Source organism: Helianthus annuus, chromosome 4 (genome assembly GCF_002127325.2).
Source record: "Helianthus annuus cultivar XRQ/B chromosome 4, HanXRQr2.0-SUNRISE, whole genome shotgun sequence".
Classification (NCBI taxonomy): Eukaryota; Viridiplantae; Streptophyta; class Magnoliopsida; order Asterales; family Asteraceae; genus Helianthus; species Helianthus annuus.
The window spans coordinates 10,021,139-10,093,227 of NC_035436.2; the positions used below are offsets into that span (position 1 = coordinate 10,021,139).

A 72,089-nucleotide genomic window follows, 5' to 3' on the forward strand; every position below is an offset into this window, starting at 1 on the left:
TCGCACATTCAACAACAGCAGAAATAGAATCAGGTTTAGAATCACATACCTGACTGGAATTACTCTCAGGTGTTGGCCTTTCTGCATCAGAATTAATAACCTCCCTTGATGATTCACATTCAGATCCATCTTCGCTTGAACTTGAAGTTGTATCACCCTCAACTGAAGTTGAAACATCTTCATCTGAACTTCTGTCATGTTCAGAACTGTCATCATTTCCCGAGGATTCACCATTGCTTGCATCTTTGACAATTTCTGCATACAACGCCGATTTTGTCTGACTACTGTTCTTTGGATCAAGAGATGATGGTTCAACAGTAGAACGATGGTGTTGTAAACCAACTGGGGGTAATGGATTTCCATACAAGTCTGTGGTTGTAGCCGGCTTTACAGGAACTTGTATTGGATTACCAAAACAATCTGTTGTTATTTTCGGTTCACTTTGCCTTTGATTTGTAACAGATGCCCACTGATTTGCAGATATCATGGCAGCTGAACGTGGGGCCATAGCCTGCATCCAAGCATTCTTGAAATCTTGATCAGATTGAGAAGTAGATGACTGCGTATTAGATGAATACGGATTCAAAGACCATGCGGATGGATCCCATTGACCGTTTGTTCCCATTTCTGCAGTAATTCGAGATGGTGTGGGAGATTCGGCCCTTGATGGAGATAAAATTTGCACACGTGTAATTTCCACTGTCGAATGATCAACCGAAAGATCACACGAAAGATAAATACCAAACCGGTCTCGAAAGATGATCTTTCGAAAGTTGATTTTCTAATCGTGGGCTTTGTGCACAACAACTAATCAAAAATTATTGGCTACTTGGGCTGTGCATTGGGCTGAACACAAGGCTTTAATTTAAGCACATGGGGCTGTTGGCCTGTTTTAATTAAACCCCAACAACAAATAAATAAAAGTGCCCTGGGCCGAGAACCAAGACAACAACAACCAAAAGTTTGGTCACTTTGGGCGGTGATTTAATAAACAACCAACCAACCAAAATAAATTGTTATCTTGGGTCGGTTCTCAATGATAAAATATCAACAATTATTAATGGGCGGTGGAATATCAACAGCCGACAAATGCCTATTAGTGGCCTATTTGGACGGTGCCACTATCAACAAAAATGACAGTCAATTGTCTTGGCAGTGCTTGACACAATGTGACTTAATTTGTCACTTGAGGAGGTGCCTTGTCCGGTGCTCACTCAATGATTTTAATGGGGGCGGTGCCACTGATCAATGATAAGTTATTTAATTTCTAGTGGGGGGCGGTGCCTTGGACAGTGATCAACAACCAACATAAACAACAAAATTTATTGGCCGATTGTGGAGGTGCACATTAAACAAGAAAGTATCCTTCGAAGTTGTTGGGGGTTTCGAGCACATATCTTTCGGTCTCGAAAGATGATTCACAGATCAGTTTCTGTCTTTCGAACAGATTTGATCTTTCGAGGTTGTTGGATAATCCTTCGAGAACTGCTTGACCTTTCGAAATGATATATTATCTTTCGAAATATGAAGATCTGTCACGAACTTCAAGAACACATCAAGAACATGGCGACTGGGTTTTCCAGATTTGACGAAAAAACAACCCAAGACTTGAACAAAAACCCGATTTTAAACAAGGTAAAGAGCCTTAGCTCTGATACCACTTGTAGGTCCCTCGTCGGAGGATGACGAACCTAAACCTTGTTATACAAACCCACTAGCGAGTGCGGAATCCAAGCTAGCAAGCAAACCGGGTTGAGACAAGCATAAACACAAACACACAAGGGTTCACCGATTAACACCACTGTATTAATACGAATGAAGGTTTCGGTTACAAGCACAATGTTTACAAATCTAACTTGCAAACTCTCTAGTGTGTGTGTGTGTGTTTTGATAGAATGCTCTCAAACACTCTCTATGTGTGCATCTATCTCACAAGTCTCTCAAGTCTCTATTTAAAACAACACACTACATGGGTATTTATACCCACACACAGCAGGTCTGGTCAAAGGATTAGACAGACTGTCCGAAGGACTATCTGTCGACCACAATTGCCATCGAAGGATCCATATATACTTCGAAGGATAGCATATCCTTCGAAGTCCATCAGTATCCTTCGTGGTTTATCTTTCGAGCCAATCGAAGGATAGACATAATCCTTCTATTGCTCATCCTTCGACTCAGACACTTCACAAACATATTTACTAACTGTTGACTGAGTCAAACCAGGAGGACGGTTGACTTGGTCAACTTACAGGACTGACAAGGACATCGTTTACATATAGACCGAATACAGACAAAGTACAGACACAAGTGCATCAACAAACTCCCCCTTGGCTGTAGCTTTGTCTTTATCTTCTATAGTTGTAAACTCATCTCGAACTTCGATGGTCTTTGGTCTTCGAGTTCTCGTTCCGTGAGTCGTGTCCACAAATATGTATCAACAAGGATGGTTGACTTGGTCAACTTACAACACAAGACAGGACATCGTTTATATCGTGACTGAATACAGACAAAGTACAGACACAAGTGCACCAACAAACTCCCCCTTGGCTGTAGCTTTGTCTTGATCTTCAAAAATTGTAGACTCGTCTTGAACTTCGACGGTCTTTGGTCTTCGAGTTCCCAGAACTCTGATGTCCTTTCAAGTCTTCAATGTCGGAGGATCTTCAAAGTCTTCACGACTTGAAAGCAGAGAGTGTATCAACAAACTACCCGAATCATGTAGAAAGTGTGCTGACAAACTCCCCCTTAACATAAGCTCCCCCTTGAGTTATGCTCGTGAAATACTTTAACTTTATGAAGTGAGATCCTTGTGGTGTTGATGGTGGTCAGCGGCAACTCGATCATCTTCATCATTTGAGTGCCTTCATATCGTGTCTTCATTCCAAAGCTTTGTCATCGACCATGTTCTCCTAGCCTTTAGAATCTGCACATGCAAGAAATCTAAACGCGTAATGAGAACAACTGCTTGGAATATAGTTAAACATAAACAAATGACACACGTATGACCATGTCACAATCAAACACCGTCCGACAGTTTGAAAGTTTAATAAGTTTATCATTTTCAGATTTCAACTTTCAAAACATGCAAATTTCGACCGTTTATGAAGATTTAGTCATTTCGGTTTTCGTTCAGGTTTCAGGCAACGAAGACTCGAGTTCCAACATCGTACGATCGAAAATAAAGAAGAAATAAAATCTTTTTGGCTTTTTGAATTTTTCAAATGTAAAAACTGAAAGCAGTAAATAAATATATACAGACATTCTTTTTGCGAGTTTCGAGGGTAAGAGAATCATATCAGTGTACGGTCACGCCAAAACGCTCTTTTTGTTCAGTTAGTTAACATTAAGATAAGCATCCTATAACAATCATCGGTATTGTTGTCCACTTAAACTCAACTTATCAGATGTAATCATGTTTAGGAGATACATTAAGGTATGATTTAAAACTTACCGACCGGTGTTCATCCACATCACGACACATTCCCGTATCAAGGTATGCACGAGGGTTCATCTTACCGGTGAGTATACCGATTATCATCTGTTTGACCGTATATTGATGTGAGATTCTCACTTATTTTGATTTGAAAACAAGCCCTTTGTTATAGAATCACTTATTGATGAGGAACTTGATTTTCATATGCATGAGGGCACAGGAGCAAGTCGGTGAACAGGTCAGTACTTCCGTACAGCAGAGAGACGAACTTGACTCCCGGATAATGTGATATTTTATCACTTATTTGATGGACATGTGATTGTTTATCACTTATTGAGGTCGAATGCAGTATGCAATATGTACACGTATGTATAGTATCATGGAAGATCTTAGACTTAGTCTATTTATAGAAGCAACCATGATACCCAGATGATAAGCAGCATAAAGACCGAATATCTCAGACCCTCGGCAATCTATCAAACGAAATTTCGGTACTAAGACCATATGCCAATGAATGGTTCCCACCTGGTCTTCAGTCGGTTTAAGATTTATATCACCCTGCACACTTTAAAATGATTGTGAGCCTACCGATACATCTTATATAGAGCTGCTTATCGTTTTTCATTTAAGGTTTAAAGAGGTTAGGATAGACCACTGATGTACTATCATTTTCTCTTTTTCTCGCCAGGAAACTCATTTTGTTTTTCTATTGTTTTTGTGTTTTTGAAATTTTTCGATGTTTTTGGATTTTCAGATTTTGGATTTACTCCCCCTAAAATCAATAAACTAGGACAAATTTAAAAAAAAACACAAAGGTATTTACAAAAATGATTTTCCGATGTTGGTTTTACTCTTGCTTGACCTTAATGCCGTTTACCAATAATAAAAAGTCAAATCTAGATTTGTCAAAAGCTTTGGTAAATAAGTCGGCACGTTGGTCATCGGTGTGGACCTTAACAACATCGATTAATCTTTTCTCAAAGCAATCACGTATGAAGTGATATTTGATTTCGATGTGTTTGGTCTTTGAATGCTGCACAGGATTTCTAGTGATATCTAAGGCAGCAGAATTATCAACGTATATAGGAGTAGTTAGGAATTCAAAACCATAGTCCCGTAATTGTTGTTGGATCCAAAGAACTTGGGAGCAACAACTTGAGGCAGCAATGTATTCAGCTTCGCATGTTGATGTAGCGACACACGTCTGCTTCTTGCACTGCCATGTAACTAGGCGATTTCCTAAAAACTGACATCCAGCCGTTGTGGTTTTGCCGTCGATCTTACATCCGCCAAAATCAGAATCACTGAATGCTACTAATTCAAAGTTATTATCCCTAGGGTACCACAGACCGGTGTCCGGGTAACCCTTCAAATAACGGAAAATCCTTTTAACAGCAGCAAGATGTGAGGCCTTCGGATTAACTTGATATCTGGCAAGCAGGCACGTTGGGAACATTATTCCTGGCCTTGATGCTGTGAGGTACATAAGAGATCCGATCATTGCGCGATAGTTGGAGGGGCTAACAGCTTCACCCTTCAAGTCAGGAGTAATTCCGTGATTAGTTGGCAATGGGGTACCAATGGGCGTTGCATCAAACATCTGAAACCAGTTCAAGATGTCACCAACATATTTAGTCTGATGGATGAATATCCCAGACTCCGTTTGTTGCACTTGAAGGCCCAAGAAAAAGGTCATTTCCCCCATAGCACTCATCTCGAATTTATCATGCATAATGCGCTCGAATTCCCTACACAAGACATCATTAGTAGAACCAAAAATAATATCATCAACATATACCTGTACCAGTAGAAGATCTCCATCTTGTTCTTTGATGAAGAGAGTACAGTCGATAAGACCACGTCGAAAACCGTTTTCTAGCAGATAGTGAGATAAGGTTGCGTACCAAGCTCGCGGTGCTTGATGAAGACCATAGAGAGCTTTGTTGAGCAACCAAACCCGATCGGGATGGATAGGATCTTCAAAACCTGGAGGCTGTTCGACATATACCTCTTCTTCAACCACACCATGTAAAAATGCACTCTTCACGTCCATCTGATAAACCTTGAATCCCTTGAATGATGCATAGGCTAGAAAGATTCGAATTGCTTCGAGACGTGCCACTGGTGCATACACTTCGTTGTAGTCGATGCCTTCAATCTGACGAAAACCTTGAACGACTAAACGAGCTTTGTTTCGGATAACAACTCCGCGGTCATCCTTTTTGCATTTGAAAACCCAACGGGTGCCAATCTTCTTGTATCCAGGAGGTTTCTCTACCAGTTTCCAGACACCCAGCTTCTGGAATTGCTGCAATTCTTCCTGCATAGCTTCCACCCATGAGTTATCTTTCAAGGCTTCTTTCCAAGTTCTTGGTTCTTCCTGTGAGACATAACACGCGAAAGACCAATCGTTTTGTTGCCCGGATTCTCTAATGGCTGCATACAAGCCTGCATTGTTGTTGTTCCGCAACATGTTTCTCGTTTGAACGCCACTTTGCACATTACCGAGGATGTTTTGTTGAGGATGGGTATTATGAATCCTTGTTTCAGGATTATCTCTAACTGGAATATTGATACCCAGGTTGTTGAGATTAAGATCAACAACCAATTCAAGACCCGGAATTGACGAAGAGGATGATGCAGTAGCCTCAGCTGTTCTGGTGGCATCCACTGGAGGAGTACCTTCTGAAGTACTATGAACTGCTGTTGTAGGAGCTTCTTGATCTGCATCAAGAAATTCATCATCCTCTGAAGATTCGTTCAACTCGGTTGCATCATGAAAATCCTCATTGTTGAGAGTATTATTGTTCACCGAAGAAGATGGTTCTTGATTAACAAGAATTGGACGAACCACCGGTGAAACTGTTGCATTGTCACTCTCGAAAAACATCCTAGCCGCAACATTTTCTTCAACGGCTTCAACATTGATCGAATTGAAAAAGTCATCGTACTCAAACATCCAAGGCTGACCAGGACATTTGACTGGCAAAGTGTGCCTTTGTACTCTGACCTCAGACCATTCTTCGACCCTTTTTGTCTCTAGATTCCAGACACGTAAGTTAGGGGTGGCATACCCAAGAAAGTATCCTTCAATTGCTTTTGCCCCAAACTTTCCATTAGGATCGATCATTGTGCAAGGAGCTCCAAACGGTTCAAGATAAGACAGATCTGGTTTTCGTTTGTTGATAAGCTCAAAGCAGGTCTTGTTGTGTCTTTTGACTGTAAGGACTCTGTTCAATGTATAGCATGCAGAGGCGACAGCTTCAGTCCAGAATGGAATGGGCAGCTGTGACTCTACCAACATTGTCCTAGCAGTCTCGATCAATGTGCGGTTCTTACGTTCAGCGACGCCATTTTGTTGAGGAGTATAAGCTGCACTAAACTCATGAAGAATACCCTTTTCAGTGCAAAACTCCGCCATGGCATGATTCTTGAATTCCGTACCATTGTCGCTACGTATCCGCCTAACCTTCAGTTTGTACAAATTCTCAATCTGAACGATCAAGTTTTTGATAATTCCAAAGGTTTCACTCTTGTGTGCCATGAACGCAACCCAAGAAAATCTTGAATAATCATCTGTAATCACGAGACAGTATTGATCACCCCTAATACTTTTGTGCTTGACAGGACCGAACAAATCCATGTGCAAACGTTCAAGGGGAACTGCCACCGTGTTGATCTTCTTTGTAGGGTGCTTCTTCTTCGTTTGTTTACCCTTTTGGCACGAAACACAGACGTCTTGAAGATGGAAATTTTTGAGAGGAACACCATTCACCAATTCATTTGAAACCAAATGATTCATTTTGCGCAAGTGAATGTGACCCATACGTCTATGCCAAGAGATTGTGTCTTTTTCTGTGGCTTTTGTAACGAAACATGTTGCTTGTGCAGACGTAGTAATAGCCTGGCTCATATCAAGGACGTACAAATCGTTTATCCTCGGAGCCGACAAGAGAATCCATTCTTTTGGAATTTTGAAGCCGGGTTTCAGCACATAACATCCATTAGCATCAAAGTGCACTGAGAATTGCTTGTCGCAAATTTGAGAAACGCTAAGAAGATTGTGATCAAGTTGTTGCACAAAATTGATCTTGTCAAAGCTGACAACCCCATTAGATATCATTCCTTCACCCGTTATATATCCACCTTTATCTCCAGCAAAAGCAACATAACCTCCTCTAATAGATTTGACGTCGCAGAGAAGCTTCATGTCGCCCGTCATGTGCCTGGATGCCCCACTATCAACAATCCAGTGACTACTGATAGTTCCTCCTGGAACACCCTGCACATGAACTCAAATGATTAGTTGGAGATGGGGACCCAAGCCATTGTGGTCTTGGGTCTTCCATTTTCATCAATAACAATAACCTCTTGTCTTTGATGATTGGTGAATTGTGATGGTCCCCCTGATTTAACAACCGTTTTTGGTTTCCAAGTCTGTTTGGTTTCACCAGTGTTATTCTTTAAAATTTTAACTTCTTTGTTGTTTGAAGTTTTTGGGTTAACTGGTTTTACAGAAACAGATTGTTTTTGAACCACATCGGTTTTAATTGCTTTTTCAATCTTTTTGACCTGTTGGCGTTTCTGTTTCTTTTCCCTTTCTTTTGCAAGGCGGGGATCTTGTTTTGCAGAAACAGATTGCCTACGGTCAGTTTTGTCACGGGGATCATCAACCTTTGCTTTCTGCTTATGAAGATATGGGCAATTTCGAATAATATGCCCAATGGTTCCACACTCAAAACATGATCTTCGTTCAACAAACCCCGAAGAATCATGTAATCGTCTAGCCGATGATGTTGAACTTTGTGAACCCGAGGTACTAGGTTTTGAACTGCCTGGTTCATTTCTTTTCTCGACAATAGCTTTCTTGACAAAATCTAGGTTAGATTGATTTTCAAACTTTTCAATTTTGTCTGTTCCCGTCGATTTCACAAAGTTAACATTTTTCTTCTTCTTTTGATTCGGCTTCTTTTGGGTTTGAGCCGGTGCTTTTCCTTTTGGCTTGGTGTGAGTTTGCTGTTTTGGCACTGTTGGTAATTTCTTGTTGCCAAATTGTTTTCGAATTTCAGCCTTTGGAATAGGAGGACACTGTGTAACTGTAACCTTAGGTCCTGCCTTTCCCAAGAACTTACTTGTCGAATTTTCAAAAACTTTACTGATTAAAGATTGATTAACATTTTTAATCGGAAAGTCTTTGTCTGAATAGATCTTATCATCACCAACCAGAGTGTACAGCAAATTCATACTCTCCAGCTCTTTCTCAGACACGGGCTCGATTGCAACAGTCTTAGCGGGTTTGGTAGGAGGATCACATAGAATGTAATTCTCAAGAGGTATGTCCTCGTCCTTAACCACCGCATCAGACTTTGCTGTGATAGTATCATCAGATTCATCATCAGAAGAATCAGCATCCTCAATAATGACAGGAGGATCCTGATTCAGTTCAGCACTTACAAATGTATCTGCTGACACATCTGAATCTGAGGATACTTCTTTTTGGTATCCGAGCCCTGCAGCAAACTCTTTCACATCTAGAGGCACAGAAGGTTCAAAGAACACTCTGTCCTCCTCATCTGGCATGGCATCATAATTGTGTCTAACTGGTGGTGGACACTTCTTGTAGCCTATGCATGTGACATCTCTCTTTTCCTTCTGAACATCGATGATGTGGTCCAACACATAGCTAGAACTCAAATAACTGTCTAGTTTGAGCTGGATCGCATCACTTTCTGTTTTCACACAAGCCATCTCCTTTTGCATAATCTCAAGGCGAGAAATATACAAATTAATATCAGTTTGTTTTCTTGAAACCATTTTAGTCAGTTCAGTTTTATCTTTCTTTAATGTTTCAATTACTGACTTAAATTCCTTTTCATGGTTTTCATAAAACATGTTGGCTTCTGTGCATTTTGAGAGATCCACAGTCAACTTCTGATTGTGGATGAATGTCACATCATATTTCTCTTGCAAAGCCTCATGCTTGCTTTGCAAGTCACACCACTCAGCACTCAAAGAATCATGTTTGTCCTGCAAGGCAAACAAGCTAGCTTGTAAAGCATCATGTTTGGCTTGCAACTCAGACATGTTTCCCTCTAAATCAGCACATTTAGAATGCAGACTATCACAGTTAATACAATTAGCAATAGTGGGTTCATCGACACATACCTGACTTGATGAACTGCCGACATTAGCCATAAAGGCTGACTGAAGAGAAGACGAAGTAAAAGCAGCTTGATCCACCAGAATAGATCTTCTTTGAGTGTCTGCTGCAGTTTCCGCCAAAAGTTCATCAATATCTGCATCAATTGCTGCATTCGATGTCTCACCCACATGATCATCACCAGAATTGGATGATTCTTCATCAACACTCCTGCTGTACCCAGAAGAGTCGTCATCCTCAGACGATTCACCACCACTGGCAGAAGATTCTCCACCACTGGTGTGAACTAACTCTTTCACAACATGAGCAAAACAAGCTGTTCCATCGGGTGCATCACTACCCAACTGGATTGACCAGTCACAACCTTCATCCACCTGAACTGCAAGTGCACGGTTAGTTTGGTTGTTGACAGGCACCAATGTACGCTCATTGTTTCTGTTCTGCTGGTTGCCTTGGTTTCTGAAGGGATTTTGATTCCCGTGCTGGGCTGGCTTTGTACATTCCCTTTTAAAATGACCCCGTTCACCACAGTTGAAGCACTTCACTGCCTGTTTATCGAACCCATACTTGGTGTCTCGCTTACTTTCTAAGCTGGTTCTGCCAGTACTTTCCATCCAATCCTTTGCTCTTCTCACAGCACTCGCAAAGGCCCACTTGATATCCATCAGATCCATCTCTTCCTTATCAATCTGCCTATAATCTTCCTGTGTCAGATTGATGTTGCCAATCTGACCTTCTATTAACCCGCAGTACGCGCTCACTACAGTGTTAAGTGGCTCCATGTGTTCCTTAGCTACTTCCACACTGACTTTAGAAAAGCTTGAAGTGTCGAGCTGCACTGTACTCGGCTTTGATTGTTGACCAGCAGATGATGTTCCTCCATAACATGCACGTTGTGTTTGAGCGGGAGGAGGAGGAGGTGGCTGTATTGGATTTCCATACATGTCTGTGGTTGGAGGAGGCTTAACAGGAACTTGCACTGTATTGCCATACATATCAGTGCTTGTGACAAATGCTGTCTGCAGAGGTGCATGCTGGCTGCTTGGCACAATGGCTCTTGAGGAAGAAGAGCTTGTAGTTCCATAATACATTTCTGGATTCTGTGGCACTGGAACTCTTTTAGCTTTCAAGGTTTCTTCCTGATCCTTGTTCTCCAACAACTGCACGAAGTCGTTGACGTTTGTAGTTGCCATAACCCCATTATACTTTAGAATCTCCAGAAAACTGTTCCATTGGGGTGGCAGTGCATCAGCAAACTTCTTCACAACCTCTGTCTGAGTTGTTGTCACGCCAAAGTTGTTCAACTCAGTAAGCAAATGATAAAATCTGCTTGTCATATCCCCCAACGACTCCTTATCCAAGCATGCAAAACCGTCAAATTCCTTCTTGAGCAGATCATGACGCAATTGACGTGTTGCCTCATTCCCTACCCCTCTGGTCTTTAAACCGTCCCACAACTTCTTGGTAGTCTTGAAGCTGACAAACTGATGATATATATCTTTGCTTAACGCTTGAGTCAGTATGGCGTAAGCTTTCTTCTCCAGATCATATGTTTTCTTCTGATCCTCTGGAAGATCTGCAAATGTAGCAGTTGAAGAAGCAGCAACCTCGATGGCTTGATCAAAATCTGTGGTGAAACGTATCCACAGCTCTGTATTTTGACCCAGAACATATGTACGAAAACGATCAGCCCAACCCGGATATTCATTTAAATGCATCAGCTTTGGAGGTCGATTCAAACTTCCTGTTTCGCTTTCGCTTAAGAGAATACTCTGGATGCTCGGAGTTTGATTTGATACCAATGCCCACTGATTTCCCTGAGAAGATGTCGATACCGGAGACTCGGCCCATGAAGGCGATAGACTTGTAGACGTGTATTTTCCACTGTCTGGCGCAGGTGTACCCCACCATGAAGGAGTAGAACCAGAACTTGTATATTTACCGCTGTCGGGGGCCGGATTCCACCAATTCGGATTCATGATTGATAAGCAAAATAAATGCTAAGTGAGAATAATCCGAAAGATACACAGCCGAAGGATCCTGGTCGAAAGATCTGAAATCACAGAAACTTGTTAATAATAAACTGACCACAGTCGAAAGATCAACTATTGTTCGAAGGATCAACAGTACTCGAAAGATTACTGTTGAGTCTCGAACAATGATTTCGAAAGATTCAAGAGCTCGAAGGATTCTCCTTTGAAAGATCCTTATCTTTCGAGCTAAATCCTTATCTTTCGGACACTGTCTTTCGAAAAGATTCCTTTGGTCGAAGGATGGGTCGAAAGATGATGATCTGTCGAGCCTTCCTGATCGAAAGATAGTCGAAAGATGATCTTTCGAGATCGAAAGATATCTTTCGAGCAACTCTGACACACTGACACTGATGTGACAGGTTGGTGAAAAGGTGATGGGTTGGTAAGGTCAACTTTCGGCAATGGGGATGTTCAGACTGTACTTTCCCACCAAACTTTGAAAAGATTGCCCAAAAAGGTAAAACCTTATCTTCAAACCAGTCACCGGAAGTTTAACCGGAGCTTTCGCCGGAAAACACAAAGTTACTCAAAAACAAGTTTTCAAGTTACCCAACCCAACCTTGAACACTCCCGAAGGTTTAGGAACCGTTTTTCAGTTTAAACAAGCAAGAAAACCACCAAAAACGGGTGCTAAACCAAGTGTCCAAACACACCAAACACTTGAACAAACCCGGTTTTAAACAAGGTAAAGAGCGAGGCTCTGATACCACTTGTAGGTCCCTCTCGGAGGATCGAGAACAAACCTAAACCTTGTTATACTAACCCACTAGCGAGTGCGGAATCCAAGCTAGTAGGCAAACCGGGATGAGACAAGTATAAACACAAACACACAAGATTCACCGATTAACACTAGTTGTATTAATGCAAATGAAGGTTCCGGTTACAAGCACAATGTTTACAAATCTAACTTGTAAACCCTCAAAGTGTGTGTGTGAGTTTTGGACAGAATGCTCTCAAAGCTCTCTATCTCTCGGATGTGCAAAAATGGCAGAACTCTTATCTCACACAGACACTGCATGGGTATATATATACCCAGCCCATGAAGTCTGGATCGAAGGATCCGATAGATGGTCCGAAGGATCATCTATCGATGACTAGACATTCGAAGGATCATCAAGGACCTCGAAAGATCACCTTTCGAGGTCTATCATTCGAAGCCTATCTTTCGATGAGATCGAAGGATCCAAATCATCCTTCGATCTCTTCATCATTCTTCGAGACAGACAATCTTTCAACATCCAAACTGTTGTCCAAGTCAAACTGGAGGATGGTTGACTTGGTCAACTTACAACACAAGACAGGACATCGTTTATATCGTGACTGAATACAGACAAAGTACAGACACAAGTGCACCAACACACCTGCTATGTCTTATAACACCCATCTTAGGTGCTGATATACAATTCATGACCCATCAGGCCATCACCAACCAACACTAAACCAGTTCGCAAGTCCTTTCATTTAACCTAAATCATCCACCAAATCTGGATTTCAAGTATATAAATATTTTTCTTAATAAATACACTTGTATTGACTGAACATGACCAAGTTGTTCTGTTCCCTGAATAAAAAACAAATATATTCCGTGCCGAATCACAATAAATTGCCACTTACAATTCTCAGTAAGTCATTTCTTAACAAAACAAATCTTACCAGCAAAGATAGAAATAAACTGACCTGTGTATCGGTGACGGGATTATCCAAGAAACTTCAGCAAAACATGCATCTCCAGCCTTACGCATGTGGTCCTGAGAGAAAATTTTACATTTTAATTCCAGTTATTATTAGAACAACAAAAAAAATAAAAATCGACAAGCATGAGGTATAAAACCCTAGATCTGTTGATTCAAAGTAGAGTTTACCTAAGACATGAAAGTAAAACCCTAGATCTGCAAGTTTAAAGCAGATACAAACATCATCTGGATGAAATTTTGGGTCTTGCAAGGTTTGGCTCTCACCAGATGTATGTATATAAAAGTGCACAGTGATTTTTGGGGTAAAAAAACATCTCTGATTGTTTTTCCTTTTGGATCCACAGATCCAAATCCAGATCTTTGAGGGAGAGAGAGAACGAAAATGGAAAAAGGGATCTCAATTTGAAATGTGTCGAACCGAACTGTGAAAGCCAGATCTTGAAGCGTATGTAGAAACTCTAGATCTCGTTTGAGAGAGAAAACTGCGATAGCCAAATCTTGAATGACATGTAGAAACCCTAGATCTGGTGAAGAAAGCAAATTCTCAAACAGATCTGGTGAAGATAGCTTGGGGTTTCTGAATCTCCAAGAGAGAGAGAGATGGGGAGGCGGATTGGAATGAGATAGACATCTGAAACCCTAATGAGATAGTGATACCGTGTGTTTTTTAATGAGTAGTACATTATGCATCTGATGTTGTACCCCGTGTGTGTTTTTTGGTGAAGGGCATAATTGGAATTGTAAATTATATTGTGCTTTAGAGGGTTGTACAACATGCTTTAGGGGTGTTTTAAGAGAATTTATATGACCTTAAGAAGTCCTTTTGATATGCTTATTAATATAGTATAGATATATATATATATATATATATATATAGGCTAATTATAATGAGAAAACTCAATCCAGTTGACTAAACCCTGAAAACTCGAATATGTGGCTAGGATTGATCCACGTTTAAATTGTTATTTCAAGAAGGAGGGGCATGATAGTCATTTTACTTGTTTCACTTTTGTCATCCCATAGATGGCGATGGTGATGTCTGCACACGCAGACATGTCTCCTTGTTCCAAAGCTTTCATCTTGTCAATACATTTAATGAATTCTTGTACTTGGAGAAATTTCTTCTTCCCTGCTTTGTTAATATCCCATCCTTCCATCAGTTTCTTCTCTTCATTTATTCACATTAGTTTCTTAAAGAATGTGTTAAAGAGATTCCGTTCTTCTCTTCATTTACTCACCATTGAAGAGACCTTGCATTTAACATGGCTGATTTGAACAACCAACAACATCTAACTGTTGCCGGCGGTACGGAGGTAGCCAACCTCAATGATGATCCCGGTTCACCATTAAATGTTGTCCCACATAATCTTTCACTTCATTTTGCATTTAATGAAGATGAAGATGCTTTGGTTGAGGGTAGAGTTTCTCCAGATCCTGAACCTATTTCTTCAGAGATTACACGTGAGTGATTTTTTTTTCTGTTTTATTTAATGTACAGCTTTAAATGCTTGTGTAGATATTCTTTCGATTCATGTTGGTTCCTTTATTTTTTCTGTTGTGTAAAATAAGGATTTATTTGTTTAGTTGTACATTGGATTCTTGTTGCTTATTTTTTTTTTTTTTTATGTGTAGCCTCAATTCTGAATCAAAATGGTCTAGATGATGAAGATGGTGTTCAAGATTGTACTTTTACTCAGTTGTTATCAACAGGTCATTGGTTTTATCTATAGTTTAATTGTTGTTTGTAGTTTCTTATTATTATTATTATTATTATTATTATTATTATTATTATTATTATTACTATTATTATTATTATTATTATTATTATTATTAAACAGATGATGTTTTTGGGGTAGTTTGGTTGAAAATGTGGTATCTTTTTTCCAAGGCAAAAAATAAGTGTAACCATTTTTTTTAAGAAACAAGCTTTTAGAAAACATGTCGTTAGACTTGTATTAAGTTTTTATATTTTTTTGGGAAACAAAGGTATTTGAACTTTGGTACTATGGTTAGGTTATATATGATAGTATGTATTGAAAAGGTGTCACTATCGCATACCATAATAATAATTTAGTAAGGATACGTTAACAAAGTATGACATATGGTTACCATTAAAAAAATGCAATAGCATCTACACTTTTTGGCGTCATCAATAAAATGTACTTCCACGTTTTATTTGAATTTTTTTTTGGAAAAGGTGTTAATGTTGTATGTTTGGAAACTATAGTATCAGTTTGTTATGTTTTCATGTTACAAAGTAATTTTGTTTTTTATCCTATACGTGTTATGATTTATTTAATCAATACACCTTTTCTAGGTGTTCACGCGGACGAGGAATTTTATGTTCACCACACCCCCAATGGGACTAGAATGTGGTGTCCTAATGTTGCTATTGTTTTAAAGCCTGTTGTTGGTTCTGTTTATGAAACGTGGAAGGATGTGTTCAGTATGTACAAGGATTATGCTGTGTATTCTGGGTTTTCTATTCGTAAGGGGCAAACCAAGAGATGGAAGGGGGTTGTCACTCACCAGTACATAAGGTGTACTAAATATTCAAAACCACAGATTAAGCGTAAAACTGATACTTTGGAGCATTCAAGCTTGACTATTAGGCAAAGTAATTTCACAGTGACAGATTGCAAGGCTAGTATACTGGTTAAGTTTTGTGAGGGCAGCTCTACGTGCACAGTCGTAAGGTTCAATGAGCACCATAATCATCCGTTTGTTGAGCGTTTCAATCGTGACCTAAGTAGGACTTCAAGGAAACTACCGTTTGCATCCAAACAGTTTATCCATAACATGAGTTTGAACAGAATTGGTCCGATTGTTTCTCACAGAGTTTTAGTGTCCCTGATGGGTGGACATCACAATGTACGTGGCACGCCAACTGATTTTAAGAACTGGAGCCAGTCGGTTAGGCTTTATATTGGCGATCGTGATGCGCAACTTGTTATAGATCGTCTCAAAGAAAGATCCGAGAGCTTACCAGACTTTTACTATGAGTTTGTTGTTGAGAAAGGGCAATTGAGATCGATTTTTTGGGCAGACAAAATTTCCAAGATAAACTACGAGGTGTTTGGGGATGTGTTAGCTTTTGATGCGACTTATCACACTAACAAGTAAGGTTTTTGATAGTTGCACTTTTTTTCCCTTTAACATATTATTTAACTTTTGTTTTTTTTCTTTGTCGCACAGGTACAACATGATTTTTGTTCCTTTCACAGGCGTTGATAATCATAAACAATGTGTGACATTCGGTGCTGGCTTGTTATTCAACGAAACCACTGAGTCTTACAAGTGGTTACTTGAATCATTTCTGAAGGCACACAAGAAGCAACCAAAGCTAGTCCTGACGGACCAGGATCCTTCAATGAAGGCTGCCATTTCAGAGGTTTTCACAGACTCTCGGCACCGCCTTTGCATGTGGCATATTATGAAGAAACTTCCCACCAAGGTTATATTAATTTATGAATCTATTTTGATATTTTTTTATTTGTTTCATTTATGTTAACAGTTTTTGTGTGTTTCATTTGTATAGATTGCTGGAGACCTGTTACAAAACTCTGAGCTAAGAGCATTGATGCATCGTTTGGTGTGGAGTATTCACATGAAGCCATCTACATTTGAGACGCGTTGGCAACTTTTGATGGCAGAATATGGGTTACAAGATCACGACTGGTTGAATGACATGTACTCAATTAGGGACCAATGGGTACCTGCCTACTTCCGCGACATTCCAATGTGTTGTCTGATGAAGACTACATCAAGATGTGAAAGCTCTAACTCAAGCTTCAAGGTCAACTCTTCTAGCGCTAACACACTAGTTCAGTTCATGCTATGTTACGAAACTAGGATAGACAATCAGCGTTACAGGCAACGCGTCGCAGAGTTTAAAACTTCGTCTAGTGTATTCATGGACAGTACTGACTTAGTTATTGAGAAGCATGCTTTTGAGTTGTATACACATGCAATTTCTACAGAAGTAAGAAAAGAGATATACAAGGGGAAGCTGTTTTGTTACATTGTAAACACGGAGGATTGCGATGATGGTTGTGTTTACTATGTGAATCAATTGGACAAACGTAACAATGCAACCAACACATTCACGGTAACTTTGTTGTATCGTTATAGTTGCATTTTTTTTTGTTTTTAAGCTATTCAATATGCCTTTTTTCCATAGAAGCTTAATTATGTGTTTTGGTGTTTTTACAGGTTATACTTGAGTTGAGTAACCAGTCGGTATCCTGTTCATGCAACAACTTCATCCGTATTGGATATCTGTGTAGGCACATCTTTTGTGTTTACCGGGTAAACAATATTGAAAGAATCCCGGCCCAGTATGTTGTTAAGCGTTGGTCTAGGGACGTGCTTCCTAAAAGTTTATTTTCTATTGAAAGTCGATATGGTGTTGATACTCGTCCACAAGCTGCTGCGAGAAGTCAGATTCTGGAGATCGTAACTGAATGTGTGGACGCATTAAGAAGCGATGTTGGTGGACTTTCCTCTTTCGCTGAGCAGATAAAGGAACTGAAATGCAAGTTACTAAATGGAGGACCAGTTGACGATGAAGCGAACAATGATAACTATGCTGCTGTTGAAGAATTGCTTGGTGTTTCCTTAGAAGGGGACGTAACTCTTGACAATCCAGACGGGATCAGGAACAAAGGACGCGGCAAACGCCGACGATTGTCTAGAGCCCCTCAGGATGGTTCGAGCAACTCTGCTGTCAAACCTCCCAAAACACCCCGGCTTTGCCGAACCTGTATGAAGTATGTGACTGGGCATGATTCAAGAAATTGCAAGAAAAAGAGGAACAAGAACAAATCGGGTAACGAGGACGAGGACTCAAGCTCTGCGAGTCAGGAGTCCACTTGATTTGGTATTTTTATGTTGATGTGTGTGATGTGCGTATTTTGAAAACTTTTGGTTGATGACGCCAGCTTTTTGGTCTCCATTTTAGTGGAGGCGCAAGTAAACTTTGATCATCCCTTTTGGACATGCACATGTTTGCATGTGTAGATTACCTGAAAATCGATGCACATGCATATGTTTGCATGTTAGGATGTATTTTGCTTTGGTATGTCGTATGTTTTTAAGTTTAATGACTATGGTTTAACTGATCAGTTGCATTTATGAAATGATATCCCTAATGTTTTGTGTTAGAAGTAAACGTTGCATTGTTCGTTGAGATTAAGGAATGGTGGTACTTAGTTGGATTATCCTTGTTAGTATGCTAATGATATTTTCCTTAGTATGCACTTGTTGATGTTTCGTTGAAGGTATGATATTTTCCTTAGTATGTACTTTGTTGATGTTTCGTTGAAGCTGATACCTTTTTTATGCTATGGATTTTTTTTTGTTTTTTTACTATGTTACATTTTTTTTAACATGAGTTTTTTTGTACTTTCGTTGCTGTGTATTGATTCTGAATTTTTTTCAATCGTATGGATTTTTTGGTTTTTTTTGTTATACTGTTGCATATAATAAGAGAAATAGTTAGAAAATGACCTTTTTTTCGTTACAAAAAAATTCTAAGCACATATATAGTAGTTTGTTTTTTTTTTTCTGTTTGTTACTTTTTCCTTTTTCCACCTAGCGATGCATTTAATTTGTCATTTACTTTCATATCTAATCACCACCATCCTCCCCCAAAGTTTTATTTTTTTCATTATAAATAAGTTTCAGCATCCCCCAATGTGTATATCCCCAAAGCATTGTTACATACCTATCACACACACAAGCATAACAATGCACAAGAGGCCATGCTTGTTTTCTAAACTTCCGGATGTTGAGGCAATTGATATCAAGCCTGAAAAAAATGAGTTCATTAATGTTGGCAAGAGACTTCGAAAGTATGCATCGACTCCAGTCGGCGGTGGCAATATTCCTGAAACAACCCATCTACCCGCTATGCCCATACGTACGCTTAGGAAGATTTTTACCAGTGATGGGCACCCCCGCGGGAAGAGAAGTAGTTTGTCGACCCCCAAGGTTGAACCTGATCTGAAGCCTACGCCGCGAGCAATACCGAAAAAAGAGCCTACTGTTAACGCTACAGTCAAGATGGAGCCAAGAGTAGTTGAAGATCCCACAACTAGCGATTGGGTAGATGATGTCTCGTGGATGAGTGAAATAGAGTGGGATTCATATTTCCCAATAAACATATCAGTTTCCCCTGTGCCAACAAACACATGCAAGTGCAAAAAATGGTTCACGTGAACAAGCTCAAGTAGAAATGGAGGACCAGTTGTTTGTGTGTTTTATTAATTATGTTTGTTTTTTAAGATGTATGTATGTTATTAGGTTTAATTAGAATTTAGGTGTAGTATCAGGTTATCAACATTATCTAAGGAGTAATTTATGTGTCTAATGGTTTTGTAATTTTTGGTGGTGTAATATCTAATGGAAAAAAAAAACTATCTAGTTTGTGTGTTGTTACTTTCTTTGTTAGGATGTATTATTATTTCAAGTAGATATGTGGTAAACTTGTAAACTTTTTCCTAGGGTGGGGGTAGGCATATGGACGTGGGTAATGACAAAAGGATATATGTACAATGGGACCCACAAATGGTTGGTTCATATATTTATATTAGATCCATCATTTCAACTAAAGGCTTCCAACTATCTCCATCTCCAACAACCCAAACTATATTTAAATATATGATTCCAAATATATGATTTTCTCATTTCTCTTTTTCGTTTACAATTCATCTATCTCTCAAAAAAGATGAAGAGGTGTTCATGTGGGAGGATTGCTGTTATCCGGACATCATGGACCGACGATAACCCAGGAAGAAGGTTATTTTCATGTCCATTTAAGGTAAAAAATTCGAACCCTGGTTTTAATAAGCAAATGCGTGTTCTAATCGTGTTTTTTTGCCTAATTTTTTTTTAATGTAGCCTAGCAACTGCCCTTTCATTGGTTGGGTCGACCCACCGATGTGCTTACGGTCATCTAGGATCATACCCGGTCTTTTGAGGAACATCAACAACCTGCAAGCTGAACTGTTTACCCGCGAACAAGAAATTCGGAAGAAGAAGAGGGTTATATGGTTACTGATATTAGCGTTAGTGTTTGGCAGCTTACTTGTTAGGGTTGTTTGTTATCATTAAGAAATAGTTAGTACTTAGTTGGATCATGCTTATTAGTATGTTTAATGACATTTTCTTAGTATGTACTTGTTGATGTTTGGTTGAATGTGAGTTTTTTCTATGTTATGGGTTTTTGGGTTTTGTTTTTACCATGTTACATTTTTTCCCCTTAAGATTTTTATGTAGACTTTTGATTTTTTTCAATCTGAGAATTTTATATGATAGTTTTTTTTTTGGTTTTTGGCTTTACCATGTTACAATTTATCTTGACTATGATTTTTGTACATTTTTGGTGTATCCGAGATACATTTTTTTTTCAGTGAGATTTTTTGTACATTTTTGTTCTAGGTGTGTTTGATCATTTGCTTTCGCTTTTTGTTCACGTGACTCTTTTTTTTATTTATTTATTTTTTTCCCTAAAGTGTGTAACCTATGTATGCCCTTTTTTAATATATCAATTTTTTTTTAAAATCATATAATAATGACACGAATTTTTGAATAAGATACAATGGAACAACATAGATTTAACTAAATAGTTGAGTTCATAATAACTTCAATACTAGATATGGTAAACAACATAGGATAACTAAAGTAAACAACGTAGGATAAGTAAAGTAGCCCTATATTGCATGAGAGAGGGAAAATTGGGGCACATTTTTTTTTCACACCGATAATAGCAACTTGATGTAAACATCACTTTTTAGTCAAGAAACGATCCTGGAGTGCCATATTGAATTTCAGCGCTGAATGGTTCTGGGCTAAGCTCACTCTCCCACGGGTTGTGATGGGCCCATGAGATAAGAGTGTTTGGTGAGTAGCACGAGTTATCATCATTTATAGGATCATCTTCTGGATCATTGGTAGGCTTTGGATCAACTGCCGGGGTGTTCTCTTGTGTGGTATTGACTGGTTTAGCTTCGTCAGCGAGCATCACAGTTGGAGAGCTTTTGACGGGGGTAACTTGTTTAGTGAAGTAAAAAGACCCCCAGTCAATATCAAAAAGTGCATCATCTAAGCACATCTCATCATGTGTTGTTCCTTCAGGTTTAGTGTTAGTAAGGAGGTCACTTATAAGCTTAGCATCGATACCAAGATTTTCTTCAACAGCTTGCAGCGTTGTCGGAAGAGAAGGGGTGTTTGTGATTTGAGAACACTCTGGGTTGGCATCTGATTTTGGAGCTTGGAGTTCAAATGAAAGAGTTCTCCGCAATCGTTTGGTAACCCGTTTCGAGTCGGATGGTGATGCTGGACTAGACATAATATGTTTTTTTTTTCACTTCTTTTTTATGGGGAAAAAGTGATGAAACAAATGTTTACATTTCACCCTAATTTATAAAGAAGGAAATGATGTTAGGTGGATAAATTAATTAGATTCTTTACATCAGTTTAAATCAACATTAAATGTTGCCTTAAATGTAATACCCTAACCAATATAGAAGTTAAGTATTTTTTTGCTCTTTGTTTGTGTGTTAAAGCAATTAATTGAGAAATGTAACATAAGGTTTATGGTCTTAGGTTGAAACATATAAGGCTACCCATACATATAATTAATTATCTAAGCCTTTCAGTCAGTAGCTTTTTACATTTGATGTAACAAGTTTCTTTAAAGTTTTGTACTTTTGATTCTTCCTTCCTTTTGTTCACCCAACGTTTATAGGTGTATATATATTTTATTTTATTGTTATTACGGGGTTTGTTATTACACCACAAGGAGTATATTGGGATTCATTTAATGCTTGGGATATCAAATCACAAGAGGGCTGCCCATCACAAGAGAACTATTGATGCATGTGCATAAGATAGAGATAGAAGTTGACATTTTCTTTTTCAATTTTTTATGCTTTTTGCTTTGGTTCGTGTAAACATCATTTGATTTTGTACTTTATACTTTCTTTTTGTCCAATTTAGTTTCCCTATAATGGTTGATTTATATCACCTTTTGTACTTGTTATTGTTCATATATATTATTATATTTTTGTACTAGTTATTGTTAATATATATTATTATAATTTAGTACTATGATATATTTTATTGGGCATGGTGTTGGTTTGCGTGTTTGTTTTTGGTGCAGATTAGACTACACTTAAAAGTTGGCACCATTAATTTGTAAGACTTTTCTTTTTTTTTCTTTATATAAAATACCCCATAAAACATCTTAAATAGGAGTAGTATATGCTGTGTCTGCCTTATATTATGTTACATTTTTTATTTTGTACTGTTTTTTGTAACGAAACATGTCTTTTTTTTCTATTGTTTTTATTTTTGTATCAAATTAGCTTGTAATGATAATTACCACTGTTTAAGAAATTAGCTTGTTTTTTCTAACAGATTAGTTTGTAATGACAAATTTAACCACAAATAACAGACATATTAGTCATAATATTTTTCTTTTTTAGATTTGTCAAAGTGATAAAAAAGTTATCCTATGAAAATATTGCATTTCTAACCCTTTTGTTACTACATCTTTTTTTGTATGCTTTTCAAATTAATATATCTTAGTCAAGCTTTTCCATTAGTGTGCTTATGGGTCGCCAAAGGTTAACATTAAACATACATATAAAAACATTTGTTCCAAAAGCAACGACATAGTCTAATAGTTAAATACATACATAGGCAACTGGCAAAGTACGAGTTATATTGTTTTAGTTGTCCACAAAAAACACAACACTAGAAGAAGCTTACACTATTAATGCAGCCTCGCGAACCTTTGCGTTCATCAAATTCACATTAGAGAGTAGCATGCGTGTAGCGAATTTTTTTCGGAGGGCAAGAATCTGTTTTTGCTTTATCTTCCAGTGGCTGCTAAAACCACATTCAAAAGGTTCATTGATGCCGTTAAATTTCTGCATGTGCTGCATAAGGAATACCGCACTATCCATTGGATGCGCAGGGGTCGCCCATTTGATATTACACCTTTCAATCTTGGCCGCTGAGATTTCATCTTTTGCTGGATGTTCGCAAAGCTCCAAATAAACGTCCATCATATGCTTCTGTTAAAAACAATATACTAATCAGTTTTGGTATGAGTTAATTTGCTCCTCATCATGAAGTTTACAAGAACAGAGAACGACTAACCACTTTGTACGGTGTGTCTTTAATGTAGTAGTCTTGATGATCCCTAATGCCAACTAAGGGTGTGCGATCAGGCCTGTGGTCTATCACTGTTATTGCGCCTTTTTTTAGATCGAAGACAATCAAGTAATATTGATCATTCTCAAGGATTGGAAAGAAAACCATTTTCAAACCAATGAACTCATATGCGCCCGCATCCGTCACCCTTTCGATGAACGTTTTCATACGTTCATCATCATCACAAGCAGAATCTGTCAATAACCAGCTGTCCTGTAATTTTTTTTTCCAAATAAGATGTGTCAATAAGTTGGTGCAAGACCCGATTTCCAATAATTTAAAAAATTCTTTTTAAATAGGTAAGCTGGTTCAAGAGCAAAAAGACTTAATATATTCAGAATCATAGACAAAGATCAAAATAATATACGATGAATACTCACTATCACAGTTGTTCGAAAATAAATACGTGCCAAGTCGCCGTTGGTTCTTTCTACTTCTTCAAAATTCATTAAATCTACCCAAGCATCAACCACGTCAGGGAACACCTTCACTTCCTCCCTCAATGTGCGCATTAGCGTCTTTGTGATTTCGGTGCCGTAAATACTATTGAATATAATATCTCTACGCAAGATAATGTTAAATTTATAAATTAAATTATAGACATAAAAAATCTACGCATACTATGTTTTTACTTATATTTTATATAACTGAACTTACTCAGCAGATTCACCAAATTTTCTTGTTACCCCGCTAGACAAAGAGATGACCAATTTCCGTGGCCTGTATGTTGTTTATGAAAAAACGTATGCTGTTATACATTTTAAAAGAAGATAGTGTACTTGTAAAAAAACACTCTATTTTGGACCAAAAAATTCCGTAATCTACCTTGAGCAAAGCCTTGGTTAACGTAAACAACTAGTATTTTATAATTTAAACGGAATCTTACATTGAGTATTTGATATCGAACAGAAAATCCCATATATGCTGTTCTTCTGACGTAATTTCAATTTCCATTCCGTCATCATGGTCATCGCATGACCTGGCGAACCTCCCAACTGGTTTTATTCGTTTTGATTCAAGTTCCTTTACCCAAGGGTTATTTATGATATCATTTTCAGCCTCACCCTTGCCTGCTTATTTTTTTTTGTTTGTTAGTATTAATAAAAAAATCATAAGTTTTATTATAATATAGTAATGAAGTAAAAAACATGTAGAACTTACCATTGATTTTATTCTTGGTCTCTTCTTCTTTCGATTTTTTATCTTCTTGATTCGTGGCATCCGTTGTTTCATCGACATCAGCACCTGCACAATTTTTTTTTGGTTATTACATATATGATTATATGTTGTGTACATGAATAACACATGTTACGGTATTTTAATTTTTTTTTTTAATTTTGGAACCATGTGTTACCTAGGTCGGTTCCTTGTGTAAGTAGGTCAAAGGTAGGGCCATCAAGCAATTCTTCCATGTTTTGTGTTTCGTTGCTGGTGTCCAATTCTATTCATGTACATGTACACATAGATGTATGTGTTAGTTTTTCTGTATTATCGGTTCATCTTAATTTTTGTACACATGTAACAGGTTATACGTGAGGTTTTATATAAATGGGTGAATGAAAACAAAAAAACATGTAGAACTTACTTCTCGGTGTAGCTTTCTTCTCTTGATCTTTTGCCTGACTTTCTTCGTCGCGTGTCACTACACATGTGACATTTTTTTGTGTAGTAGCTGGCGAATCTGGTATCTTCTCTTGTGTTTTGTCACCCTCACCCTCATCTACATATATTTTACATTTAGTTTGCATTTATAGGAGTTTCATAAGGCGGTTAACTTTACTTTTGGCTGATTACTTTTTGCCCTTAATTTTTTACGTTATTTTTAATTAAATCATGCTACATTTTAATTAAATCATGCTACATATATGTAGGGTTTTTTAATGGTTGTGTTATGTTTGTAAGATTAATTTAATTGAATTTAAGTAGGTATGCAAAAAAGTTCATACCATCAACGTTTGCCACCTCAGCTGCAGTTGGGGCATTATCTTGATCTTCTGCTTTTAGACCCAAAAAAAAAAAAAAATAATTAGTTACCATTTGTAGTAAACGTTAATACATATTTAAGGTAGTGATTTACCCGTCATTCATATTACCTTCCGTGTAATCATTTTCAGGGGTTTGCACTGTCTTCTTGAGAGACATGAGGACCCCGGCAATTTTTTTTTGTGGGGTATCAGGCACAAGCCACACCCTTGTTTTCCTGGAGTGAACAATCTTCTCATACCGTTGTATCAAATTCTGAACTTGCACATTGCGTGGATGAGCATTAAACACAACCTCCAACTTTTTTTGTACCGTTAGCTTTTTGGCTTCCATGACATCCAAATGCTTTCTAATAGATTCAATCTCATTCTACAAAGAAAGTTTTCAAAAACATTTTTTTGTAAGTGATGTTGAAAGAAGATAATTATTTTGAAACTGGTTATGATTAGTAATCTTACATTAAGAACTTCATCATTAACTCGTAACTCAGTTTTCCTAAAATCCCGTTTAACCACAGCAACTTCATGCAAGCTGCCTCTTCCAAAACCACCTGCTTTAATCTCTAATCTTTCTCTCTTTTTCAATTCGTTTTTATTCCACAATACGATTGGGTTGATTGACCGGTCCACTTCAAGTCCGGTGCATTTAACTCGGTCAACGTACAACAGCTGTGTAATGAAAAAAAAAAGAATTGAAAGTGGTAAGATAACTAAACAAATGTTTGTATAGCTATATTTTTTAGTAAGTTTTTTTACTGAAAAACACTTACAGCCAAAAGCGTGAGTGGACCTGAAAATGGAGAATCAGGATCACACCTCTTCCATCCGTCTTTACAAGATTTAATTTGCTGAATGACGTAGGCACACCAATTAATTTTACTGAAATCCGTATTTCTAGTTAAACTTTTCAAAATCCACTCCTTCATTCGCCCATTTCTATTACACTCAACCATGACGGTTAAGAATAACATCAGGAAGTCTAGACGGAAATTGAAACTATTGTCTTCATCACTTGTGACTATAGATTGTGCCAGTTTTGTCGGCGCCACAAATCGTGAACGGTATCTTTTTCGCCATGCCATAACAGCACCATCAAGCTTCTCAGATTGTTTTACATTTTGCATGTTTATGCCTTTGTTAGGAATTCCAAAAAGGTCATGCACAGACTCAACATCAACACTTATTGACCCACAGGACATCTCGATAGCCATTTCTTCTGTGTTGAAGTGATCCACAACATAGTGTGCAAGCCTTGCAGGTATGCTACTGATGTTGAAAGATAGCATCTTACCAAACCCCATCCTCTTCACATCCTCTTGTTGATTACTGGTTAGAGCTTTGATGCATTTGTACAATTGCATAGGCGCTGAACGTGTTTTTATTTTTGGCCACTTATTGCTTTTTGGTGGTTTCCCACTTCGCCTTTGCACCCGTTCTTGTTTTTCTTTTTTTGTTTCCCTCACCACAGTTGCATGCTTCTCTGGCTCGACCGCATCGCCTTTGTGACCCAAGGTGAATTCTCCAGCCATCTCTGAGTCGCTGTCGACTGAAACTAAGACACCAACTGTCAGATATGATTTACATATTCTTATAAAGGAAGGAAACAAGTTGTGTGTACATACCTATTAATTTCCTTTTCACGATTTTCTTTGTTTTGCTATCCGCCCGTGATTGTTGACCTGTAAATTTAGGTTTTATTAAGAAAGTATTGAGACTTATATTTATTTAGATTCTTAAAGATGACATCTAATACAGTTATGTACCTGCTCTAGTACGTGTTGCTGGCCCGCCCGCATCGACATCAACTGGAACGTTTTTTACAAATTTAATGTACATAAATATTAGATATATAAAAAATGTAACGAAGAAATGTATATAGCAATAAGAAACATACCCTTTTTCATTTTCGTCATGTTTTCCCTGGGTGTGTCCAAATCACTGTCTGGTGAAACTGATACACCAACTTTGTTTTATTATTTATATAAAACATAATTCTAAAACAAAAAAAAAGAAAAAAAAACGCTTGTACGTACTTTTTAGCTTTCTTTTATGCAACTTCTTTTCGCGATGTGCTTGCTTACCTACATTTGTACGAGTTTTATATAAATCCGAATCTATTAACAACACTTTACACAATATATGTCTTAACAATATAAAGATAAAAGACTAATTTTAAAACGTTTTTTACCTCCTCTTGTTCGCGTTGCTGGCCCGCCCGTGTTAGCATCCGGTGTCACTATTTAGAACGCTTAATAATTAGCATTAAGGTATCGAAACATATATATTATTTATATTCATAAAGATCACAACTAAAACAGTTTTTGTATATTCTCCATGTTTTTTCCGCGTGTGCCCACTCGAATCGTTGCCAACGCAGAATGTTTTTTTCAATGTGCAAGTACATAAATATTAGATTTTAAAAATTTGTAACAAAGAAACTTTTATACGTAAGAAAAAACATACCTTTTTGTACATTATCCATGTTTTTCCCGGGTGTGTCCAAGTCACTGTCTGTTGTAACTGAGACAACAAGTTTGTTTTATTATTTTTTTCCAGAACATAAATATAAGATTAGTGAAAAAAAATGCTTCTACGTACTTATTAGCTTTCTTTTTTGCAACTTCTTATCCTGATGCGCTTGGTTATCGACAACCGACGTACTGCGAGTCTTTTTAGCTGCATTTTGTTATAATAATTAGCATTAAGGTATCGAAACATATACATTATTTAGATTCATAAAGATCACATCTAAAACAGTTTTTGTATATTCTCCATGTTTTTTGCGCGTGTGCCCACTCGAATCGTTGCCAACTCAGAACGTTTTTTTCAATGTGCAAGTACATAAATATTAGATTTAAAAAAAATGTAACAATGAAACTTATGTACGTAAGAAAAAACATACCTTTTTGTATATTATCCATGTTTTTCCCGGTGTGTCCAACTCACTGTCTGTTGTAACTGAGACAACAGGTTTGTTTTATTATTTTTTTCCAAAACATAAATGTAATGCTAGTGAAAAAAAAATGCTTGTACGTACTTATTAGCTTTCTTTTTTGCAACTTCTTATCCTGATGCGCTTGCTTATCGACAACCGGTGTACGGCGAGTCTTTTTAACTGCATTTTGTTAATTGTAAACAACATTAATAAACTAATTTCCAATTTAATGCGTAAGCAAAAAATATGAAAGGTTTTGTAATTTTAAACACCTGGGCTCATTTTTGCTTGGATTTTTAGTCGTAAATGCGGATGACTGCAAAATGTCACGTATGCCAACAAAGCATCAGTTTACACATCAGAGCAAAATGTCACGTATGCCATCAAAGCATCAGTTTACACATCAGACGACCATTATTCGGACAATATTTATGCCCTTTATTTGTTATTATCCTCATAATTCTTGATTTTTTTTACTTATGGTCTCTGATTATGTATTGATAAACCGCGAATAGCCGTTTTTTTCTAATTACAGATTATTAGTGTAATTTATTTTCTCAATTAAATAGAAGCAAGAAATATATACTACAAAAAAATTGTGATGTTCAATACTTTCAAACCTAAACCCCCAAAAGTCAATTCCTTTAGAACCACACACAAACTCTAACCCTTATAAAAATTAAAGAAACAACATTAACAACAAATCATAAGCCTTTAAAAAAAACCAGAAACAACAAATCTATGAAACACACCCAAACCTGTATATATAAAAATCCTGATTCTACATAAACAAAGGCTTACAAAACATATAAAAAAAAACCTTCATTCCCCCCCCCCCTAAAAAAAACCAGTTTAGTTGGCACCAGGCTATGCAAATGGAAGAGATTTTTTTGGGAAGAACCATGTCTTTTTAAGAAAACTCAAATTTTATTTGCAGAACATAATCGCTATAAAGTCCATTCTTTTTAACATCATTCATTGTTATGAAGCACAAGACTAAAAAAACCATGGCAAACTGTGAATCTATTTTACACTTACATAATCAAAGAGTAAGTAAAAACCTGAAACGATGTACCGGAACCCTAATTTTTCCGGCGAACGTTCTTTTCTTCGGTGATTGTCGGGAATCTGCGTCGATTGATGAATATTTCAAGAGACTCAGTGATGAAGATGAATGCCGGAGCGTGAATCTCAGGTGATTTTGGGGTTAATTTCAGAGGTTTGTTGAAGACTACGAGAGAGAGAGAGTTTTAGGAATTTTTGAAGAATTTGACGGTTTGTGAGTCTCCGGTGAGTTTTGTGAATTTTGAATTTTTGGTAGACTGAGATAGGTTTTGTAGATTAGGGGGTAATCATGTACTTGATGTAAGTTTGATGTAAATTTCTTACACCATGCAGTCTTTATCTTTTAATAAGAGATTATATCAATTTCGTCTTTCCCAAATTGCCCTTCAAGTACCATCAACATATTAAAAAAATGTATAAAAGCCATTTAAAATCCAACAATTAAAAGATTAAATCTCAGCCATCCATGAAGGTTAATCAATGGCTATAAATGGGTTTTCAGGGTTTAGTCAACTCAACTGGGTTTTCAATTTATCCTTGCCCTATATATATATATATATATATATATATATATATATATATATATATATATATATATATATTTGAGTTTTTTCTATAGTGGTATTAGAGGAAAAATTATTTTTCATTTTAATATTTCTTGAAAACATTTTACTAAAATAGTATTTTCATTAGTTATTGTTAACTTTCTCATTGCCTAGTTTATTTATTGGATTAAAAAATAAAAAAAAAGTACAATCCTCCCACAAGTTAGTTAAATTATCTTTTTTCTTTTATTATACATTTTAATCTTTCTATTCAATTAATTATATATATGTATTTTAGTGGTAGTTTTTTTCCCATCAACGCATTGTACTGTTTTTTACTTTTATTATATTTTCTTACGAACTCATTATATTTTTTTTCAATAAATTGTAAATCTTGTTCGATACTAAGAATTTTCGATACCGGTACTCATATTTGACGATTTTAGGGATCGGTTTTTTCAATACAAGTACCGAACTCAACCCTAAACACAACTTCAATTTAGAAAACTCTTACATAAAAATGTTGATAGGAAACAAACAAATCACACACACGGTAATTCCGATTACACTATACTTTTCTTCAAACCAAAAGGAACTTCGTTATTTTATTTTCTTTACTTACAAAACAAAGAAAGCAACCAGCTAATGAATTTTGCATAAAAAAACCATGCAACACTTTTCTTTTAGTTGAGAACAGAAGAGAACGGAAATTGTAATTGGACAAATAAGAAACAATTCAAAACACTAATAGTATTTATCCCCACGTGTTGCATCTATTATGAAGTGTTTCATGTTGACGTTGTTTTATATTTATCTAAACCATATTGATTTTAACAAAAGAATTAAAAAATGGGTTCACTTGTAATTTCTTAATAAAGAAAAATATATAACTGATTTTAAGTATTTAGTAAATATGTAATAAAGTATTTTAGTAAGGGGATATGTGTAAATATCTCAAAAAGTATAATAACTAGTGAAAACACTATTTTGGTAAATGTTTTCTCAAGGAACACTAAAATGATTGTAAATAGTTTTCCTCCCAACACCACTATGGGAAAAAACTCTATTTTTTAATTTCTTCTAAAACGTGTTTTGGTTTTGTGGTTAATCACAAATCGCACCCACGGAAATTCCGAATACACTATACTTTTCTTCAAACCAAAAGGAACTTCGTTATCTTATTTTCTTCACTTACAAAACAAAGAAAGCAACCGGCTAATGAATTTTGCATAAAAAACCATGCGACACTTTTCTTTAATTGAGAACAGATGAGAACAGAAATTGTAATTGGACAAATAATAAACAAGGTAAAGGAAATTTCAAATAAACAATTAAAAAAACTAACAATATATATCCCCACGTGTTGCATCTTATGAAGTGTTTCATGTTACCGTTGTTTGATCATGTTGCCGTCGTTTGATATTTATCTAAACCATATTGATTTTATCAAAAGAATTACAGTATGGGTTCACGTCACGTGTAATTTCTTAATAAAGAAAAATATATAACTGATTTTAAGTATTTGGTAAATATGTAATAAAGTATTTTAGTAAAGGGATATATGTAAATATCTCAAAAAGTATAATAACTAATAAAAATATTATTTTGTTAAATAGTTTTCAAGGAACACTAACATGGTAAATAGTTTTCCTTCCAACACCACTTTGAGAAAAAAAAAAAAAAAAAAAAAAAAAAAAAAAAAAAAAAACTCTATTTTTTTTTATTTCTTATAAAACATGTTTTGGTTTTGTGGTGAATCACAAATCACAACTCCTTGATTCTCTCTTATTGTCTTTCATATAGCTTTGGCTTCTTTCCACCATCTTAAAGTATTAGATTTGAGTTGGAACTGTTTTGTTGGAAGAATCCCGTCAACAATTAAAACTTTATCTTCTTTTAAAGCAATCACAGTTGCTTACAATATGCTCAATGGATCATTACCTAATGGTAGGTTGTCTAATAGATTGTTGCATTTAAATACTTTAAAGGTTAGCAATAATTTGTTCTAATTTTCCAGGGTTATGTGAGTTAACGAACCTAAGTGAGCTGGATCTTAGTGAAAACATGTTTGATGGAAATTTGCCTAATTGTTTGAATCGGCTATCATATCTTGAGACGCTTGATATTTCTTCAAATCAATTCACAGGAATGCTTCCGGCATCTCTGATTGCAAATCTAACATCTCTAATGTACATTGACTTTAGTCTAAACAAGTTTGAAGGCTCCTTCTCATTCAGTTCCTTATGCAATCATACAAAGCTTGAGTTTTTTCAACTTAAAAGAGACAATGAAAAACTTGAGGTGGAGACAGAAAAGCCTATAGGTTGGATTCCGATGTTCCAGTGCAAGGTTCTTGCGCTACCTAACTGGAATATCAAAAGGCTTAAAGGAAGTGTTGTTCCTAGTTTTCTACTTCACCAACACAAGTTACAAGTACTAGACATGCCTCACAATTCTTTGGAGGGACAATTTCCGAATTGGTTGCTCAAAAATAATACAAAGCTCAAATATCTAAATTTAAGGAACAACTCATTACAAGGTGTTATGCATATGGAGTATTTAAATGCTAATATGAGGTTCCTAGATATGTCTGGAAATCATATCACTGGCATTATCCATCATGATATACAAAAGTTCATTTCGTATGTAGAATATCTAAACTTTTCAAGCAATGCCCTAAATGGTGTTATCCCTTCTTCAATATGTGATTTGCATCAACTGCAAATACTGGATCTATCTCAAAATAATTTTTCAGGAAGATTACCAAATGGATTTGTTACAAATCTTTCTCACTTAGGGATGCTAAAACTATCAAAGAACGCCCTACATGGCCAGATACTTTCAGGAAACTTAAGTTTGGGTGGTATCGATGTCCTTCACTTAGACAACAATTATTTCACAGGTAACATTGGAAATAACATTGTGGAACACAACGATCGGTTAATATCTATGGATATCAGTGATAACTTTTTTAGAGGCACCATCCCTAGTTGGATAAGCAACGCCACTGGAATAGTTGAACTTGTTATGAGAAATAATAGATTTGAAGGGCAAATTCCTTGTGGAAAAGCCTCTTTCAGTTATCTTGATATCTCACACAATTTTTTCTCAGGGCCCATTCCATATTGTTTAAATTTGGAACAAATGCAATTTCTTCATTTGAGCTACAACAGATTCACTGGATTGGTTCCAAACAACCTTTCAGGCAGGATTCCTGAATTTCTAGGTAACCTATCCAGGTTACGGATTCTACTTTTAGGACCAAATTGCTAAGTCGCTAACTGCAGTTTTGTGCAGGATATCAAACAACTTAAGAACACCTTAACATATCAATCAACGAATCAGAACCAAACCCGACCCGAATATTTGCATAGTGACCCAAACCCGATCCGTTCAACCCGAATTTTTTATTTTTTATTTTTTCAGCAAATTAACATATTAACGTTCAGCTTTCTTAACTCGAACAATAAAATAAACCGTTCAGCTTTCTTAACTCGAACATTAACGTCATTCACCCTTATTAAATGCTTGTAACAGAACCCAATAGTCACTTACAGCACCATTGGTAAAAAGATGGCTAAATAAACGGTTTAGTATTAAAGCATCGGCTACATCAGTAACCTACGAATAACATAAGCGGAAGAATAATCAATGACCCGTTAATAAATAAAAAAACATTGGTATATACTGAAAAAAACACGCGCATACCATGAACTCATCTAAGCATAATAAGATGGATTCATCGGATATCTCTCCTGCAATGACTTCAAGAGGATCAGACACACCTCCGTGCTTCTGCATAGTCATGTACAACCATATTATCAAACTATACTTCATCTTTAGAGCTTATAAAGGGCATCGCCCGGATCCATAAAATGAAGACTAGACTCTCAAAAACATTTTTCTCAATGTGCATTACATCAAGATTGTGTCGGATTAACAACATGGGCCAATATTCTAGCTCCCAAAAAATGCTTCTCTTTACCCAGTTATGAGTTTTACCAAATCCTGAAATTTTCTTTTTTGGATTATACGTTACACCTTCATAGACACTTGGAAGGTCACAAACTTGTTCATATATTTGCCAACCAGTTAACTCAGGTGGAGGTCCCAATGATGACATAGATTTATTAGCCCGGAATCCATTTCTATCACTAAGAAAAGGGTGTGACCGAGGTAAAAATCTCCGATGACAGTCAAACCAACTTGCTTTGCCTCCAGCCTGTAACCTAAAAGCTTTTGTGTCTCCCATACAGTATGGGCAAGCTAAGTGACCATGCGTGCTCCAGCCAGATAACATAGCACAGGCAGGGAAGTCACTAACCGTCCATAAAAGAATAGCTCTCATCATAAAGTTTTCTTTGTGATAAGCATCATAAACTTCAATGCCTTCCTCATACAACTCTTTCAACTCATCTATTAATGGCCTTAGAAACACATCTACGTTTTGACCCAGGCTCTTTCGTCCAGGAATAACCAAACATAGTTTAATATATGCGTCTTTCAAACTCATCCATGGAGGTAAGTTATAGATTGTAAGAAAGACAGGCCATAGTGAGCAAGGGTTTGAGTTCGAGTTATTTGGGTTAAAGCCGTCAGTGCATAACCCGAGACGAACATTCCGGATCTCATTCGCAAAACCAGGATTCACCGAGTCGAAATGCTTCCAAGCCTTACCATCACTTGGATGTGCCATGCTACCCTCCTTTGTTTTATGATCATGATGCCAAGTCATATTTTTTGTTGTCTTTGTAGACATATACAACATTTTTAGTCTAGGACCAATCGGCATGTATGTCATCACCAAATGAGGTACCTTATTTTGGCCACTCTTGTAACGAGATTCTCCGCACCATTTACATTGTGTCAATGTCATGTCTTGCTTATAAAATAACATGCAGTGATTTTTACAAACATCAATCCTTTCTTTAGGAAGAAAAAGCTTTTCTAAACTCTTTTTTGTATAGTAAAAGTTTTCTGGTAGCTTATTCCCTTCAGGCATCAATTCTTTAACCATAGAAATGATGTGGTCGTAACATGCGGTAGATAAATTATAAAGTGATTTCCAATTTAGAAAACTTGTAACAGCTTGCAACTTTGAGTAATTGGTGGCCTTCTCCCCCTCCCACAAAGGCTCATCGGCAGCTTGTAACATGTTATAGAATCCCATTGCTTCTAAATTCTGAACATCCCTTTCAAGAGTACTTGAATCTAGATTTGAGTTTATTGTCGAATTATCGGCTAACGAACACATGCTATCCAACACCATGCGTCTACCACCATCATCGTCATCATCAACTTCCCTCATTGTAGAAGGTTGTCCTACCTCACGAGTGGAAGTTTCACCATGTTCATACCATGTGTAGTAATCAAGCATGAAACCCTTTTTAAGCAAGTGTTTTTGAACAGTTTCTCTATCTAAGTAGATGGAATTTTAACATCTTAAACAAGGACATCTGATATCATATACTATCTTACGACGCTTAGTCACCCTTCGATCCACAACTGAATCTTTAGAATAGACGAAGTCTAACAACTTTTTCAAGTTTTCACAGTATTCTGTATTAATAAATCCATCACTATTGGTCATTTTATACATCCATGCTCGATTATTATACCACTCCATGACCAATAAAGTCAATGCACGTCCTAAAACATGAATAAAATTAGCTTAAAATACATGTATGATGTTTAGAAATCAGATCAGTATGAAATAAAAAATTCATAAAAATGGTACAAACAGATTGAACAAATTTGATGCAGTGCAAACAAATAACAAATTAAACAAGAACTAATTAGATGCAGTGGAAACAGTGAACTAATTTGATGCACAGTGAGCTTGAAAACTGGTTAGAGTATACAAACTAAACTGCAATATTTTCACTGATATTGCAAAAAATTTCACTCAATTGCATAAATCCGACTACAACTTGTAATCAGATCGCCAAATTCAACTTATAGTTAAATTACAAACTCAATCTAGTTTTAAATTTAACCAAAAAAACTTTGTTTTCAATATCATCACACTGTTTTCACTTTTCACTCGATTGCCTAAATCCAGCTACAACTTGCAATCAAATCGTCATATTCAACATATAATTAGATTACATACTCATGAGTCAATATTTGTGTTGTAAAAGTAGTGGAAATAATGTAAAGAAGAAGAGTATTCAGTAGTGACGGATCCAGAAAATTTTTCCAAGGGGTTCACTTTTTTAAATTTTTAAATGTTTCAATCTCATATGTTCGAACATAAAAAATACGGGTCGGTTCAACAGTTCGGGTCAGCCGGCTCAACCCCTTAGGAGGCCTAAAGCGAGGCGAGAATGCGAGGCCTTTAAGCCACTAAATCTTAAAAATAAGCTTATTTAGTAAACGAGCCGAGCGGCTCGCGAGCTACTCGAGATCGGCTCGAGAAAAAGCTCGAAACGAGCTGAGCCTTATCGAGCCCTAGCCGAGCTTGAGCCTCAAAACAAAGCTCGTTTGTTTATCGAGCCCGAGCTCGAGCCTCACATGTGAAGCTCGTTAGGCGCGTCGAGCCTTATCGAGCCTTAGTGTAAACGAGCCGAGTCGAGTCGAGCTTATTTAAACTTGTTTACGAGCCGACCTCGAACCTAAAAATAAGCTTATTTAGTAAACGAGCCCGAGCTTTCTTATCGAGCTTGCAAGCCTAAAAAGTCTATTATTTATATTATTTTTATTTAATATACTAATTAATAGATAATAAACGAGCCGAGCCCGAGCCGAGCTCGAGCTTGATAAAATACAAAGGAGCCGAGCTCGAGCTTTGAAAATAAAGCTCGAATCGAGCCGAGCTCGAGCCCAAGCTCTCATAAGTTAATCGAGCTCGAGCTCGAGCCTGGCCGAGCTCGGGCTCAGCTCGGCTCGTTTGCACCCCTAATCTTAATGTATTTGCAGCTAACAAAAGATTATATAAGCATACATATTATCATAAAAAATGCAACCTTTGAAAGCTCAATATCAATATCACAAGTCAAATTACCATAATGAGTCAAAATTTCCAATTGCAAATTATTAGTACACTCACTGTGGGCACCATATAAAACTATTATCAAATAAAACTCAAAAACTCTTCCAAAAACAACAAAAGTTAAAATTTCTGTTTGCTCAAACTCAAAGCAAAACTCAGTTTCATAATTGGTAATTTAGAGATATTTACTGTAAGACAGATTGTATACTTGTCAATCCAAAAAATCATAAAACAATCTAAGGTTTTTAAGAACAATCATAAAACAATCAAGAAAGTATATAAAATTGACTCAGAAACAACATAAAACAAAGTGAATAAACACTTATATCACTTTAACGAACTTAACCAATTCACAAAATCAGTTTCAGATTAATATTAGAAATTTAATAAAATCTAACCAAGAACAAGTAAAACACTAATTAAAGTAGAAAACAAATGATACACGAATTCTTATTGTTGGAGAAATACCTCACTGCAAGACAGGGGATGCAATCACAGAGTTTCTTCTCAAGTTCTTTCTTCTTGTAGATTGGGTTATCTAGAGATCAAGAAGTCCGCTCGTTTATGTTTGAGTTTGAGGAATAAACAGGAAAGGGCGCATGAATACTGAACCCTAATTGGGTAATTCGTTTTTCAATTAAAAACGAAAAAAGAACGAAAAAAAAAAAGCTTTAATGACTCGAACTTGGGATCTGAGGTAGCATCAGCGCAAACATTACCAGTTTACCACTCTATACATCTGAACATAGGGTTCCTCCACAAAATATTAAAGGGTTCTTTAAAAATTTTCTATATAATGTAACACTATAAATTACGAACCGAACGGGTTCCTAGGAACCCCATACCTGGCTGTAGATCCGCCTCTAGTATTCAGTTCGAGCGGAAGAGAAACCGGAATTGCAGAAAACAAAAATAACATACCTGCAGCGTCTGTGTTGAACCAGTGGCGGAGTCGAAGCTGTGCAGCCGGAATTGCAGCGACGTCTCATGTTGAACCAGTGGCGGAGTCGGAGCTGTGCAACCGGAATGCAGCGGCGTCAATTCTCCAGTGGCGGCTGTTTGTTTGCTTTGTTGAACCAGAACGTGTTGTAGGGCAAATGCAAAGCTTGACCAAACATGCCCTTAGGTTTGTAATTAAAAAAAATAGAAAATAAAATTGTTAAATAAACGTCTTTAAGAATCTATGCAAAATTATATGAGTAATTTATTAATATTACATACATATCTAAGTATTTATACATATTACATATGTATATAATATTAATAAAATAAATGAATTGTGGGAGTCGGTTCGAGTTTTTACCCAAATATCCAACTACCCGATTTCAACAAGGACAGGAACCGAGTTTTAGAAGTAGGTTTTTTTCGGGTAGTGTATATCGGTTTGGGTCGGTTCTTGCTCGGGTCGAGTCGGGTTTTAATTTTTCTCACCCCTAGAAGAAATAGATTGAAAGAAATTGGAAGTGTACCTGAGTCACAAGAAATTAGACCTTGGAAATTAAAATTGAAGGTCGTGATTCCGGTGGAGTGGGCGACGATGGTCGTGAACGGTGATGGAGTAACTGGTTGCATATGAGAAAACCCTATTTTGGGGTTTAAGCTTTATTTACATCCAACTTTCTACAAATTTTGCTACCAAGTTTATTTAACTTCTTTATTTAATTTTCAAACATTTCTTTTTGCTACCGATTTTGCTACGTTATTTTTTTATATTTTTTTCCTCAGATTTCCCTACGGATGTTGCTACAACTTTTTTCTACGCTTGGTTTTTTTTTTTTTTTTTGATAAATTTTGCTACGAATTTTGCTAGGATTTTTATTTAATTATTTTTTAGATACTTATATTCTCAACTTTGCTACAGATTTTGCTACTGGTTTTATTTAACTGCTTTTTAGTTAATTTATAAGTATGTATTTTCTTGGTTTTGCTACAGATTTTGCTACGCTGTTTTTTTCTATATTTATTTCCTCAGTTTTGCTACGGATTTTTGCTACGGATTTCAGTTGCGACGGAATATTCGTAGCAAAATGGTAGCAAAATGTGTCCATAGCTAATCCGTAGTTAATTCGTAGCAAAATTTGCTACCGATTTTCCCCGAAGCAAAACTTCATAGCTAATGCCTCTTTTTGTAGTAATGCTATCAGGGAAACTCCCAGAATGGAAAGCACAATTTGTAACCTTTACCGAGGAGAGCTATGAAGGAAATCCACTTCTTTTTGGACCACCATTAGAGAATAACTGCATCACGAAATCACCAGTGACCCATCCATCAAACGAAGAAGGAACTAATAAGAAATGGTATAGTGTGGATATGGCATCCTTCTATGGAAGCTCTTGTTCCACATGGCTTGTGTTCATCTTGGGATTGCAGCGCTTCTTTACATCAATCCTTACTGGCGTAGAAGGTGGCTAGAGTTGGTCGAAGAATGCATGTTTACATGTTATTACTTCCTTTATTCTTTAGTCATGAAGCCTTTTATGATCTTCTATAAGTAGTACCTCTTTGAGGATGTACTAGAATAAATGCAAACTAGTTTTCTATGTATATGTGCGTGTGTTGTACTCTGTATTGATATATGTATGATAGTATATGGCATACCCAAGCCATAAGTTAAAAAAAAGTTATGATATTGATCATAAATATGGAGTATGGACCAACAATGATGTTGGTGCCGGTGTGAACATGGAGTAATTCTTTATGGTAAAATGGTAATTATTGTTTATTCAATAAATTGGAACTTTGTAAGTGGTCAAAAGTTGAGGCAACAGTTAGAAGAAATGGAGATTTGGATGGATATGAGAGAAAATGACGGTGAGTAATGTTGGCAAACCTAACTAGAAGGCATATATACATAAGATATGTATGATAGATACACTTACAAGTATAAAGAAAGGTATGTCTAACTTCTGTATTATTTACACTACTACCACTCTGTATTTATTTACATTCATTCTAGGGTTGAGATTACTAAATAAATATCTTGTATAAAAATTGAGATCCGAAAGACTGAAACCAATTAGAAGTTGACACCTAGCATTAGTGCCGTTAATTGAGCATTTGCGCAAGCCACTTACCGATTCATATGATTGATTGCACCATGTGTGGTAAAGAGTGCACAATTGAGCCAGTTCCACTTACCCAACTCAATCACATTGCATGAGCCATTCTCTTCTAACTAAGACGTCTTATGTGTAAAGCGAGGGCTGTAAGGCCTCCTAATCCAAGATCTCACTCAGCTAAAGCAACCAACAGGTGTGCGGAATCCACCTGATGATCAACCACTGCAGATGAAACACTAGAAAGCAAGGATTTGAGAGAGAAATGTGAAATTTCATGGTACAAGTAGATCTGAACAAGATAAAACTCAAACCAAGCAGATTTATCTTCAACTGAAAAAAGCTGTACAAAATAAAGTTCAACCGAACTCTCACACCTCTCAATAGATCAACAATACGATGATCTATAAACAACAGAAACAGACGTACTCTTACGATCGGTGAATCAACACGATTCACAAGATCAAAACCCTAAACTTTAGAGAATCAAGAACGCTCAATGATGAGAGAGAAAGTGAACAGGATGATTGTGCGTCAACTAAAAGCAGCTGCTGCCTTTCTTTTATATAAGCCGGACCAAGGATCAGAACACCACACAGCAGCCCAATAAGACGAGCCCAACTCCAAACATAAAAGCAGCCCATGAAATAAAACAAAAGAAATTATTAAGACAGATAATAAAAGGCATATAGAATTGAATAGAATAAAGAGAAATATTATATTTTCAACACCCCCCCTCAATTCAATATGCAAAACAGTCAAAAAGACCCAAGATTTTACAAACCTTTTCATGAGCTTGAACAAGTAACCCTTTTGTAAAAATATCGGCAGATTGATCCTCGGATGAAATTCCAACAGTCTTAATAACCCCCTTTGAGATCTTTTCTCTTAGAAAATAGAGATCTATTTCAAAATGTTTGGTACGCTCGTGAAAAACGGGATTAGCAGCTATGGATATAGCTGCTGTATTATCACAAAACAAAGGAACAGGAAGCTTAATATCAATTTTAAGTTCATTTAAAACATTACGAAGCCAAAGAGCTTCACATGTTGCAGCACACATGGCACGATATTCTGCTTCAGCAGAAGATCTTGATACCGTGGACTGCTTTTTGCTTTTCCATGAAACAAGAGAGTTACCAAGAAAAATACAAAAACCAGTTGTCGATTTTCTAGTTTTAATACATTTACCCCAATCAGAATCTGAAAAAACTTTTAGATCCAGCGAATCCCCTTTTGAAAACAAAATACCTTTCCCTGGAGAACCCTTAAGGTATCTTAAAAGCCTTAACGCAATTTTAAAATGACCATCAGTCGGACAATGCATATACTGACTAAGGTAATGAACAGAATAGGCAATATCAGGCCTAGTGTGTGAAAGGTAGATTAACTTACCTACCAGTTTTTGGTAAACAGAAATATCAGGTAACACTTTATTATTTTGATCACACAAATGAGTTAAAACATGATTTGCTTCAATGGGATTATTCACTGGTTTACAACCAGTCATACCAAACTCAGCTAACAAGTCAAGACAATATTTTCGCTGAGATACGCATAAACCATCCTTGGTCTTTAAAACCTCGATCCCAAGGAAATACTTTAACATTCCTAAATCCTTAATCAAAAAATTAGACTTAAGAAGAGACTTTATTCTGGCAATCTCAGTTGAACAACTACCAGTTATTACAATATCATCCACATATACAAGTAAAACAATAAACACAGAATTACTGGTTTTAACAAACATGGAATGATCACACTTACTTTGCTCAAAACCGAGATCAAGTAACACATTAACAAGCTTCTCATTCCACATACGAGGAGCTTGTTTAAGTCCATAAAGAGACTTCTTAAGTCTACAAACTTTGTTTGCATGGTTAGAACTATAACCATCAGGAAGAGTCATATAGACTTCTTCATTAAGATTTCCATATAAAAAAGCATTATTAATGTCCAATTGATATAAATCCCAACCAAAATTAACAGCAATAGTAAGAACACAACGAACAGTAACCATTTTCACAACAGGTGAGAAAGTTTCAAAAAAATCTATACCTTCTTTTTGGCTAAAACCCTTAGCCACAAGTCTAGCCTTGTACCTTTCTATTTCTCCGGACGCCTTATACTTAATTTTGTATATCCACTTACAGCCAATCGCTTTTCTATTAGGCGGCAAATCTACAATTTCCCAAGTGTCATTTCTATGTAACGCTTCTAACTCATCATTCATAGCAACGACCCAATTGTTATCAGATTTAGCTTCAAGATAGGTTTTAGGTTCATTACTTTTATTTAAGACAGAAGCAAAACACAGACTTTCAGAATCAAGATTGGCATAATTCAAGACTTTTTCCAGACCATACTTGACTTTACCATCAACAATGAAATCGTCAAGTTTAGAAGGAAATTTTACATTTCTAGAAGACCTTCTTAAACTAGTGTTAGGCTGCCCTGAATCACCTCCCTCAGAATTATTAAAGTTTTCCTCAACTTCTATGTCATGCTCAGCCCTACCAGTTTTTAACTCATCACTACTTGGTTGCTGAAAATCAGCCCTGCCTAAAGTATTGTCTAAGTTATCACTAGGTTGCTGAGAGTCATGACTGAAGATTATAGGACTTTTACTTGTGTTATCATCATTGGGAGTCGAGTCAACATTAGAAGTTTGGGTGTTGTTTTGATCAACTAAATCAAAAAAATTTAGGGTATTAGTTTTAGAATCAGAATCAGGCATAATTTTCTTTTCTTTAAAAGGAAACACGTTTTCATAAAACCGGACATCCCTAGAGTAAAACATCACACCTTGATCTAGACTCCATAGCTTATACCCTTTTTTTTCATTTGAATACCCAATCAAAACACATTTTTCAGCATGACTGTTAAATTTATCAGTATTATTTAACACCGTGCTAAAACACAGACACCCAATAACTCTAAGTTGACTCAAAACCGGAGCAAACCCATACACAAGATCATAAGGAGATCTACCATTCAAAACAGAAGACGGAGTCCTGTTAATTAAATATGTTGCAGTTAGAATACATTCAGACCAGAATTTAAGAGGAAAACCAGCTTGAAATAATAAAGCCCTAGCAACATTTAACAAATGTCTATGTTTCCGCTCAACTATCCCATTTTGCTGAGGGGTGTGCACGCATGACGTTTGATGAATAATACCATGATTATGACAAAACTCTTTCATTTGCTTATTTATGAATTCCGTGCCATTATCACTTCTAAACAATTTAACATGTTTATCAAACTGAGTTTTAAGCATATTAAAAAAATCTTTAATATTATAAAACACTTCTTCTTTACTTTTCATGAGATACACCCACACAGCACGAGTATAGTCATCCACAACAGTAAGAAAGAATCTAAAACCTTCCCTACTTTGAACCCTGTAAGGACCCCACACATCAAGATGAATAAGTTCACCTAAATTTTTGGTCTTATGTTCGCTTAAAGGAAACGGTTCCCTATGTTGCTTAGCCCTATGACAGGTTTCACATGGTTCAAGTTTAATACCAGCTTTAATATCAAGTTTATTTTTTAAAACATGCAAAACAGGTTCAGCTGGATGACCTAATCTAGCATGCCAACGATTAACATCAAGACTAGCACTACACACCTTATCAGAAACAGCAGAACCACCACAAAAATACAGACCATCCAGTTGACTACCAGTCACCTGGACTTTCTTTGTTCGAGAATCCTGGATATAACAATTATGTTCATCAAATGTCACAGTAAGATTGCAATCCTTGGCAAGTTTATGAACAGAAACCAGATTAACACAATAATCAGGAACTACAAATACATCATATAAAATAACCTTTTCACTTAATTTTATATCACCAATTTTAGTAACCAATGCACTAGTACCGTTTGGATGTTTGACTTTAATATTATATTCAGAAACATCCATCTGATTTATAAGACCTATGTCATTTTTAACCATATGTTGATTAGCCCCAGAATCAATGATCCACCCAACCTTTTTCCCAGCATTAATAAAGTTTGAAAAACAATACGCAGGTTTAAAATCACTAGTAGGTTTAGAAAAAACATCAACATTACTGTCAAAATAAACAGAATTACACCTACCAGCAAAATTACTGCATGAAGGATCACTTTTAGGCTTATCATGAAGAAGACTTAGCAATTGGGCAATCTGATCACTAGTCAAAGAACTCACAGCAGAAGAAGTAGTATCAGAATTTTCAACAACAGAATTATTGCTAACCCTACTACCCTTGTTCCCACCAGGCTTTGACTTCATCCATGAGGGATAACCAACAAGTTCAAAACATTTCTCAACAGTATGACCAGTTTTATTGCAGTGAGAACACTTCAGGTTAGGATTAGGAGTTCTAATACCTTTTTTCTTTGTATCAACAAACTGGTTAGTTTTAGTTGCAAAACCAACAACACTATTATGAGTTTTATCAGAAAAATTTTTTGAGTTAAGATGAGATTCTTCCCTTGAAATAATTGAGAAAGCATCTTTAACAGAGGGAAGAATTTCTCTAGTTAAAAGGTTTGTTCTCACTGACTGGTATGTACTATCAAGACCCATCAAGAATTGCATCAACTTAATCAAATGATTAAAATCATTAAACTGTTTAGAAGCATCACAAGTACAGGCAGGTAATGCAAGTAACTGATCCATTTGTTTCCACATACAATTCAGTTTATGATAATATTCCGATACAGGCATACCACTTTGAGTAAACGAATTAATCTTTTGATACAAATTAAACACAACCGACCCATCAACCTTATCATAAGTTTCCTTCAAATCTTTCCAAACATCAGAGGCTAATTTAGAGTAAACATGACCAAGATAAAGATCTTCAGACACTGAGTTAAGAATCCAAGTAAGAACAATAGAGTTACATCTATCCCATTGTCTACCTAGCACCTCATCAGTAGTTGATCTACGACACGTACCATCTATAAACCCTATTTTGTTTTTAACTTGTAATGCCAGATTCATAGAATTAGCCCAAACTGAATAATTTTCTGTGCCCTTAAGTTTCATATTAACAATAGTCAAATTTGCACAATCACTAGGATGAAGAAATAGAGGGTCACCTGCATCAATTTTGCTAACCAGAGTAGCACTAGAAGAAGTAGTAGTAATAACAGTATCACCCATGATAAACAGTAAGCAAAGAATCAAGAACAAACAACACAACGGCGAAACTTGGACAGAGGTCAGTTCAGAGGTTCGTCACTCAAAAGGTGCCTCCGCAGACAATATCCAAGGAGCCAAAAACACAAACAGATAACAATCAAGAACCACTTAAACAAGAAGAAACAACGAGACTACAGAAATACGACACAATAAAATCAAAAAGACAACTAAGCAGCACTAAGAATGCCTAAATGCAACAGGATGTACCCTTCCTGTGTCCCAATCAATCAAACCGGTCCAACTACCCCGGCAACAAGATGCCTAAATGCAGAAAGCGGAAAAACAGAAATAAAAGGAAAGATCTCACCAAGAAGATGAACCCAAGTCAGGGTTCCTCCAAATCTGATTAGGGTTTTACAATCTTCAAGGATTGAACCCTAATCAGAGCGGCAGCTTCAAATAATACTTTCCAAGCAGTCACAGCACACAGCTCCGATGTCGGCAAACACTAAAGTTCACCAAGACTCAGATCGATTCACAAACCCTAGACTTAGGGTTTCAGCAACTCGAATGTCACAGATTCCGAGGCAGCAACACTTCAAGACCAAGAACGGCAACAGAAGAAACCCCCAGATCCACCAGAAAACAGGTAGATCTAAAAAGAAAACACAGCGGAACAATGATCGGAACGATGAATGAAACCCAAATATCACCGACAAATCCCAAGAGCAATCAAGGCTCTGATACCATGTGAAATTTCATGGTACAAGTAGATCTGAACAAGATAAAACTCAAACCAAGCAGATTTATCTTCAACTGAAAAAAGCTGTACAAAATAAAGTTCAACCGAACTCTCACACCTCTCAATAGATCAACAATACGATGATCTATAAACAACAGAAACAGACGTACTCTTACGATCGGTGAATCAACACGATTCACAAGATCAAAACCCCAAACTTTAGAGAATCAAGAACGCTCAATGATGAGAGAGAAAGTGAACAGGATGATTGTGCGTCAACTAAAAGCAGCTGCTGCCTTTCTTTTATATAAGCCGGACCAAGGATCAGAACACCACACAGCAGCCCAATAAGACGAGCCCAACTCCAAACATAAAAGCAGCCCATGAAATAAAACAAAAGAAATTATTAAGACAGATAATAAAAGGCATATAGAATTGAATAGAATAAAGAGAAATATTATATTTTCAACAAGAAATCAAGAATACACTGAGTATTCTTGATGAAGATGAATGATGTCACTCACACAAAGCAGCCGCCAGACAAAACACAATGATTAGGGTTAGGTGCACAGAAATTCACACAGAATCGTTACCTTGTCTATTCCATATAAAGTATATATACAAGGCAAAGCCCGGACTTTCAAGACTAACTACAAAGCCCGGACAAAATATATAGCACAAAGCTCAGACCTTTGCCTAGACAAAACTCAGACAAAAGCTACACTAACAAAACTCTGACCTTAGTCCTATACAAAAAAACTCTGACTAAGGAAAACATCCATAAAACTTGGACAAAGTGTCCCTAGGAAAAACTTGGGACTAATTTTGAACATATGTACAATAAAGACCCTAATAAATTGGGAGACATGCACTTATCACCAAAAGTGCATTAACAAACTCCCCCTTGATCAGTGCATGGTCTTCATTGAACTTGAGATCTTCAAACCCTCTTTGAAAAGTTGATTCCTGCCCAGACCTTGTTCTTCACACAGAACTGAACCACCTTGATGAATTGGTCCGCAAGAACACGATCTTCTTCATTGTATTTTAGGGGCAGGCGCCGAAGCTTCTTCAGATGAGCTTCTCTAAGGTTGGCAAGCCAAATCAGATCCAGCACTTTAGCAATCTCAACCGCCACTTTCTTTTCAGAAATCACTGCTTCCCCAGTCTTGAGATGCACGATCCAGACGCACACAGCTTCTCCAAATCTTCCATCTCGAGATGAACGATCCAGATGCACACAGCTTCTCCAAATCTTCCATCTTGAGATGAACGATCCAGACCTGAAACACTTAACCCCGGATTAAGAAACATGACCCCGGAGACATCGGCCCAACCCTGGATCCCAAAAATAAATTCCAATACCCCAGAATAAACAATTGAAATATTAAACAACCAACATTTAATGACTTATTTAAACAATTTTCACAACCCTAGAGTATTCTTAATAAGATAACTCGCACATAGAAACAAGAAAGCAAAATCTTTTTGAGGTTTTTCAATTTAAACTAAATTAAAGATTAAACCTAAAACATATTTACACTAATTCTTTTTGTGAAATCAGAGCAAAGGAATCATATCGGTCTTACTGTCAGTACGTAACACAAGAACCATAGCTTTTTAGCTTTAATCTTTTAGAACGATGTTGACAGTTCAAGACGTTCAACGGTATTGTGGTCCACTTAAGTTTTTGCACGCTTTCGAACAATGTTTTCGAGATATGGAATTAAGTGTATTAATAGCTGACAGTAACTATGTTTACCCACCTCAGAATATACTCCCGTATCAAGGTATGCGCGAGAGATCATCTTACTGGTGAGTATACCATTTATCATCTGTTTTGACGTATAAGCTAATGTGAGATACTCACTTATTTGGAATTGAAAACAAGTCCTTTGTGATAGAATCACTTATTGAGGAGGAACTTGAATTTCAGATGCAAAGGGCACAGGAGCAAGTCCGTGAACAGGTTAGTACCATCGTACAGACAAAGAGACGAACTTGACTCCCGCATGATTTGTGGGACATGTGATTGTTTATCACTTATTTGGGTCGAATGCATCATGAATTAAGGATTTTTACACGTATGAATGGTATCATGGAAGATCTAGACTTGCGTCCCCGTTAATTTCCGGTAAAAGAAACAACCATGATACCCAGATGATAAACAGCATAAAGACCACGTATCTCATAACCTCGGCAATCTATCAAACGAAATTACGGTACCAAGACCATATATCCGAGAGATGTGCCACACAAGTTACGCAGTTCATTATGTTTATATACCAAAGACAGGTTCTTATTTACGCGTAAAACCTACCAAAGCAACGTATAATGAAGCTGTCACAGTTAACAGTTAATTTTATGCATATAACCATAGTCCTGCACCAGATACGACTAACCGATGTGCTATCATTTCCCTTATATCTCAACACGACTTCATTTTAAATTTTTCAAATGTTTTTGTATTTTTCTAAAATTTATCCTACAACTAAGTAAAATATTTTTGGAGTTTTTCAATTTTTCGAAAGCGGTAAGAACTGTACAGAACAATAAAATAAAGTTTCTATGTGCATTTTGAAAGCATTTTCCTCTGGGTTGATCATGCCAATCATTCGGACCAGATTTTCAAATCTAGCCCGATCGAATGTTTTCGTAAACAGGTCGGCAAGATTATCCAAGGTGTCTACCCTAACCACTTCTATTAAACCCTTCTCAGCACAGTCGCGAATAAAATGATGCCTAACATCTATGTGCTTAGTGCGTGAGTGATTAACTGGATTGTTTGTTATGGAAATGGAAGAGTTGTTATCAACAAGGATAGGAGTTCGAGTAAAATTCAAACCGTAGTCCCTCATTTGCTGCTGAATCCACAAGACCTGAGCACAACAACTTGAAGCAGCAATGTACTCGGCCTCGCACGTGGATAGAGAAACGGCAACTTGCTTTTTGCATTGCCAAGAGACAAGACGATTCCCAAGAAGTTGTGCGCCGCCAGAGGTTGACTTTCTGTTCATCCGGCACCCTCCGAAATCTGCGTCAGCATACGCCATCAAATCCAGACCACCTTCAGCTGGTCATGAAGCTTTCAAATCCAGACCACCTTCACCTTCAGCATACGCTTGACAGCTTTCAAGTGCGACTCCTTCGGAGTTGATTGGTACCTAGCACACAAACAAACAGAGAACATAATATCTGGTCATGAAGCAGTAAGATACATCAATGAACCTATCATTGCTCGATATAGAGTCGGATCCACTTCAGGATCTTTCTCATCATCGGGTGAAAGCTTGAGGTTTATTGGTAGAGGCGTGTCATAGGGTAAGCTATCTTGCAATCCAAATCTTTTGAGAATCTCGTGAACATACTTTGTCTGATGCACGTACGTCCCGGTTTTTTCTTGACTCACTTGAAGACCTAAAAAGAATGATAACTCGCCCATCCCGCTCATTTCAAATCTTGACTTCATCACCGCTTCGAACTCACGACACAATTCTTCATTTGAAGAACCAAAAATTATGTCATCAACGTAAATTTGCACGATCAGAAAATCTCCCCCTTTCTTCAAAATGAACAGTGTGGAGTCAATCGCACCACGCGAGAACCCATGCTCAAGAAGATGCTTCGACAACGTCTCGTACCATGCTCGAGGAGCTTGATGGAGACCATAGAGAGCCTTGTCCAACAAATAGACGTTGTTGTCTAACCCTGGAGCTTCGAAACCCGGTGGTTGGGATACATACACAGTTTCATGCAATTTCCCGTAAAGGAAGGCGCTTTTCACATCCAACTGATAAACTTTGATACGCATGTGTGCAGCAAAGGCTAGAAACAAACGAATAGCTTCCAGTCTTGCCACCGGAGCATAAACTTCGGTATAATCAATCCCTTCCTCCTGATTGAAACCTTGAACAACCAACCGTGCTTTGTTTCTGACAACGACACCCTTATCGTCTTTCTTGCACTTGAAAACCCATTTCGTGTTGATTGCATGTTGGCCCTTTGGAAGATCGACCAAATTCCACACCTTTAACTTGTCGAAATGAGCTAACTCTTCTTGCATTGCCTCACACCAAGAATTATCCTTCAGAGCTATTTGATAGTTCTTTGGCTCTATCTGAGAGATAAAACATTCATGCAGGCTAAGATTGTAGATTTCTTCTTTCTTGATAGCAGAGAACAGACATTGCATCTCTGAAATACTCCTTCGTGTTTGCACTCCAGCACTTGGATTCCCAATAATATTATCAACAGGATGATGAACATTTGTTCTGGGAACTGGGATTGCCGGAGCTTGAAGATTGTTTCCCAAATTCGATTGAATCTCCCCCTCACCATTTGCATTACTACTAGAAGCTCCACCATTACCAGAAGATGCATCAACATTTGGATATGCTGAAAAGTCAACGTATAGATCTCCACTTGTAGTTTGAGCAGCTGCATTGGGGATCTACTCAGCAACAACATCATTTACGGTCGAAGAATCAGCGACTGGAACACTCGAAGACACATTAGTTGGAATACTTGCTCTCCAGCTCGCATCCACTTCATCTTTGTTCACAAGATGTGTGTATACAACCTCCGAATCTTCTTCTGAAACATCAGGAAGATCAAACGAATCAAATAATTTATCATAATCATAACCGCTTTTGGGACCGAATTTGGACGGTGGAGGATCGAAACTCAAAGGAGTTATATCAAACACGATCTCCACTTTTTGTTTCTTGATGTTATAAATTCGTTTGTTTGGAGTTCCATTGGCATAACCCAAAAAGAACCCAATTTCACCAACTTCCCCCATTTTGGAGTATCTTTGGTGCGTTTGATAACACATTTAATCCCAAAAGGCTGAAAACCAGATAAGTCCGGCTTCAGGTTTTCAAGCAATTCATAACACGTTTTATCTTCTCTTTTGATAGTAAGCACATGATTTAACACATAACATGCAGTGTTCACCGCCTCGGCCTAGAAGAAAATTGGCAATTTTGATTCAGAAAGCATAGTGCAGGCCGCCTCAATCAGGGTACGATTCTTTCGTTCTGCAACTCCGTTCTGTTGAGGAACATATGGAGCGCTGAACTGATGAATTATTCCCATTTCCCGACATAACTCATCCATATACTGATTTTTAAACTCAATGTCGTTGTCACTTCGGATTTTCTTAATAGGAAGTGAATAATTTTTCTCAAGTTGTTTGAATAAGTCTCTTAAAATACCAGCGGTTTGATCCTTTGTTTTTAAGAAAAATACCCATGAGTAACATGAGAAATCGTCAGTGACAACTAAACAATAAGACATCCCACCAATGCTAGCAACATGGATCGGGCCGAAAAGATCCATGTGAAGCAATTCAAGTGGTTTTTGGATTGAGTTAACTGTTTTCGGTTTATGAGGCTTTCGTTTAATTTTTCCTTTTTCACATGATTCGCATTTGTTGTGCATATTGAAACTACGTAAAGGAACCCCCAACACCAAGTTGTTTTTCACTAAGTGGTTCATTTTTCGCAGATGCACATGGCCCATTCTCCTATGCCAGAGATACGATTGATCTTCAGTCGCCTTTGAAAGTAGACAAGTCACTGGAGCAGACGAGTTAACCAACGGGCGCATGTCCATGACATATGTGTTATTCACCCTTGGAGCCCTCATAACGATCCAATCTTCAGGAATAACAAATCCCGGACGCAGGACGAAGCAAGATTTATCAGTGAAAAGCATCATGTACTTGTTATCACAGATTTGAGAAACCGACATCAATTTATGCTTCAGTTCTTCAACGTAGTTCACTTTATGCAGCGTGATTTTTCCATTTGACACAGAGCCTTCACCGGTGATGTAACCACCCTTTTCACTGGCAAAGTTCACATAACCACCACGAATTTGTTTAAAATTGTTCAGTAACTCTTTATTTCCTGTCATGTGTCTGGAACAGCCACTATCGATATACCAAATATAGATAGCCCTTTTCAGCTGCTCCTACACTCCCCAACAAAAATTTAGTTAGAGTGTGGGACCCAAGCCATGATGGTCTTGGGTCGTCCTGATTCGTCAACATAAGAAAACTCTTTGAAATAACCATCATCGCCTCTGTGTCCACCATTTCCATTTCGGAAATTGTTGGAATGAGTCCCCGCAAATCGTGGATTATACAGAGTTGACGATCTGTTGGTATAACCAGAGTTTCCATACCCTCGGCTTCCATAGTTTTGGTAACTGTAATTTTGATTCCTGGGTGGCTCAAAATTCCTACCAAATCTAGGAGCATCTTCGTGTCTTGAGAATGTTCGTGGATGATTATCCGAATGCGGTCTTTGATTTGGAAATCGGGGGGGGGGGGGTGGCGCATTTCGATCATTCACGAATCTGTTCTGAGCATGAGGTCTAGCATAGTTGTTGTTCGAACCTCCAGAACGTTTGTCATTCTCAAGTCCTTGAAAGGTGACATGATTTTGTCGTCTGTGAGGGGTTTTCTCACGAGTATCATGTCTTTGAGGTACATTTTCTGATCTGTCCCCACGGTAAATAACAACGGGTTTCTCTTCTTGATCCTGATTTTGTTGTGATTTAACATTTGGTTTAACAACTGGTTTTACTTCTTGTTTAATCACTTTGTTTTTCTCAACCCTCTGATTTTTACCATTTTTCTTTTCAACATTAACTGATTCATTTTGTGGCTTTTCAACAAAAGGTTTCTTTTGATCAGGATCAACAAGTGATTTACCCCTGTCATCTGGACAGTCTGCTGCTAAGTGTCCTTTCCCACGACACTTGTAGCATTTGCGAATTTTCACAGCGTTCTTCGGACGTTCCTCATGATCGGTCGAAGATGATGAGGCGTTGGTGGAATTTTTCAAAATTTGGTTCACAAACTGAGAGTTGGAACCGGTTTCGATTTTTACTTCCTCTTTGACAAAATCCTCCCCTTTAACAAACTCAGTTTTAGGGACATTTTTCAAAGCCTTTTTATTTTTCCCACGTGACTTTGGTTTTGACTTCTCATTTTGAACTTGATTGAAAATTTCCAAAATCTTATTGCTTATCAAATTTTCAATGTTTTCAAGATTCACCTCATTTTTCTTAGAAATTCCACTCTTCTTTGACTGATCTTAGTCAGTAACTTCATCTGGCCCAGATTCTGGCTCACTTTGTGGTTCAACTGTCAGAGGGGTCGTTGGCACAAAACTTGCCAATTCAGGATCAATGCTTGGCATCGATGTATAGTTATGGTTTACCGGAGGAGGCACCTTAGTATAACCAATGCCAAACATTTCTTCCTCAGATTCTTTGAGACGTTGGCTGTTAATACAGAAATTCATCACTTCGGATGAATCCCTGAATTTTTCAATCTTTCTTTGCAAATCTAAAATCAGATTATCTTTTTCCAAAATAATTTTGTTCTTTTCCAAAACACAATTTTGACTTATTTCAAGTTCAGATTTTAATTCTTGATTTCTAAGATTTCCCTTAGCCACTAGTCTCTCAAATTCAGAGATATCATTTTTCAGCGCTTTTATCTTAATTCGGTGTTCTTTATCCGAATTAGACAACACAGCAATGAGTTCTCTGGATTTTTCTAAATCTGCAATTAAGTTTGTGTTATGAAGAGCATATCTATCAATTTTAGTCACAAACTCAACACATCTAGCACCTCGCTTATCTACAGAAGATGATTTTACCTCAATGCCAGCCATGAATGCACAAGCCTCGTTTTCTACGGAGTTTTCTTCCAACCTTTTAGCTTCTGCATCCGCAAATTGCTGCATTTCAGCTGTGGAGATGTTGAATTCAAAGCGTTCTCCCTTTTCTCCATCTTCTGTCTTGCTAGACTTCTCAACAGTCTCTTCGATCGAAGGACTTTCATTCTCAGCAACATTCCCCGAATCCAACTCTTCCCCAAAAACTTCAGCTACAACTGCAAGCTCCTCAATGCTAGTCTCTTCGACAACCTCTTCATACACTTCTTCGTTCACAATTTCAGCTATAAATGCTTGTGACACAATTGCTCCTGAGATGTCTTCCAAAGCACAACCCCAGTCATAAGGCTCAGTCACACTTTGTAGAGGTTGAGCCACCATAGCATTGTTTGTCGAAGGTGTAAGATTTTCAGACCCACTTGAACGAGCACTTGAGTTAGAGGCAGCATTTGATGCATTGTTTTGAGGTCTTGAATTGTTTCCTCGGGAGTTGTTGTCTCTATCAGATCTTTCCATCTTCGGTTTTCGACAATCCCGTGCGAAATGCCCGTAGATACCGCAGTTGTAACACTTTACTTTTGACATGTCGACTCCCATTCGAGTCTTTGTCCGACCTCCTATGAACTTTCTACCTGTCTTCAACAGAAACTTCTTCGCTCTACGGACTAACAATGCCATATTGAGCTGTAGATCAAGTTCTTCCATTTCGTCTTGATCTATCTGATCAAAGTCCTCATCGAGACTTGACGATTCAACGAGTTTCCCAAGACAGAAGTTCTCGTAGGCAGTCATGAAGGACGCCAACAGACCCATATTTTCTTCAATCAACTTCAAACCGCTTGCATCTATCTTAGGAATGTTCAAACTTGTTCCTTGAGATTTCTGAGCTCCACTAGAAGAGTACATCCCTTGATTGAAATTGGTTGTTCCACTTGAACTAACACTGTTGCTTATAAAGGCGTGTTCACTTGCAAAACCTTCATTCTCCGAATATAAAGCAACACCAACTCCATTGTTACTACCCTTCTCTATTTGTTTCGAAGCCTTATATAACTGAGGATCCTGGAGCTTCTCGAAATCAGATGCTTGATCTTCCATATTCCAGGCATAACCCTTCAGCTTTTGAACAACTTCTTCCAACGAGAGCTCCTCATAGAGAATACCCTCTCTAATCAATGCGATGTACATATTCCATTCTCTAGGAAGACAATTCAGAAACTTCTCGACCTTCTCAAATTCAGTGTAGATACCCTCCTGACTTCTATCAAGTTCGCTCAACAGATGATAAAATTGATTCACAGTGTCATCAATTGACTCATTCTTTAACGCTTTAAACACAACGAATTGAGTTTTCAACTTCTCGAGTCGTCGTTTCTTGTAAATTGCATTTCCTTCATATCGCTCAATCATGCTATCCCACAACTCTTTCGAGCTATTTCTCTTACGGAACGTATGAAGTATCGATTGTGGCATTGCCATTGTTATCATTGACATAGCTTTCTCTTCACAGTCAAAGAATCTCTTCTGTTCGTCAGTGAGCCCCAAATACGTATCAATCGTCAACGTACGTACTGGAGTAGCTCCACATCCTTTAACAATACACAACCAGATTTTGATGTCTTTTGCTCGAACATATCTTTCGAAACGCTCCTTCCACTCAGGAAAATCAAGCTCGTTGATCAACAAAGGAGGTTTGTCGTTACTCCCTACCTCAGCATTGTGCTTGAGGTTTTGCACCATTGCAGTCAGATTGTTGTTTGCCATTTCAGAAAACAAACAATAGGTTTCCAAGAAAGAACTGTGTCACTGAACAGATTCTCTAAGTCCAAACTCGGAGAGAAAACACGGAGTGAAATGTCTGAGCTTTAATCAGAGTGTGAAACCCGGATCACAAAAACCTGAAACACAACACAAACAGAAAAACTCGGACACTACACTGTTAGGAATCTAAACTCAGACTACCTAAAGGTTAGGTTAAACTTCGGACACAGTGAGCTTTGGACTACAAATTCTGACTAAACTGAGAACACACAATAGAATTCGGACTATAGTGATGAAATTCGGACTAATACTTCAGTAACAATGAAAAAAAAAACAAAAAAACAAAAACCTCGGACTAAACAAAATAGAAAAAATTCGGACTCTATAATAACTAAAAGATCGGACTCTAATGACTAAATAAAGAAAAAAAATAATTAAAATTCGGACTTAAATAAGGACCCTACAAAAAGTCGGACTCTACTAAAAAATCAGACAAAATCTATTTTTTTTAAAAGTCGGAACAATAAAAGCTATTTTAAAAATTCGGAGACACTAATAAGGAACTAAAAAACTCAACAAAGAAGTCGGACAAAGTCAAACTTCTTAAACCTCGGACTCACTTAATTTAAAGACAAAAGTCGGACTAAATGAGATGTAAAAGTCGGACAAACTAATAAATAAAAGTGACTCTAAAATTTGACACAAGTAAAGGAGACACAAAATAAACTACGGACGGGACCTAATATATTAAACAAGAGATCGGACTCAACAATAATAAAAGATAAAGTTCGGACAAATAAAGATACTAAACAAAAATTCTGACTAAACTAATGACTAAAAAGTGGACACAAGAGACATAAAAAACTCAGACTATTAGTTAATGGCATAAAATTCGGACTCAAATTAACAAAAGTCAAAAATTCGGATAAAGTCAATAAAGGTCGGACTCTAGAAAATTAAAGTTCGGACCTCTTTTTTTTGTTTTTTTTATTTTAAATTCGGACACTAGAGGATATAAAATTCGGACTAACTCTATGGTTAAAATTCGGACTAACTATCAAGTTATAAAAGTCGGACAGGAGGATTGAGAAATACGGACTATCTAAGCTTATAAAATCCGGACAATAAAAATATTAAAAATTCGGACTCTAGTAATAAGAGAAAAATGGGACTATTATAACAGATGGCATAAAGGTCGGACAAGACTAAAAGTCGGACAATAGGACTTTAAAGATCGGACTATCTAAAAGCCATATTAAACCTCGGACTATCTAAACATTGAAACTCGGACTCCACAAAGAAGTTAAAATTCGGACAATCAAAGCTTATAAACTTCGGACAAGCAAAATCTAAAACTCAGACTAGCTTAAAAATTCGGACAAGGACAAAGGTCGGACTGAATGATTTGAAACTCAGACAAGTCTCAAAACTCAGAAGAAACCAATCTCCGGACTATCTCCCCAATGTGACTACACACTGGTTCAACAATACCCCAAGACACAAACACAAAGTGTAAACCATGGACAAAGTTTCCAAAAATCAAACTCAGAATCTTTTTCGCCTTCAAAGCTCAGTATTAACAAGAACCAAAAACCCCTGTAAAACCCAGATGAAGAAAACACTAGAAATCACCAAACAACTCAAAATCCATCATCAAATCACTAGATATGAATGAAGAATCATGAATAAAACACAAAAACTCACTAAACTCTCACTAAACCCAATCAAAATATGAACTTTTCTCACCAAAACCTTCAAACTAAGAACACCTACAGTAGTATGAGCACACTGCTCTGATACCACTTGTGAGGCCTTCTAATCCAAGATCTCACTCAGCTAAAGCAACCAACAGGTGTGCGGAATCCACCTGATGATCAACCACTACAGATGAAACACTAGAATGCAAGGATTTGAGAGAGAAATCAAGAATACACTGAGTATTCTTGATGAAGATGAATGACGTCACTCACACAAAGCAGCCGCCAGACAAAAGACAATGATTAGGGTTAAGTGCACAGAAATTAACACAGAAATCGTTACCTTGTCTATTCCATATAAAGTATATATACAAGGCAAAGCCCGGACTTTCAAGACTAACTAGAAAGCCCGGACAAAATATATAGCACAAAGCTCAGACCTTTGCCTAGACAAAACTCAGACAAAAGCTACACTAACAAAACTCTGACCTTAGTCCTATACAAAAAACTCTGACTAAGGAAAACATCCATAAAACTTGGACAAAGTGTCCCTAGGAAAAACTTGGGACTAATTTTGAACATATGTACAATAAAGACCCTAATAAATTGGGAGACATGCACTTATCACCAAAAGTGCATTAACAAGGGTCGTCTTCGAAAATCACAAGAAAAATGTTAGCCTTGTGCGAGGTAAAAAAAATTAGGCGTTATTCGAAAATCAAAATTAAGCATTAAATGTCACTAAAAAAACCTAAAAAATAAGATAAATTAAAGAATTTAGAGACGCTAGGATTATAACCCATGTCTCCTTTTGTTTAAGCAATGGATTAAACACTAGCACAAGGGCTCATTTATATTATCTGTTGTTTCAGTGCATACACATCTCTTATAGAGCGTAAATTCTATACAAAATTAAAAAAAAATGCCCTCGGAGGGTTTGGGCCTTGTGCCGTCGCCAACCCTACACCCCTACGGGCCAGCCATGTGTCAAGCTATGGGCTCCAATACACCTCCTCACCATAGGGCGTCACATAGAAAAAAAGAACCAAGGGGGTACTAGGATCGAACAAGAGACCTCAATATCTTCGATGGGGATGTATAAGCATGTGCCCAACCGATATTAAATCTTTTAGTTTAATCTTTAACAAGTTATACAGATTGTGTCCATCTTAGCAGCTTGCTAAGGCCTAAGAGTGGGACGTTTATGGTTGAATAAAATGGCTTCCCTTTTCATTCAATAAAAGATCTATTAAAAAATTAAAAGGCCAACCAGAAGTATTTTATTAACTATGTGACAAATGTATGGTATAACATAAAACTGTTAGGATTTTCATTATGACCCATTAAGTCACTGACCCATTCATTTTACTAAATGTTTCCCCTTAACCAGCTAGTAGTTTCATGCCCCTTGACCCCTTCTTAGTAGCTTCCATGCACTAATTTCATTTACCAGTGCTAAATTTATTGGATAAACTTCACTCGTTTAATCATTTATTTGTTTCTACTTTTGACCCCTTCAATCCAAATCGTGTCGTAACACGCGAGTTAACGTCAACTTGTTTGATACAAAATACAATCTAAATCAAACTTTTGTTTAATCACCGGGTGACATTGAGTGTTTTGGGGACGTATCTCTAAATTACGAGTTGTGTGATTAATATTCATGTTGAAAAGATATATTTATTTTTACATTTCAATTCAACTACTAATATAATTTAGTTGCTTGTTTTACTACTGCTACTGCAACTTGGAATGAATTAAGATATTTAGGCAAAGCTTATTTGGGCTGGGAAAACTAATGGGCTGGAAGCACTAGAGCTAATGATGTAGTTATGAGGACGGTCCTAGAGGCTAGAACCCAAGTGGTAATGTTTACTTTTTTTTTTTTTTTTTTTTTTGAAGGTGTGAATTATTCGCGAATTTTGGGAGGTGTAGCATATGTTTTTATAATTGGGTCCGCGCTAGAGAACCCTCTCGCATAATAGATCCCCAATTTAAACCACTCAATGAGAAACTTCTATCACCCAGACTCGAACTTAAGACCTGTAGGGAAAAACTCATCTGGATCCACCATAGGTGGAAGTGTGGAACTTAAATACCCATGACCACAACTAGAGCACTAGTGATGGTTTGGTAATGTTTACTTAATATCTTAATGTAGTACTCTTAACATTACAAATTATATTAAATTATCTAACGTGTATGCCTCAAAATTTAAGCATCGGTGGGATGTTCGTCAATCTGATACATTATCATCCATCATCGATCATAGTCACTTTAATTCCGGTGGGTAGTTGCAGGCGTCATTTTATAGGAATTCAGACGGGTATAATTTTTGTGACGGTGAAATTTATATATGGTGTGAAACGGTGGCAAACAACGACGGAAACAGTGGATGGAGAAGACGTCTCGGTGTCTGTTTGTTTATTTCTTTTCAAACGGCGCGTTAGTTTGGTTAGCATGTTGATTAGCATATTTGTATCTCCGGTTGTTGTTTTCATGTTGTATGATAAAAAAGAGTTATTAGTTAATACATTGGATGGAAGTTGTGGGTGAAAGGGTATCTTCATTTATGCAAGGGGTGTAACCCAAAATGGTATACTAAGTTACAAATTGTATAAGAGTATAATTATCTAACGTGTATGCCTCAAAATTTATTTTCTTAACCTATATAATTTGGTATAATGAATTGATGATTTATAATTTGGTATAATGAATTGATGATATATTTGTATAATGAATTGAGGATTTATTCTGATGGTGAATGAATTATCTTAATGTTTCCAAAATTAATAATCGTCTTTGTTTCATAAGATTTGGGGGTATTGTTCAAGATTTATTAGATTGATTTTATAATCATCATGATAATTTCACCCCCAAGTATGAAGTATCAAAGACATTACTTACTCTACGAGTATGAAATACTGTAAAAAAAAAATAAGGTGCTATGTTAACCATGTCGGATATAAGCAGAAAATTATTTTTTAGCTATAATATCTGCGTGAGTTTAAACAAAAGATAATTATACAACATTATCATGATCTTTCAAGAAAAATAGTGGGGTCAAGTTTTTTTTTTTTTACCCAATGGTATTTGACAAGGATTCTATCTACACGACATTTAAGTTGGAAGTTTTGTTGGAAATTAGTCAAGAATTATAGTTGTCATAATAAGTATTGGGAGTAACATTTACTCCAATGTAATGCGTTTTTTTTTCTTCCTATGGAGACACTTGGGAGTATAGTTGACCATTGACTTACTTTCTATTATGCATTATCCACCAAGCAAAAGTTATGGTTGTCAATCGATTTGTCTTGATGACTTCTAATATCATGTGTAATGTCAGGGGCGGAATCAGAGTGGGGTCAAGAAGGTTCGTTGACCCTCTGGTCATCGGAACTTTTTGAATATTTATTTATAAATTTTCAGTTTTTGAATAACAAACTTAGAGATGGACCCCCCTAATTTGAACCAGTATAGATTATAAGCTTATAATAACCCCGTAACTAAATCGTTATGGTTCCGCCACTGGTAATGTGAATTATACTATTATGAAGTCATACGACTTATTTGTTCTTGATTTTTTTTGTTAGCAATAATAATCATCATTTATCTACTTTTTTTTGTTAGCAAAAATAATCATCATTTATCTAATTAAATTGTTTCTCACTATAGATGCGCTTTTATGGTTAAGGTCGTAACGATAGAAGGTTGTATTTCAACGGCACTGAGATAAAGCATGGTTTTGGTCCCTATTTCCTTATGGCCCATAAAATCTAAGAAAAGTCCATGTAGGTAATTTGACTTTTGAGATTGTTGGTGATGAGTTTGTGCCTTTATGGTTTATGATAAACTAGTATTAAACACCGCTCTTCTTCATCATGGTGTAATAATTCACAATTAATATTAATTCAAAGGAAAAAAAAGAAGAGAGTTAATGGAAATTAAAATTGACTTGGTATCAAGTTTTATGATATAAGTAATCCAAATGATCCAAAAGAGAATTTTTAGTGTTCACAATTCTCTTTATTAGTATATAGAATAACTATACATTCACAAAGATGATACAAAAATGACAAGATTGAAAGTAATTTATTTATTTATTTTGATTAAAAAATGCTTCAAGTTTTGTGATCCGTTTTTGGCCTAAAAAGATTGAGCCGGAAGGACTAACCAGATAATTATGTATGTCTTTTGTGCTATTTTATTTTAATGATTTATAAAAGTCTGATCACTAGGGTAAACTTAATGGTAAAAGACCACTAAACGGTATTATACAACATGAGATTATCATGATCTTTCAAGAAAAATAGTGGGGTCAAGTTTTTATTACGATAACAACATTTAAGTTGGAAGTTTGTTGGAAATTAGTCAAGAATTATAGTTGTCATAATAAGTATTGGGAGTATCATTTACTCCAATATAATGCGTTTTTTTTTCTTCCTATGGAGACACTTGGGAGTATAGTTGACCATTGACTTACTTTGTATTATGCATTATCCACCAAGCAAAAGTTATGGTTGTCAATCGATTTGTCTTGATGACTTTTAATATCATTTGTAATGTAACGGGCGGAACCAGAGTGGGGTCAAGAGGGTCCGTTAACCCTCTGGTCATCTGAACTTTTTGAATATTTATTTATAAATTTTGTGTTTTTGAATAACAAACTTAGAGATGGATCCCCTAATTTAAACCAGTATAGATTATAAGCTTATAATGACCCTGTAACTAAATCTTTATGGTTCCGCCACTGGTAATGTGATTTATACTATTATGAAGTCATACGACTTATCTGTTAATTTAAAAAGTAGTGTATTATGAATGGTAGTGTAAATGAATGTGCAATTGTTTGATATTTGTAATGAATTACGAAATTTGTCAAAGAAACGATACAAATACACATGTGAATGGGTAACTGTTACTCGAAAAAAATTTTGAATTTTTTATTGACGAAATATAGCGATTTTTCCAAAAAAAAAAGTAAAAACTGTGGGTGTTTTTTAGATGTTTTTAGGTATTTTTTGGTTGTATTCACATTGGTTCTCGTGGTTCTCGCAAAAAAGGGTGGTTCCTAACGGATTCTTCTCATATATATATATATATATATATATATATATATATATAGGGTAGGGTTCATAAGTGAACAATAATTTATTTGTGAACAAAATGAACTTATCCTGACCATTGATTTTGTATATCTAGATTTTTTCTTTAATGGCAAGATTGTAATTATCTTTTCTAACTTACAAGTATTTTAATAGACACAAGGGTATAATTGTATACTTATATCTTCATTTAATTAATTAATTTTTTCTCTCTCCTAATTTCTCTTTTCAATTAAAAGAATATTTAATTACATTCTCTATATTTTTTTTTCTCTCACATATTACCTAACTTAATATTTCATAATTTAAAAAAAAAAATACAAACATTATCAAATATTGTTCGAGCTAGAACACAATTAAAAATATTTAATTACATTCTCTATACATATATGTATTAGATCGTTTGATGAGAAGATGTATAGTGGAAACAATATGTAGTAATACACAAGTGTATAATTATGATATATATCGACATGTATACACTATTTACTTGAATAATACACAGGTGTATACGTCTGGTATATACCGACCCGTATACACATATGTACTTGAATAATACACAAGTGTATAAATCTGGTTTATACTAACCCGTGAAAACAAGATGTAATAATACACAAGTGTATAAGTCTTGTATATACTGACCTGTATACATATGTTAAAAATCATCATTTAATTAGGTTTAATATTTAATTTTAAAAGGAACATAACAATTTATTTAAAAAAAACATTAGCCTTTCAAGCTCTTATAATTAAAATAATAAAAAATAAGAGAGAGAGTTAAGAGAGGAGAAACTTAAGGGATTTTAATTAAAAGTGTAGGTCCCTCTACGGAGGATGACGAACCTAAACATTGTTATACAAACCCACTAGCGAGTGCGGAATCCAAGCTAGCAAGCAAACCGGGATGAAGCAAGTATAAACACAAACACACAAGGATTCACCGATTAACACCACTGTATTAATACGTATGAAGGTTCCGGTTACAAGCACAATGTTTACAAATCTAACTTGCAAACTCTCAAAGTGTGTGTGTGTGTTTCGGACAGAATGCTCTCAACAATTCTCTCTATCTCTCGGGTGTGCTTCTGTCTCACAAGTCTATCTCTGCATCTCTGTCTTCTCACATACACTACATGGGTATATATATACCCAGCCCAACATGTCTGGTCCGAAGGATCCGATAGATGGTCCGAAGGATCATCTATCGAATACATGGCTTTCGAAGGATCACAAGGACCTCGAAGGATGATCTATCGATCATCCATCAAAGGTTCATCTTTCGAGCACCTCGAAGGATCAACAATATCCTTCGATGTGCTATCCTTCGATCCAGACAATTCAACCAATGACTAACTGTTTGACCAAGTCAATCCGGAGGATGGTTGACTCGGTCAACTTACAGACTAACTAGGACATCGTTTTACATATAGACCGAGTACAGACACAAGTGCATCAACAAACTCCCCCTTGGCTGTATTTTTGTCTTTATCTTCTATAGTTGTAGACTCGTCTCGAACTTCGATGGTCTTTGGTCTTCGAGTTCTCAAAACTCTGATGTCCTTTCAAGTCTTTAATGTCGGAGGATCTTCAAAGTTTTCACGTCTTGAAAGCAGAGAGTGTATCAACAAACTACCCGTATCATGTAGGAAGTGTGTTGACAAACTCCCCCTTAACATAAGCTCCCCCTTGAGTTATGCTCGTGAAATACTTTATCTTTATGAAGTGAGATCCTTATGGTGTTGATGATGGCCAGCGGCAACTCGATCATCTTCATCACTTGAGTGCCTTCACGTCGTGTCTTCATTCCGAAGCTTGTCATCGACCATGTTCTCCTTGCCTTTAGAATCTGCACATGCAAGAAATCTAAACGCGTAATGAGAACAACTGCTTGGAATATAGTTAACATAAACCAATGACACAAATGACCATGTCACAAATCAAACACTGTCCGACAGTTGAAAGTTTAATAAAAATTTGACAATTTCAGCCTTTAACTTTCAAAAACTTGCAAATTTCGACCGTTTATGAAGATTTAGCCAATTCGGTTTTCGTTCAGGTTTCAGGCAACGAAGACTCGAGTTCCAACATCGTACGATCGAAAATAGAATAGAAATAAAATCTTTTTGGTATTTTTGAATTTTTCAAATGTAAAGACTGAAAGCAGTAAATAAATATGTACAGACATTCTTTTTGCGAGTTTCTAGGGTAAGAAAATCATATCAGTGTACGGTCATGCCAAAACACTCTTGTTGTTCAGTTAATTAACATTAAGATAAGCATTCTATAACAATTATCGGTATTGTTGTCCACTTAAGCTCGACTTATCAGATGTAATCATGTTTAGGGGATACGTTAATGTATGATTTATACTTACCGACCGGTGTTCATCCACATCACGACACATTCCCGTATCAAGGTATGCACGAGGGTTCATCTTATCGGTGAGTTTACCGATCATCATCTGTTTGACCGTCTATGATGTGAGATTCTCACTTATTTTGAATTGAAAGCAAGCCCTATGTGATATAATCACTTATTAATGAGGAACTTGATTTTCATATGCATGAGGGCACAGGAGCAAGTCCGTGAACAGGTCAGTACTTTCGTACAGCAGAGAGACGAACTTGACTCCCGGATAAATGTGATATTTTATCACTTATTTGATTTGGACATGTGATTGTTTATCTCTTATTGAGGTCGAATGCATTATGTATTATGTACACGTATGTATAGTATCATGGAAGATCTTAGACTTAGTCTATTTATAGAAGCAACCGTGATACCCAGATGATAAGCAGCATAAGGACCGAATATCTCAGAACCTCGGCAATCTATCAAACGAAATTTCGGTACTAAGACCATATGCCAATGAATGGCTCCCACCTGATCTTCAGTCGGTTTAAGATTTATATCACCCTGCACACTTTAAAATGATTGTGAGCCTACCGATACATCTTATATAGAGCTGCTTATCGTTTTTCATTTAAGGTTTAAAGAGGCTTGGATAGACCACTGATGTACTATCATTTTCTCTTTTGCTTGCCAGGAAACTCATTTTTGTTTTTCTATTGTTTTTGTGTTTTTGAAATTTTTCGATGTTTTTGGATTTTCAGATTTTTGGATTTACTCCCCCTAAAATCAATAAACTAAGACAAATTTAAAACCACAAAGGTATTTACAAAAATGATTTTCCGATGTTGGTTTACTCTTGCTTGACCTTAATGCCGTTTACCAATAGTAAAAAGTCAAATCTTGATTTGTCAAACACTTTGGTAAATAAGTCGGCACGTTGGTCATCGGTGTGGACCTTAACAACATCGATTAATCTTTTCTCAAAGCAATCACGTATAAAGTGATATTTGATTTCGATGTGTTTGGTTTTTGAATGCTGCACAGGATTTCTAGTGATCTGTAATGCAGCAGAGTTATCAACGTAAATAGGTGTAGTTAGGAATTCAAAACCGTAGTCCCGCAATTGTTGTTGGATCCACAGAACTTGGGAGCAACAACTTGAGGCAGCAATGTATTCAGCTTCGCATGTTGATGTTGCGACACACGTCTGCTTCTTGCACTGCCATGTGACTAGGCGATTTCCTAAAAACTGACATCCAGCCGTTGTGGATTTGCCGTCGATCTTACATCCGCCAAAATCAGAATCACTGAATGCGACCAATTCAAAGTTATTATCCCTAGGATACCACAGACCGGTGTCTGGGTAAGCCTTCAAATAACGAAAGATCCTTTTTACAGCTGCAAGATGAGAGTCTTTCGGATTGACTTGATATCTGGCAAGCAGGCACGTTGGGTACATTATGTCTGGCCTTGATGCTGTGAGGTACATAAGAGATCTGATCATAGCGCGGTAATATGAAGGGCTAACAGCTTCTCCCTTCAAATCTGGAGTAATTCCGTGATTTACTGCCAATGGGGTACCAATGGGCGTTGCATCAGACATCTGGAACCGGCTCAAGATGTCGCCAACATATTTAGTCTGATGGATGAATATCCCAGACTCCGTTTGTTGCACTTGTAGGCCCAAGAAGAAGTTCATCTCCCCCATAGCACTCATCTCGAATTTATCCTGCATTATGCGCTCGAAATTCCTGCACAAGACATCATTTGTAGAACCAAAAATAATATCATCAACATATACCTGTACTAGAAGAAGATCTCCATCTTGTTCTTTGATGAAGAGAGTACAGTCGATAAGACCCCGTCGAAAACCGTTCTCCAGCAGATAGTTTGATAAGGTTGCGTACCAAGCTCGCGGTGCTTGATGAAGACCATAGAGAGCTTTGTTGAGCAACCAAACCCGATCGGGATGGATAGGATCTTCAAAACCTGGAGGCTGTTCGACATACACCTCTTCTTCTACCACACCATGTAAGAATGCACTTTTCACGTCCATCTGATAAACCTTGAATCCTTTGAAGGACGCATAGGCTAGAAAAATTCGAATTGCTTCGAGACGTGCCACTGGTGCATATACTTCGTTGTAGTCGATGCCTTCTATCTGACGAAAGCCTTGAACGACTAAACGAGCTTTGTTTCGAATAACCACTCCACGGTCGTCCTTCTTGCATTTGAAAACCCATCGAGTACCAATCTTCTTGTAGTTCTCAGGTTTCTCGACAAGCTTCCAAACACCAAGCTTTTGAAATTGCACCAATTCTTCCTGCATGGCTTCAACCCATGAGCTGTCTTTCATTGCTTCTTTCCACGATTTTGGTTCTTCTTGTGACACGTAACACGCGAAGGACCAGTCATTCTGTTGACCAGACTCTCTTATAGCTGAATACAAACCAGCATTCCGGTTGTTTCTCAGCTGATTACGCGTCTGCACACCGCGATGGACATCTCCTATTATGTTCTGCTGGGGATGGGTATCATGAATCCTCATTTCAGGATTATCTGGCACACGAGCATTGATACCTAAATTGTTAAAATTAAGATCAACAACCAACTCCACACCAGGGATGTGTGTAGAGGTGGATGCATTCCCTTCAGCAGTATCCACATTCTACACATGAGGTGTATCAACAGAAGCACCTTGAACTGGAGCAACTGGAGCAGAAGATCCTTCAGCTGCATCATGATATTCGTCATCTTCAGAAGACTCATTATAGTCAGCAGCATCTTCATAAACCTCATTTTGAGCCATATTGTTGATAGATGAAGAACCTTGAGGGTCAACAACAATAGGTCTAACCAAAGGCGAGAGAGCAGCGTTGTCACTTTCCAACAACATTCTTGCCGCTGCTGATTCCTCGTCAAAGGTTGGCAGATTGAAGGAGTCAAACAGTCCATCATAATCGAACATCCACGGATCACCCGGATCCCTAACAGGACTCGTATACCTTTGAACCCCCACCTCACTCCATAGCTCTACCTTTTTGGTAGCTAGATTCCAGACACGAAAGTTTGGAGTTTGGTATCCAAGAAAATAGCCCTCGATAGCCTTAGCACCAAATTTGCCATCTGGTTCAATCATGGTACAAGGACCACCAAAAGGTTCTAGGTAAGAAAGATCCGGTTTCCTTTTCTGAAGGAGTTCGAAGCAAGTCTTGCCATGTCTCTTTACTGTAAGAACTCTGTTTAATGTGTAGCACGCAGTCGACACAGCCTCCCCCCAGAATTGAATAGGGAGTTCCGACTCAACTAACATTGTTCTCGCAGTTTCTATAATCGTTCGATTCTTCCTCTCAGCGACACCATTTTGTTGTGGAGTATAACGAGAACTGTACTCATGAAGAATGCCTTTAGAAGTACAAAACTCATCCATAACTTGATTCTTGAATTCGGTTCCATTGTCGCTTCGGATCCTTTTCACTTTCAAGGAATAGAGATTCTCCAACATAGTGAGAAGATCCTTGAGGATGCCAGGAGTTTCACTCTTGTGTGCCATGAAGGATACCCAAGAAAATCTAGAGTAGTCATCAGTAACTACTAGGCAATATGCATCACCGAACATTGTCTTGTGCTTCATAGGTCCAAAGAGGTCCATATGAAGACGTTCGAGCGGCAAGCTGACCGTGTTGATTTTCTTCAAGGGATGGGATTTCTTCGTTTGCTTCCCTTTTTGGCACGAGACACAGATATCTTGTAGATGAAAACTCCGTACAGGCACACCATTCACAAGATTGTTTTTCACCAAATGGTTCATTTTTCTCAAGTGAATATGCCCCATTCTTATGTGCCATGAGATTGACTCCTTTTCCGTGGCTTTTGAGACAAAGCAGGTGACTTGTGCAGATGTTGTAATCGCCTGGCTCATATCGAGAATGTAAAGATCATTAACTCTCGGTGCCGATAAGAGAATCCATTCTTGTGGAATTTTGAATCCTGGTTTTAGCACATAGCAGCCGGCATCATCAAAATGCACGGTGAACTTTTTATCGCAGATTTGAGACACGCTCAGAAGATTGTGATCAATTTGCTTCACATAGTTGATCTTGTCGAAACATACAATACCATTGGAGACACTTCCCTCTCCAGTGATATATCCACCTTTATCTCCCGCAAATGCGACATAGCCTCCTCTAATATTTCTCACGTCGTACAGAAGCCGTAAGTCGCCAGTCATGTGCCTAGATGCTCCACTATCAACAATCCAATGACTGTTAATAGTTCCTCCTGGAACACCCTGCACATGTCATTTAAAACATTAGTTGAGAATGGGGACCCAAGCCTTAGTGGTCTTGGGTCGTCCCTGAGCATCACGAAACGTATCAATCTCTTGATGGTTTTTAAGAACAACTGCTCCCCCTGAATTTTCATCCTTCTTAGGTAACCAAGGTTGTTTTTGCCTACCAGTTTTTGAAGATTCTGGTTTTGCAGGTTGTGACACACTTGGTTCCTTTTGAACTGTTTTAACTTCAGATTTTAAAGCTTTTTCAACAGTTTTCATGTTCTTACGTCGTTGTTTAGTTTCTTGTTCTTTTACAGTTCGTTTATCATTTTTAGGTGAAACTAACCGACGTTGAGGATGAATTGTTTCAGGTGGAGCTTTCTCAACAAATTTTTGCTTTGGAGCATTTGGGCAGTTTCTGATGATATGCCCAATTTCTCCACATTTAAAACATGTTCTCCTTTCAACAATCTTAGGAGAACTTGATCGACCACAAGATGTCGAAGTCGTGGACCCTGAGGTACTAGCCTTTTCATTACACCCATTTGTATGTTGAGTGTAATTGTTATCACTGTTTCGTTTTAAGATTGTGACTTGTTTTACAAAATCTGTGTTAGATTTGTTCTCAAAAGTTTCAATCTTATCAGTACCCTTGGATGACACGAACTTGACATCTTTTGCTTTCTTTTGAAATCGAGCTCCTTTTGTTTCAGACTTCATCTGAGAGACTTTATGCTTTTGAGCTCGTTTGACTGGTTGTTTACCATTAGAAGTACTAGGTTGTTGAGTGGTTGGAGATTTTTGATTCCTAAACTGTTTTCTAATCTCAGCCTTAGGAATTGGATCACATTGTGTTACCACAATTCCTGGAAGTGTTTTTCCCAAAAATTTGTTTGTGTTGTCTTCAAAGACTTTATCAATCAAAGATTGATTTACATTTTTAATTGGAAAAACGTGATCTGAGTAGATTTTATTATCTCCAACCAATGTATACAACACATTACTGCTTTTAACAGTAGACACACATGTCTTTTCAACCTTAACAGGATCAATCACTTGTTTCTCGACTGATGAGACAGTGGGAGTATCAGGATCACACAAGATGTGATTCTCAACGGGAATGACTACTCCTTTCATCTTGCCAAGTGATTTATCCTGATCACCTACATCCAATTCTGATTCATCATCCGATGACTCATAATCCTCAATAATTGGAGGATCTTGATTCATGGATGTTGAAGTTTCTTGCTGCTTTGTGGATGTGTTTGAAGAACTGTCCGGTTTGAACCCTAGGCTAGTAGCAAATTCCTCAACATCCAGAGGCACACTGGGATCATACCGAGGCATTTCTTCCTCATCAGGCATCTTGGTATAATTGTTCATCAAAGGGGGCGGACATTTCTTATACCCTATGCCTTTCTGATTTCCTTTCAGTTGTTGAACATCGATGATGTGATCAAGCACAAATCGGGAGTTAGAGTAACTATCCAATTTCTGTTTGATCGCATCATGCTCAGATTTGGCAATGGCTAATTGCTTCTTAGTTTCTTCCACAATGTTAATGTATTCATTTATACTTACTTGCTTGTGGTAAACTACTTTGTTTACTTCGGATACGTTTTTCTTTAAAGTTTCAATTACTGATTTAAAGTCTTTTTCGTTCCGAGTTAAAGCCATATTTGCCTCTTTGCATTTCGATAGTTCAATAACCAAACTTTGATTATGACTATGAAGCTTTTCTGATTCAAGCTTCATGTCAGCACATGATTTACAAACGCTAGGAGTAGGAGGTTCAGAAGTTACCTGACTCGAAGAGGCTGAGACATTAGCCATAAGGGCAGTTTGAAAAGAAAAAGCTCCATCTTCAGAGAAGAACTTTTCCATTTCCTTTGAAGCAGTAGCAGCCCTCCTAATCAGAATTGATTTCTGACATTTCAGCTTATCAGCTTCATTTAATAACTCCTGAATACCAGAACCTGCTTCCTCCTTCACATCAGATTCAGACTCTGATTGATTGTCCCCAGAAACAGAGCCTTCTTCATCAGAACTCCCAGAATAACCAGAACTGTCATCACTTTCAGATGACTTTTGATTGATGATCTTTGCATAAAGGGTTGTTCCACTTCCTTGATCACCGTCTCCAAACTGCACAGACCAGTTACATCCTTCATCAGCTTGAACTGTCAAAGCCCGATTGGTATTTGAAGGTCCAGGCTGGTTCTGATCGTTGTTGACTGCCACAATCCTCCTGTCTTGGTTTCTGAATGGGTTGTGATTGCCTTGTTTTGTTGGCCGAGTGCACTCACGTTTGAAGTGCCCTTTCTCGCCACAATTAAAGCATGTGACAGCATTAATATCTGTAAGACCCAGCTTATAAAACCAGATTTATATACATAAAAACCTAGCATTAGATGTCAAAATATTGACTTAACAAAAACTTTCATCATTTTAATCCATCTAGGCACCACAAACTTGTACTATTTTTTTTTTTTTACAAAATCATAACCAAGACATTAACTACAATTGTTTACATGGTTTTTAAAACAAAAGGTTATATGCGGAAGCGTTTGCGAGAGTGTTCGGTTCGAGTTGACTAGCTTGATCTTCATCCTTCACTTGGTACCTGAAAGCTATCATGTTTAACAATCATTAGTAGTATTAACCATGGTAATACACGTATTGGATTAGGATTGGTAACTTATCCCAAATCAAAAGTGAAAAATTCAGCAAAATTGGGCTCCACCGTAATTTACGGTATCACCGTAAATTACGGTGGGTCCTGGGCACTTTGGGTACCTACCGTAAACCAGGAGGTTCCCACCGTAACATTTTAATGGCCACCGTAAATTACGGTGCCACCGTAATTTACGGTGAGCCCTGCACTTGTTTTCTTGCTTTTTGACCTTGAGTATTCAAGTACCATTTTGCAGCGAAGTGACCCTAGACAGGTTTATTACCCACCCAAGGTTAATTTTTCCAATTTAGGACTAATACCCGTTATCACTTTCGCTACCCCGAAAAGGAAAAACTCCCTCATCAATCTATATATGACTATATCCGACTTTCGTATTTACCATCTACACAACTGTTCACAATTTCAATCAAGACTACAACTCCTATATAAGGAATTTAAACTTCACAACCATCATGGCATGTCTAAATTACGACTTACATAAAGGTTATATCCAAGCATTAAGCGA

The 72,089-nt window shown here is 37.1% G+C and overlaps 4 protein-coding genes across 5 annotated transcripts; 2 read left to right on the forward strand and 2 right to left on the reverse strand.

Moving 5' to 3' along the window:
- The first annotated feature begins 16,036 nt into the window (after nucleotides 1-16,036).
- On the forward strand, nucleotides 16,037-18,465 carry LOC110932908 (protein FAR1-RELATED SEQUENCE 5-like). Its single transcript, XM_022176160.2, has 4 exons — nucleotides 16,037-16,442; nucleotides 16,519-16,777; nucleotides 16,862-17,431; nucleotides 17,536-18,465. The coding sequence occupies exons 1-4, from the start codon at nucleotides 16,123-16,125 to the stop codon at nucleotides 18,196-18,198; spliced, it is 1,812 nt and encodes a 603-aa protein (XP_022031852.2). The 5' UTR covers nucleotides 16,037-16,122; the 3' UTR covers nucleotides 18,199-18,465.
- A 4,527-nt stretch (nucleotides 18,466-22,992) lies between these two features.
- LOC110934371 lies at nucleotides 22,993-28,447 on the reverse strand. The gene is made up of 20 exons (XM_035989203.1): nucleotides 28,429-28,447; nucleotides 28,125-28,202; nucleotides 27,990-28,046; nucleotides 27,715-27,762; nucleotides 27,560-27,607; nucleotides 27,421-27,477; nucleotides 27,290-27,331; nucleotides 27,149-27,205; nucleotides 26,297-27,072; nucleotides 25,986-26,195; nucleotides 25,638-25,896; nucleotides 25,491-25,538; nucleotides 25,130-25,264; nucleotides 24,899-24,985; nucleotides 24,706-24,789; nucleotides 24,431-24,614; nucleotides 24,202-24,264; nucleotides 23,925-24,105; nucleotides 23,491-23,757; nucleotides 22,993-23,405 (listed from the first exon to the last, which is right to left on the reverse strand). Exons 1-20 carry the CDS (start codon nucleotides 28,445-28,447, stop codon nucleotides 23,094-23,096), a joined length of 3,012 nt encoding a protein of 1,003 aa, XP_035845096.1. The 3' UTR covers nucleotides 22,993-23,093.
- A 1,021-nt stretch (nucleotides 28,448-29,468) lies between these two features.
- Nucleotides 29,469-39,475, forward strand: LOC110932909 (receptor-like protein 1). Its single transcript, XM_022176161.2, has 4 exons — nucleotides 29,469-29,656; nucleotides 31,936-32,018; nucleotides 32,089-33,297; nucleotides 39,195-39,475. Exons 1-4 carry the CDS (start codon nucleotides 29,469-29,471, stop codon nucleotides 39,473-39,475), a joined length of 1,761 nt encoding a protein of 586 aa, XP_022031853.2.
- Nucleotides 33,460-38,172, reverse strand: LOC110932910. 2 transcript variants are annotated; one of them, XR_004892032.1, is made up of 4 exons: nucleotides 37,984-38,172; nucleotides 37,531-37,600; nucleotides 33,780-33,866; nucleotides 33,460-33,692 (listed from the first exon to the last, which is right to left on the reverse strand). XR_004892032.1 is itself a non-coding variant. In XM_035989724.1 (3 exons), exon 3 carries the CDS (start codon nucleotides 35,446-35,448, stop codon nucleotides 33,898-33,900), a length of 1,551 nt encoding a protein of 516 aa, XP_035845617.1. In that variant the 5' UTR covers nucleotides 35,449-35,720; nucleotides 37,531-37,600; nucleotides 37,984-38,172; the 3' UTR covers nucleotides 33,873-33,897. The 2 variants fall into 2 exon arrangements, 1 of the variants encoding a protein (XP_035845617.1); XM_035989724.1 differs by lacking the exons at nucleotides 33,460-33,692; nucleotides 33,780-33,866 and adding an exon at nucleotides 33,873-35,720.
- Nucleotides 39,476-72,089: the final 32,614 nt, after the last annotated feature.

What these genes read in the sequence shown, in the direction of transcription:
- LOC110932908 (XM_022176160.2), top strand. Translation starts at nt 16,123, where the DNA reads ATGAGTTTGAACAGAATTGGTCCGATTGTTTCTCACAGAGTTTTAGTG. An exon ending in TGAAGAAACTTCCCACCAAG is followed by an intron (nt 16,778 to 16,861) that starts GTTATATTAATT and finishes TCATTTGTATAG; the next exon opens with ATTGCTGGAGACCTGTTACA. An exon ending in ATGCAACCAACACATTCACG is followed by an intron (nt 17,432 to 17,535) that starts GTAACTTTGTTG and finishes GTGTTTTTACAG; the next exon opens with GTTATACTTGAGTTGAGTAA.
- LOC110934371 (XM_035989203.1), bottom strand. An exon ending in TGAGGTGGCAAACGTTGATG is followed by an intron (nt 25,265 to 25,490) that starts GTATGAACTTTT and finishes AAATATATGTAG; the next exon opens with ATGAGGGTGAGGGTGACAAA. An exon ending in AAATTTGGTGAATCTGCTGA is followed by an intron (nt 24,106 to 24,201) that starts GTAAGTTCAGTT and finishes TATCTTGCGTAG; the next exon opens with AGATATTATATTCAATAGTA.
- LOC110932909 (XM_022176161.2), top strand. Translation starts at nt 29,469, where the DNA reads ATGGCAAACTGTGAATCTATTTTACACTTACATAATCAAAGAGTAAGT. An exon ending in CAATGGATCATTACCTAATG is followed by an intron (nt 32,019 to 32,088) that starts GTAGGTTGTCTA and finishes CTAATTTTCCAG; the next exon opens with GGTTATGTGAGTTAACGAAC. An exon ending in CAGGATTCCTGAATTTCTAG is followed by an intron (nt 33,298 to 39,194) that starts GTAACCTATCCA and finishes CTCTTTTTGTAG; the next exon opens with TAATGCTATCAGGGAAACTC.
- LOC110932910 (XM_035989724.1), bottom strand. Translation starts at nt 35,448, where the DNA reads ATGCTTGATTACTACACATGGTATGAACATGGTGAAACTTCCACTCGT.